Below are 72,089 nucleotides of genomic sequence, written 5' to 3' on the forward strand. Positions count from 1 at the left end.
GATTTGAAAGGACCGGATAGGTTTGAGCAATATGGCAGAGACAACTTTAGAGGTCTATCACCATGTTGCTTATACCTCTCTGTCTCTTTCAGATCTGTAAACACCAAATGAGTAGGTAAGGGTCTAGGGGTGGTTTTTGGACTGAGATGATCACTGTTCATCATCCCTGATCTATCATGACTGTCTATAGACCTACTTTAACAGAGTTATTATTCAGTTGGTATGATAATGTAGTATCTAAATTAATCAGGCAAGATCTCTTTTCCATTGACCAAAGGCTTACTTTAAAGATTTTCCTCTTGTAGGACAATATATGTTATTCTGATTCTGGGTGCCAAGTTCCCACCATAGCAGATGAAAATATGATGTCCAGAATATAGAACAGACATGATACTTTATCATGTAATACACAAGTCATTATACTCTATTCATCACACTTCTATCTGCAACATTCTGAATGTTGCACTCAGCTAATTTTTCACCTGTTAATTCACATTTATTTGTTTTTTATTCATTTGAAAACCTATACCGGCTGCCAGCTTGCATGCCAGTATTGTTTTTTTATTTTATTTTATTGGTGAGAGGTGTTTTAATCTGTTCGGTTTTCAAACTTGCAGAGGCTAGGTCTGAACTTAAGTATATTTTGTTGTCTTCTTATGAATGATCTTACCATTGGCACTAAGGGCTGCAGCTAGTCTAGCGGTTAGAGCATTAGGCCAGTAACCAGAAGGCTGGTGATTCGAATACCTGAGCAGACAAGGTGCAACAAATATGTTGATGTTCCCTTGAGCAAGGCCCTTAACCATAATTGTATCCAGGGGTGCTGTACTACTATATCTGACCCTGTAAAACCTATTTTTTCTTTGTACAGTTGCTTCAATACAACACCAATAAATAACCGTTTCAAATATGATTGCATAACACCATAATCAACCATTGATCACAAGTTAATTATACATCAATTCCAAAGCAAATTGGAAATGTGTTAATAAATTAACATAGGCTAATGTATGCTTGGAGGTGTTCAAATGAAGTGACTTGAAGAGTAGTTTGCATCAGAGCTTGGGTCAGTTCCATTTTACCTGAAGACCATTCAGGAAACTCATTTGATATAATTTAATATATAAAAACCAGATACATTTTCAAATCATGAGGTTTACTGAAATAGAATTCAACTGCATAATATTCCCTGAGGTTATCATTCATAAATGCGTTTTTTTGTATTGAATTGGAGTAAATAAAATGTACCATGAAATGGCGATATACTGCAACTTGATATTAGACCATTTCTATCAAGAAAACAATTAGCTGACATTTATAAATGAGTTGATTTATTGTTTAATGTAATATCAACATCTATTTCTGGACAGGTTTCTGACAAGTTAATTGCTGTTATCAAACAAATATTGAATTATTAAAACATTCCTAAGCTATTTCTAAAGTTCATTACCAGAAACCTATTACATCTTCACCAGCAATACTATGAATCACTAATTAAAACGATCACACTTACATTCACATAAAAGTAGGCCTAGATCCAGAGGCTGACAAAACGGGTCTCGAACAACAATTTGAACGCATAGTCCAATGCAAATCACTTCAAAAACAGTCTTTAACATCACACGTTTTTTAAGGACTATGTAAAGGGAACAAACAATGTTTAGAAAGTTAATGTTAATGAATTTCATATTTTGTCATTTGCTTAGAAACTTTCATTACCAATTGACTTTGTTTTCTAGAATGATTATTGAAATTGGCTTAGGCAGAACACCGCCATTTTCTGTCTGGAAGTCTATAGGGGGACCTCACAGGGGAAAAGACAAATACAATTATTAAAAAACAAAACATTTTAAGGTACATTTAATGCAATTTAAGTGCCATATATGAATGTCGGTTTCAAAGAGCAATTTATCCAATATCACATCAATTATAAAAATCCTTAGAGAAAAGTTCTCAAACACGTTTTTCGACATTCACTACAACATGGCGTTCACTACAAGAATGTTCCATACGTTCTAGCTCAAGCAGTCAACCATTGGAATGCATTGTGACTAACAAAGAGATGATTAGAGATAGTCGACTGAAGGATAAATAAATAGATAAGGGTTCGATTGTAGTTGTTAAGGGTTCGATTGTAGTTTCACCCAAAACGGTATCCCTTGTTTCCATAAAGGTTTCCCTTGTTTCACTTAACAACCGGAACGAATGAGACATTGTTCCCCACAACACGATATATCACTTACTATATATATATTGTTTAAACTTCCATATGGAAAGAAATATCATCCTATTTGATCTTAAAATCTCACCGATGTTTCCCGTGTGCTTTCCATTCATAACTATCTTTAATCATTCCACACAAGACGTAGTCTCGGATATGAAACTTTCTTTATGGAAGCCTGTTTACCCCTATGGAATACAGCCATACCGAAGTTTCCCCCCAAAGAATGGGGGCGGGGACTAATTATGTACATTCCTCACGGATATATTCACCCTTTCGCAGTTCCTGCGCGCCTTGTACAAGCCTGGAATCGTAAACCAGGACTGCGACTTTTGTTGGAAGTGAACAAGGTGTAGACTTTAAGTCACACTGATCCAAACTGTCCAATCTTTGATCTATATGAACACATAGCCTATTACACATTTATAGAAAACGGTCTCATATAAACATTTCGTTATTTCACAACGCATGTAATTAGAGTTGGGCTCATTTAATAAATTGAATCAATATAGGCTATTGAACTGTAACGAATTCATAACGCGGTTGTTTGTTGTTTAAAGTTTATTAGGCTTTTACATGATTAGCGAAAGATTACACATATCTTAATGTTCACCATTTAATCAATTACAGGTGAATTTGCGAAGCAGAAGAACGTATAGGCCTAATAGTGGTTTGTTTGAAACCCTTTCATTTAGGACTTCCTTGTAATTCTATTTTCATTTTATATAAGATCATTTCCATCTCCAAATTTAACTCACTTTACCAACTCAAATAATGGGACTGCTTTTGTGGCGTAGCCTAACATGTATCTAGTTGCATCTTAATTATTTCGTTAGATTAAGAATTGATTATCACCTTTATTCATAAGTAGAAAAACTACATTTTCTTTCGCGCGCTGATTCATATAGAATAGCGGTGCAAAATAGCCAATGACTGAACACGCTGAGCTCGAGCCAGCGAGAGTGGTAGGGGAGTGAGAATGAGCTCTGTGATTGGTCAGTCTTTCCAACCAATAGTAGAGCACTCTGTTTGGCCAGCTCAGAGTACGTGAACTAAAGTGCTGCCAGTGTGCCATAGCAGAGGGCCTACCTTTTGAGGCTTTGACAAGTCACAATTTATTTCCTTATGCCTAACATGAACATGTCCATAAAACTGAAATCCTCAATTGTTCTTAAGTTGTCTAGAAGCAAAATACGAACTTTTCCTGCAGTATACATTTGAAGAAGGCATTTTATCAATATAGCATTAGACAGATATTACATTATTTAAAAGTTGAATAAACAGCTGAATAAACTATATGCACTCCCATGCATATTGTGTAGTACTAAACAAGTTGTACAGGTACTGGCTAAACTATGAACTATCCAACTCTGCTCAGGTATGTGTGCATAAAATCACTAAAACGGAATTCAACAGTGGCCATGCATGCGTTTCGAATGTGGGCCTATTGAGCTGATATAAATCCACTTTATAACGTAGAATAATTAGACCAAGTATAATTACTTTCATTATATTATTCCCTCAATGTCTTTAGCTGAACATCTTTTTATTAATTTTAGCCTGAATATCAGCATGGATATTTGACGGACTGAGATCATACATATGGTAAATGTAGCCTAGTAATTTGGTACTTGTCAATGAAGTTGCACGTTTGTGAATTTCATCTACCCCAAACTACACTTTTACACTGGATACATAATCTGAATTAATGTACTAAGCCCAGCCAGACTGTATTTGAAAGAAACCTGCTTGCTTGTTGTCGCCAATTCGCTAGGGGCATTTCTCTGGATGACGAGACCTTCCCTCTCTGAACAAAGCATATATATATACCCATGCCGGAAATAGTAAGCGGTTCGCCATATGCAGAAGGTTCTACTATAGGATGGGGGTTTTCGAAAACAAACAAGCAATCTCGCCCCAAGACACCCTAATTCCCCTCTCTACCATTTCGTGTGGACATGGACAAATCTGTATTGTAGACTAAAGCAGGGAACCACCTGAATCTTGTTAGAGAAGATGGATGCCGTCATGTGGTTGGTAGTAAGCGTGTCATTCCCATGTTGACCGGGCCATGGGCCTAAGGAGGACGCATTCTAAACTGTCATTGATTCAATTCAAATGTCTTTCACATGCATAAATTATGTCGCTCGATGTTATAATTTATGAATGGCACCTCCCCCTTCTTCCTCTCCCACCATAATGTTCTCTATAGTATGCCTACCCTACACCCACCGCAGTCTCGCGTGCGCGCAACACTGTTGCCCCTTGCTATATCCGTGCGCGCACTGCTGTTTTACTACTTCGACCAGCGACCAATGGGAAGCGAGGTTTTGCAGAGAAAGGCACACAAATGTGATTCTAGTAAAAGATACACTGGGTTCTCACAGAATATCTTAACTCACATAGCTCGCCAGGTTTTTCCCCCCAACACCAATCCACCCTTCCCCTCATTTTCTCTCGACTACGGTCCCCACCCCAGATTCCCGTGACATATTCCCAATCCAACACTTAATTGAGCAACTTGGATTCCTCACGTGCGGGGTTGATTTGTAGTTTGAACACGTGGCTCATTCAAAAAAGCCGGAATATCCTAGTTTTTTTCCTTCCCCTTCTTCATATTGGTTTTATTCAGAGGCGGGCACGAGCCTTAACGTGTGTGAATTTATCTGTCTCTTTGCCAAGGGGTTTGGAGGAAGACAAAAAAGTCGTGTCCTTTTTCACTCAGTCAGCTATCGTTTTGGAGAAACTGAATAAATAATTAAGATATTTTTTTTTTGCGCGATAAAGAGGCGAGTAAGCGCAAACGCGACGAGGTTGCCCGTCAAATATATCTGTGGCTTCAACGACTGGGGGAAGCACGCCACTGCCACTCCGTTGAGTAGTAAGGCGATTTTGGCGAATCCAAACCCGATAGAGCAAATCACGATTTCCTTCTGCGTAAAGATTGTCAATTTCAGCGCAGACCATGAATAAGCTGTACATTGGAAACGTGAGTGAAGAGGCGAGTGCCGAGGACTTGGAAACTATCTTTGAGCAGTGGAAGATACCGCACAGTGGTCCGTTTCTCATCAAAACTGGTTATGCGTTCGTGGATTGCCCCGATGAAAAGATAGCGATGATGGCCATCGACATTCTTTCAGGTGAGACAATAAAAAAGGCGTTCGAACGGTGCTTTATTGCGGAAATGGCTACGGGTTTACTTTAACCGCTGTAGATGGATGCATGGAGCCCAATAGGGTGGGGGTGTATCTATCCAAGCTTGTCTCCTTGCCTCACGCTTGGCTCCTGACACCGTAGAAGGATAGTCCATGCCTTTAATAAATTCAAAGTGTGAATTGTATATTGTACAAAAACGTTGAAGTAACTTGTTTGAGTGAAGGAAGGAAGAAACGCCTGTCCAGGGTAACGCCATTCAGAGCAACGGGGCACACAGGCAGTGGTCGCACATTGCAGGCTTGTGTCTAACATGGATCACTTCGATTAAATGTAACTCTGTATTGTTACTTTTGTTGCCGCCTTTGAGTTTGTACTCTCTTCGTGGACCAACAAAGTCTTAATGGAAGTATGGCCTAACTTGTTAAATTATAGCACACAGTGCATGTGCCCTATGCTGACACACCAGGTGGCTTAATTGTGTATTGGTCAAATGTAGGCCAACGAAATGCAAGACTAATGCAAACGACTTTTTATTTACAATTTAGAAACGACAACAAATGTACGCAATGTGGGATAAACAGTGGCATTTAGCAGGCCACAATCTAGAAATAAAAAATTACGATTTTACGAAATATCCTCGTATTGAGCTCAGGTGTCGGATACTTGTCATCGATACTATATTTAGCCTTTTAGAATAGACATTCACGTTACGTTTGGTGAAACTTAGTGAAAATAAAGTAATTTCTGTCATTTGAATGGTCACACAATTGTGCTTCCGATTGAAATGAACGTTATTTCGTGCCAGGCCTTTTTGGTCATAAACTACAGTTGAGGCCTACTTTTGGCTGTCTATGAGAACAGTTGAAGAGAACTTAACTAATTGTGAACTAAAATTTGCATTTATTCTCCTCCCTATAGGTAAAGTTGAACTACATGGAAAACTCCTAGAAGTGGAGCACTCGGTCCCTAAACGTCAAAGGTAAATTCTGATTATAAACTCATTTATTGTCCAACTGATCCATTTACGCTATAAGGGGCTGCTGCTGTCCTCAGCCAAATTGTACATATCTCCATCGACACTTCTGGAAAAATGTTATTTTTGTAACGTTATTTGATTGAAGTGGTCTGATTGTCTCTTGTAGTCAGTGTGTTTGGGGCGTCAGCAGGAAGGGACGGAATGTTTGTTCATTTGGGGCAAGCAGAAATTCATAGGGTGTGTGTAGAGGTCGAATTATACGGGCATGAAGGATCTCATACCGTTAAGCCTATGGCGACCTAAAATATGCGAATTGTTAAAAAAAAAAAAAAGTACCTTTTATTTTAGAAACCATTCCCATCTGTGGAAGTAGTTAGCCTATATAGTGCAAATCTCCAAGTGTTTAACACTTGCAAACTGTAGGGCTATTTTAAGCAGCAATAGCATTCTGGGCCTGCTTAGGTGTGTGTACATGTATGAATGTGTGTGTTGAGGCGTAGGCCCTCTGAAGTCGTCCATTTGAGAAGGATCTGACCGTGATTCTCCCTTGCTGCCCCATGCTTCTGCTCTCCTCGCTCATTGTGATGGTGCACGAGATGGACTCGGAAAACCCCCGGTCTGCTAAAGACCATGTAGCTCCGTGTAGGCTACAGTCAACAGGATTAAACTATGCTGAGTTATAGCCTTTAGTCTGGGGCGATATTGATCCTCATTTACGTGGAAGAGGGACAAAAAAATGTAACAATTTGGCGTGGCATGTAGGATACCCGCCACATGAAACATTTAGTCCTTTATTAAACCTTTCTTGGATTTTAATTGCTGTCATTGAAATGAGTAATTATTGAAATCATTTGAGGATTTGGAGGAAGAGGATTTAGAGCCGAAATGCACTTTAATGTGTTTAGATGTGCATTTGAATGATTTAAATAATTTGAGCTAAAAGCAGTGGATAAAGGCTACTGTTATGTTTGGCTACTGCTATGTTTGTAAGGAATTAGAAACAAGCATCTGGTCAACTTTTAAAAATGTATATTGAAGTCAAGTTGAACCTAATTATGATTTGTGTAATTGCCGATGCCACCATTTAGGCCTACTAAATCGAATAATCTGTTTTTATTGACATTCTGCACAAAATGGTGATAACATATTTCAAATATAGAATTATTATAGTGGACATATTTATTTGCATGCTTTGAAATGTCCATGCATTGAATTGTCGAGGTTAAGGCCAAAATGAACTTCCCCCTAAATGCGTTTACTGCTTTTAGCTCGTTCATTATTGGGATGGAATCATTAACCCATTTAAAAAGAAAAGCCAAATCACTCTGGTCAATTTGTTGACCTTTCCCCTCCCAAAATGCTAGATATTTTTTGCTAAATAATTCGTCTTTGACGTGTACAGACACTGGCGATTTGTAGTGGTAGGCCTTTATAGTAGGTAGGCCTTTTAACTGACTTGCCTAGCTAAATAAAATAATAAAATATATGTAGTGAAGTGTAAGCCTGGTGCTTTTTGGCCTCCACCTACAGAAAAAGGAGAGAAAAAAGATTAAGTCCCCCCTTTGCCACAGGAAAGGTTATAGGAGCGACTGGGAACAGTATCCTGCCCATCACGCACACACACACTGAGGTGTGCACTTGGGCCCCTCTGCATTCCAGCCCGCTGAGTGTCAGCTGGAGGCTCGGCCAATCACCACAACTTAACCTTTGAACTTGTGGGAAGGGGAAGTGCGAGCAAGAAGGCAGAGGCTCCTGGTGTCCTCCAGTGTTCCAGGGTGGGACTGTAGACATTAAAACCAGTAGATGGTGATAGCGCTGATGTCATCCACTTATTCCTGTGGAAAACTCCCAATGGCACGTGAAGCCGGAACTATTTGAATTTCAAACCCGCCATATTGCTGAATGGCACCCAAAAAATATTTAAGGATTATGGTGAAAGTGGCCTTTACTAGCAAAGGATCGTGGTCAATATAATCATTTTCATCCTGCCTGAGAGAGTCAACCTTAATGTCGAAGGTAGAGGTATTCAAGTCTTGCTCTACGAGGTCCAGAGCCTGCTGGTTTTCTGTTCTACCTGATAATTAATTGCACCCACTTGGTGTCCCAGATCTAAATCAGTGCTCAATTAGAGAGAGGGGGGGGGGGGGTAGTGGAACTAGCTTTGAGGTCCAGAGTTGATGAGGGCATGAGCTTCATTGTAACCTGCCGTCCCGTGATTGGTCTGTTAGCACGTGGTCATGTATGACTACAAATGTAGTAGTCAGGATGGATCACTATTTAATTAAGTATCTTGATGTATCTCAAACTTTTAAAGGATTCACCACTGGAATGGAACTTGATCCTTATCAACAAAGTTTAGAGCCCTAAACGTCTCTCTATAAATTGTTTAGCCGTTCTGGGGATTGTAATTTACATATGCTTTCTAGGGCAAACAAGGGGCCTCATAACTGTTGCGGAAATTTCACACTATTTATGGCCGCCCTTTCTGAAAAGACAAAAATATCTAAAGATTTACAAACTTGGCGCACGCCATACATACGAATGTTTCCCATTTATGAATCAGAATGTCCTGAAATTCTGCGAACAAACAAGCATTACTACTCCACCTGAAAAATGCCCATTATTCACCTTTTTATGGTGACAACAATAAACCCTATTTTCTACAAACTTTGGAAGTATTGGAATTGGGCCGAGGCAGTTTTCTGAAGGAAATGGCAATGGCGAACTTGATCAAAGGTCTTTGGTGGTTTGATAGCCATGACATTTGCTGCAGGCCAAGGCTACCTGACAGACAACGTTATTGAAAGACAAACACAATTGCAAATTGCTGTGGACCTGTAAACAGGCGTTTTGTATTTACTTTTTATTTAACCTATACGCTTCCCTGCCCACAATGTCTATTTAGTGGTAGCCATACGCACTTCAATACAGAAGATGAGCTGTTCACCTGTTAAATTCTACTATTTGTTATAAACTACGCTCCCTACCTTTTTCATAGAGCAAAATACTTCAAAATAGCTTGTCTACTGGGGCCCAATTAATTTGTTGTAGGATACCTCGGGAATATGAACCTATCAAGGCCAGAAAGGTGAGGAATTTATTTTGCAAAGGTTATGAAAATATATTATGTTTACAAATAAAATATTGTCTACACACGAAATTTGAAGTGACAGTGTTGAGACGTATGGAAGTAGCCTATACTGCCCTACCATGCAAAAAGGCAGTAACTGCTTGGTTACCTTGGTTTTACAGTAACTGCTAACATGACCCCCATTTTCTCCAAAACACAATACAATAGAGGCAGGATACTAGTCCACATGATTAAGCATGTAGTCATTTTTGCAACAATAAATAACACATTTCTGACCAAATTAGCAGTTACTGCCTTTTTGTGTGATAGGGCAGTGTAATCGTCCATTCTACTGCTAAACTAAGCTCCTGACCAGACAGCATAGAGCAAAGTACTTGAAATAGTAGTAAATAAATAAGCTATCAAGTGTCCTATTAAACGAAATATCAGAAGAATGGTATTGTAACTTGTTGTAGGCATATAGGCTACCTGGTGAGTATGAAAACATCACAGAAAAGGTTAAAAAAAATCAGCAATTGAATTAAAGTTTATTTAACCTTATATAACCAGGCAGGTCTGTTAAGAACAAATTCTTATTTACAATGGCTGCCTACCCTGGCCGAACCCTAACCTGGACCAATTGTGCGCCGCCCTATGGGACTCCGAATCACGGCCGCTTGTGTTAACAGCTTGGAATCGTAGTAACGCCTCTAGCACTGAGATACAATGTCTTATACCGCTGTGCCACTCTGGAGCCCTGAATTATCATGGAAATAATATCATTAATATAGCCTAGCAAAATAGATACCGATCTCTAAATATTTTAGAATGCCAAGATAGATCAATTTAGTCTTTCTTCTCACTAACGACTAACAATTGCATATTGTTATTTTTATTTTATTTTACCTTTATTTAACCAGGCAAGTCAGTTAAGAACACATTCTTATTTTCAATGACGGCCTGGGAACGGTGGGTTAACTGCCTGTTCAGGGGCAGAACGACAGATTTGTACCTTGTCAGCTCGGGGGTTTGAACTCACAACCTTCCGGTTACTAGTCCAACGCTCTAACCACTAGGCTACCTGTTATGAACAAACGTGTCCATTTTATCCGCCATTTTATCAAAATACTTGGCTGCTTGCAATGCAATAGTTCCACCACTAGAAACTGTGTACACACGGTCTAAAGTTTGTGGGAAGCTGAGCACAATCTCACTTCAAGTTAATTAAAAAAAAAAAAGTAAATAGCAACTTTAGCGTGTGAACTAGAGCACCCATGTTTAGGGTCATATTTTGTACATACACATGGTTTCTAAATGAGGTCCAAGGGCTTTTGGCACCGCTAGGTTGCTACGCATTAGCCGACCAGCAGAGCTCGTGACTCCACACTCCAGACCAAACACTGGGGGCCTGGGTGGGATAGGCACATCGAGGTGTGTATGTGGCGGGAGGGGTGCATGCAGGTTGTTGGGGTGGGTGGGCTAAGTTTTGGTGCCATTTGCCTTAGTCCTACTCCAACGTGACATTTTCCATAGTCATTGTTGGTCTTTGGCCTACACATTGTAATCGCTGTAGCTTGATCATGAGGGGTTACAGGAGTTAAATGTAGTAATGCAATAAGTTAAGGTCGTTTTGGGCCCAGCGGTCAACCACCGACATTTAGGCTGTAGGTGTATTTTGGCTCCTTATAGTTCCTCACTAATTTGTTTATTTCATGTTAACTCTCATGCTCTATTAGCTGTATTAGTCAGTTTGTAGGACACACACAGACCCTATAACATGTTACACTGTGACCTGATTAAAGCTATATTCATTAGTTTGAGGAGAACGCTGAAATAAAATATAACTTCCATCTGTTAAAAAAAATAAAGAATTGCATGATTTGAGAGGTGTCCCGTGTGTGAGGCATTCAGGCAGGTCCAGGGGCGAGTAGGAAGCTGCTGTGGAAGTGTTGATGAATCAGTGTTATTGAATGTCAGTAATGTAAAATTCCACAACTCGTACCAGTCTGCCTTGTGAAGATGGTTCAACTTTAACCTAGTTTAGTATTAGTCTAGGTCCTTTAAAAAAATATTTTTATACCAGACAACAAATCTGAAGTTGTATTGGCACAGTAACTTACTCACACGTTCTAAAACTGCACATGTAGATAAAATATTATCAATATTCTCATCAAATGGCGAAGGGCGTAGGTCATTAAATCCTAACCATCGTCATTTAAGCCAAAAAAATACACCCATTGCCCTATTCATTTAACCAACAGACAAAAAAATTGTAAGTCGTAAAAGCAAAGCCCACTTCCATGGTCATTCTAACCCAGTAACTGCGGCTTTGTGAGGAGTAGTAGCTCCCAGCTCTTATTAAAGAATTTGGGGTCAGGAGGTCACTGTGGGGCCCAACCTGCAAAGAAGGGATTTTGGATAGAAGCGCGGGGGTGCCTGAAATTCTCTATGGCCACTTGTCCCATCTAGCTAGTGGGACTAAAGGTCCCTCAACTCACTCATGCTTATCATGGAGCAAGAGACACTGTGATAGTGTGGAGTTTTATGCTACAGAACCATTGCATACCATGCTGCAGGGAAGTACAATTTTTAGCTATTTATGCGTGCAAATTATCAGATTTAATTTAGAAATATTCCAATTCTAGCTCAAACCAATTTAGCATTTTTTTTTGCTTTACATTTTTGCTTTTCTTTTTACTGCAGAATGGACACTTGTTGTGAAGTGGAATGGCCCATGTAAGAGAAGTGGAATGGCCCATGTAAGAGAAGTGGAATGGCCCATGTAAGAGTGCAGTGGAATGGCCCATGTAAGAGTGCAGTGGAATGGCCCATGTGAGAGTGCAGCGGAATGGCCCATGTGAGAGTGCAGCGGAATGGCCCATGTGAGAGTGCAGCGGAATGGCCCATGTGAGAGTGCAGCGGAATGGCCCATGTGAGAGTGCAGCGGAATGGCCCATGTGAGAGTGCAGCGGAATGGCCCATGTGAGAGTGCAGCGGAATGGCCCATGTGAGAGTGCAGCGGAATGGCCCATGTGAGAGTGCAGCGGAATGGCCCATGTGAGAGTGCAGCGGAAAGTGAGCAGTTTTTTGAGATCAGTCATTCAGAACGCCTGCATACTGAATAGTCAATGAGTGTGGATGGATGGGCGTTGAGCACAGACCTGGGTGTGTTTTTGTGTTTCCTGACATGGATGGGTTTTTATAGTGTGGGTGCCGGTGTTTCTGTTGTATTGTTTGTATGATAAGATGGATGGTGGGGGAGGGGTAGTGACATGGATGATCATGGTAGTGAGAAACGGGGCTGGATGTGGTGAAGTCTGATGTTGCTCGACATGGGATTCCTCCTATGGGTTTTACACACACACACACACTGCATCACAACTCAGCCCTCACGGTCCCCACACCCCTCCATGTTTCTGTCAGTGGACTTGTGTCCATGGAAACGCGAGCCCCACCCCTACAGGGCAGAGGGCCCTTGTGTCTGTCTGTCCCCCCCCCAAACCACCCCTTTTTCCAAATCAAAGGCTGGGACTAGGGAATGCACCCCCCCCCCCAATACCCCGGCTGACTTTGTCCGTGTGTGTGGAGCTATAGGTTAATCTGGCTTGAAGTGCTTGGTGCATTTGCACATTTTGCACAGCATTCCCACTGCAATGCAGAGCAACGTGCACACGGAGAAAGGGGTCTGTATCAGCCAGGAATGGCCCAGTAGACCGGAAAGGGCTGCAATTCCTCTCGGACACTTAATGGTATTTTTTTCTACAATTCGCTATTTAGAATATATCTATGTTTATGGTCCAAATAAATGAATACAATTTAATTTGAGGCCCTGTTGGTGTGACAATGCTGAAAGTTCCTCCAGATTGAGTGTGCATGTTAAAGAATGTGTAAATCTTCTTGTGGTACGTGAGGGGGTTGGAAATAAATGAATACTAACGGCAAATGTCATTGAACTTTCCCCTACTAAGTTTTCACTGTGGCCTAGTCCTGCATGCATGGACGCCCACAAACCTTCTAGACTGCAGATGTGGATTTCTGTGCATCACAGTTTTAGTATGCTCCAATGTAAAGCTTGTTTTCTCTCTTCATATAATGAAGTGTGAGCTGGGCTGTGTGGGTGGCGGGCTGAGAAACATCTTTAAGGCTACCAACCAGCCTGTTCGTGGAAACGTTAACATTTGACTCACTCATTGACTTGCACAGCTTAAGACCAGTTGAGTAGGAAAGCATGTTTTCAATTTGAACCAATCATACTTCGATTGTATAGTCTATTAGACTTCTCTACTCTTTTAAACTTAAGTCCGTGAAGAGCAGGAGTGTGATATGACATCCTGAACTTGAGGAACAAATAATACAGATGAAGAATTGCGGCCTGCTCATTGCTGCTCTGCAAAGCTTTAGTCCTGACCCACAAAATACAACATCTCCAATGTATTTTTTGTCAGGTGTCAAAAGGTCTTTTGACATTTCATGGTAAACACACCAAAGTCTTCATTTCCTGGTCAAAACTGTACTTTTAGCCATGATATGGATTTTAGTTTTTTTGGTCCTAGTGGAAATTGTTGTTTTTGGTGTCGTTTGTCTTGACTAGATGTCAGTGGGAGAAGTTTACAGTAAGATTGTAGGGGTTTGGTTTTGGTTAGGAGTGTTGGATAGATGTTGTGGGTGGGTGTACAGTCTGTGTAGAACTGAGTAGGGGTCACAGTCTGCCCTGGAACTCCCAGCTGCATGTACATTGTGTTCCTTTAGTGTGGGAACAGGTGGTGAACTTTAGAGCAGCCTGGACACTATTCCCACGTTTATCTCCGTGGTCGAAACGATCACCTTTTTATGAAACGTGTCACAATTACACCAAATTACATTGTACATTTTTTGTAATTTAGTAGATGCTCTTATCCAGAGCGACTTAGTAGTGAGTGCATACATTTTTCATACTACTTTCCAATACTGGTCCCCCATGAGAATCGAAACCCACAACCCTGGCATTGCAAGCGCCATGCTGTACCACCTGAACTGTTTAAATCCAGACTCGTTACAATTCACTACTCCAACCAAGCATCTGTATGACCTCTAAACTATTTGTGTCCTTGGTATTCACAAAGTTTTCATCGACCAAACGTTTTCAAAATGTGGTTTGGAGTTTGAAATGCAGGACATTCTGAATACTAACAGTAATTGGTAGGAAAGTCTGTTCTGCGCCACTGTGCTCCTGTTGACTGTGATGTGAGCACTCCTTCGTTCTGAATCCCCATCTGTTCTCTGCTTTGACACAGCTAGTGGAGGTTCCCTCTTTCCTGGGCTTGGCATCCCTCCCTTTTCTGCGCTCACACTCCTCCTCTGCCTTTCTCCTTTTTGCTCCTCTCTCATCCATACCCCTCCCCTCCTTTCTTCCTGTCTCTCTTCCTTCCTCCCTCCTTACCTGTCCTCCCTCCATCTCCTTGCTATGCTCTCCTCCCCCCTACCTCTCCTCCCTCCATCTCCTTGCCATGCTCTCCTCCCTCCCTACCTCTCCTCCCTCCCTTTCTCCCACCCGATGCTTCTCATTATCAGCTGGTTTGAACAGTTTCTCCACACGATCAAGCTACCAGTCCAACAATGTAACAGCCTCTCTCTCCTTCCCTCCCTCCCGCTCTCCATCCATTCCTCCCTCCTCTGGTGCACACCCGCTGGGCTTGAGGGGGGTATTAAAACATTAGTCATGTCCACAGCTTGTGCACCTCTCCCCTCTTACAGAGCACAGAATGCTGCAAGGAGGCACCTACTAACGTTCTGTTTTATTACTTTATTTTTTTGAACCGGTCAATTTGTCCTTTAGCCCAACGAACCCCTAATGCTGACTTTTGCATCCACTCATTTATTCCCTCTTCCCTTCTCTACCCCTCTCTTTCCTTTTAGGAGCTGTAAGCTGCAGATCAGGAACATCCCGCCTCATCTGCAGTGGGAGGTAAGTGTTAATTGGTCCATTGGTAAAGCTTTGGATCTAACGAGCTATACTCGGTCCCGTTCAATGGGAACTAACGTTTAAAAAATATTTTGAAACAGGATGTGAATGTAAGCCTTTTTATTGGGTGTTAATGAGTCCACTGACGAGGTTCTTTGCCATCTTTGCGTTCCATTTTGGTTTTGGATCCACTCATTAGTTCTTTAGAACAGAGGCTAGTCTTGCAGGTCGCCATTTTCTTCTGGCTGTCTCATTATGGTACTTTTATATTTAGGCTCACGCACCAAAGGGCACCCTATTCCGTATGTAGTGTGCTACTTTAGACCAGGTCCCATAGGGTCACTATGAAAGGAATCTGTTGTGTTTTGGTACTTCATTTACTTTTTTAGTACAGGTAGTAATTTAGCAGTTGATTTTGTAAGAATATTTCATCCAGAAAAACTTGATATGGAGGTGAGTACCAGCATAAAGCAAGCATAGGACAGTCTTTTTCAAGCTATTGTTGGTGGTAATGACAGTATCATATTTCAAATGTGCCTACATTACCTCATCTATTTCATTGCTGCAGACTTGTTGGTTGTTGTGCTCATGCCGTGTGTGTGTGTGTGTGTGATCAATGGAGCTGTGATAGTCTGTGTAACAGTGGAGGATTACCTTTTAGGCGAGTGACCTACTAATGAACTGCAGGGGTACAGTAAGGTGCGTTGTGCAACAAGAGTGTGACACGCATGACGTGTGTGTGTGTGCGCATCCCCGGCCTGTGAGAGATCAAACCTTGCTCATGCAGACATGGTCAGATCTCTTGTTATTTCTACACACCACCTACTGCCATTCATTCTCAATTTATCAATTGGATATTGTCCTGCAGTACTGCCTTCAGAAAGGAATTTATACCAGTGGTCGTTTGTCTCAAGATTCAGACTCATTCTCAGTAGGCCTGGGAGATGTACCTTATACCAGTGGTCGTTTGTCTCAAGAATCAGACTCATTCTCAGTAGGCCTGGGAGATGTACCTTATACCAGTGGTCGTTTGTCTCAAGAATCAGACTCATTCTCAGTAGGCCTGGGAGATGTACCTTATACCAGGGTATTACCAGTTACTGACGTTATGATTTTGTACCCCTGCAGCAGGGTATTACCAGTTACTGACGGTATGATTTTGTACCCCTGCAGCAGGGTATTACCAGTTACTGACGGTATGATTTTGTACCCCTGCAGCAGGGTATTACCAGTTACTGACGGTATGATTTTGTACCCCTGCAGCAGGGTATTACCAGTTACTGACGGTATGAATTTGTACCCCTGCAGCAGGGTATTACCAGTTACTGACAGTATGATTGTGTACCCCTGCAGCAGGGTATTACCAGTTACTGACAGTATGATTGTGTACCCCTGCAGCAGGGTATTACCAGTTACTGACGGTATGATTGTGTACCCCTGCAGCAGGGTATTACCAGTTACTGACGGTATGATTGTGTACCCCTGCAGCAGGGTATTACCAGTTACTGACGGTATGATTGTGTACCCCTGCAGCAGGGTATTACCAGTTACTGACGGTATGATTGTGTACCAGTGCAGCAGGGTATTACCAGTTACTGACGGTATGATTGTGTACCAGTGCAGCAGGGTATTACCAGTTACTGACTGTATGATTGTGTACCCCTGCAGCAGGGTTGGGTGCTATGCCACTGCTTAGAACTAGAAGTTAAGCAGAACTATAAGAAATTGAACGTGTCAAATTATATCCAGCGCTAGACTCCAGCTATGCATTTGGTTTGCTAACTTGCTATCGAAGTGCCTAGATGTCAATCTCAAGCTTCTTGTTTACAGCGGAGACATTCAAACCCCTCCTGGATCAAGCTTCCTGGTGTCTAAATTGTTTGTGCACAAAAAAACGTTTATTTAGTTTTTTTTTTATAGTGCCCCTGGTGTGCACTTCTGGTAATACTGTTTATCCCAATATGGTACAGAAACGGTATGAACATTAACGCTCAACCCTAAGTCATCTTCGGTATTGCCCACAGGTTGCTCATTTAGTTCCACTTGTCTAAGATAATCCTGGATCATTTCTGCTCGCTGTCTAAAGAGAATGGACTGGGTCTGTATCACAGGAAACATCTACTTTAGAAAAGGGTGTTTCAGGTCTCATTTTGACTAAATAGAAACGAGTTAATGGACAATGTTCTCTTCCATTCTAAACTCGTAGTGCATGGGCCAAAGTGACTGATTTCAGCCTCTCCACCTTTGACGTAACTGTTCTAAATTGACAAAAAGCATTTTGCACTGGTTGGCTTGTCTTGTGCTGTGTAAATGGGTGGTAGTCTATAGCATGTTAGTTAGCTGATGGTTATTTGACCAGAATGGGGGAGGGGGGTTGGAATGGGGGAGGGGGGGTGGAATGGGGGAGGGAGGGACTGAACACAGAACCGTCTTTGACGTAAAGGAGACCTTGTATCTTATCAGGGAGATAACATGGTGCCTCAGTACACAGCCATGCAGGCAAAGAGCTGGCTTGTTCGCTAGGATAGCTCGTGGTTGGCGGGTGGGCCTGCTCTGTGTTGCCTCCATGTGCTATGGACAGACACTCACAGAATGTGTAGCATTACTCCTGTCCCACCCCTCCCCCAACCCAACCACCGCTTCCCCCAACCCAACCACCGCTTCCTGCAGGAATGCACTCCACCCTTTCCTGAATGGCCTGGATTCTCATTGGCTGAGCCCTGGAGACTGGCAGACGTGGAAGCCAGTGAATATGCAGGTGCTCTTCACCACAGGGAATGTAGGATCAGTGCTGGAACAGCCAATGGGACGTCTTTGAGATAGTACAGGGGCGGGAGGGAAGGGGATTGGTGGTTTGGGAGAAAGGGGGCTGGGAGCGACTCTGATTGGTCAGAAAGGGGGGTTGTGAGTGCTCGGGTGTGGCTTTCAGTAAGCCTGGGCATGATTGGAGGTCCTCTCCCTGTAGGCTGTGTTTGGACTCCTGTCCCTCGCTCTCTCCCACCTTCTCATCCATGACTACACTTGAAGAGGAACATTAGATTTAGCTAGTTGAAGTTTTCCAGATTGGTTTGGCTCCGACAGATTTTTGGTGTCTTTCTCTATGGACTCACAAGTGGATAAAGATCAGTTCAGCTTGATAATGTGGGGAAATTAAAGATCACGAATTTAGAAAGATCTCTCTCCTGTTTGACTCGTACAGCCTGGTTGATAGGTGGTGTTGAAGGGCCAGTTGGATCACAGGGCTGATGACAACCTTCTTGCCTTTGTGCTGCTGTTTGTGCCCAATGTTTGTACCATGTTCTGTGATGCTATGGTGTGTTGATACCATGCTATGTTGTCTTGGGTATCCCTGGGGGGGGGGGGGGGGGTGTGTGTGTGTGTGCGCGCGCTCGCTCATATTTGTATTTTTAATCTCATCCCCCTTCCTGCAGGAGGCTGTCATTGTAAAGAAGAGTTTGCTCTTAACTAACTTGCCTAGTTAAATAAGAAAAGACATCTAGCTAGATGTACTCGGGCTTATTTGAAATGAGCTCGCTTCAGCATCACATTCCAGCTCAAGCTTCATCCATGTTACGATGGTAGATATTGGTTGTGCACCCGTCTCTTCCTGGTGCCTGCTCCATCTGGGCTTGTAACTGCTCCATCTGGGCTTGTAACTGCTCCATCTGGGCTTGTAACTGCTCCATCTGGGCTTGTAACTGCTCCATCTGGGCTTGTAACTGCTCCATCTGGGCTTGTAACTGCGTGTTCACGTCGCACATGGCTAGTCGACCGTCAAACTCCTCAAAGAGATTATGTTGAAACATCAACCCTTGGTCTGTGCCACAACTTCCCAAATCTAAATGAAAAGTTTACCTGCAGATTCAGCAGGATATGTGAAATGGGTTATTAGAAGGGCAGTGTTCCTTATGCATGTCTGTCTTTGGTGTGCTTGTCAGAACAAATGACATGTTTTGGTGTTGAGCTGTTATCAATGCACAAGTCCCTTTTTTGCAAAAGTTTTACTGTACGTTTTAGTTTCAAATGTGTATGTATTTGAACATTCCTATTTTAGCTCATTTTAATGACTAAAATATTTAATCAGTCATCTTCCTCATTTGGTCCGGAGAATGAAGGAATTTGATTGGTCTTCAACTCACTTCTCAAACACTTCATTCAGGGATAACTGGAGTCTAAACCTGAGTTGGCCTACCACGGAGCAGGTTAGTTCTGGAGGATTCGGTGCCATAGAAATGTACCTGGCTAAAAGGTGAGCCACATTGGTGGTACCGATTTATCCCGAGTTAAACTCAATTACCTCGCTAATTCCTCAAACCAGATTCGTAGTATAGGGCTCTGCTGTTATCCACATGGATTTTGGACTGTACATATGTAGTTGTGGTGGAGTAGGGGGTCCGAGGGCACAGTCTGTGAATGTATTGTTTTTAAAAGTCTATAAACAGCCTTTAATTTTGCTGGACCCCAGGAAGCGTACTGGGGATCCATAGAAAATACAAAATATTGATGAATGTGTGGCTTAACTGTAAATGTTTATTATCGTGATTGGCCCATGGGCTTGTCATTGGGATGTGGCTGTAGTATGTTGCCCCTCAACCCTTCGGTCAGTTTTGCATTTCCCCCACTAATAGTTAAATTTAGAATTGGGGGAGGTAAATGTGTACCTAAGGGAAACTTATCCCCAGGGCATGTGTTCCTGATCACCTGCTGGGTGTTTATGAACGTTGGCGTTAACCTGTATAATCTTACAGAATTTAACTAAAATTGCTCTGCTGTTTCCTGTTTTGCACTGAACTGTGCACCCCTGCGATAGACTAACGTCCTGTCCAGGGTCCTGCCCTGTCCAGTGATGCATCAAGCAGCCTCACGCTACAGAAACAGGAGATGGATGGGCCGTTCTCTCACACTAGGCTTACTTACTAAACTGTACTCACTAGAAAGCCAGTTTGAGTCCCCATGACAGTGTGAAAAAGACATTGGTATCTAACTGGAACTCTGGTCTGGTTCTAGTCACATTCTCTCCCCTGTGGTTTTGACTCAGGTTCTGGATGGCATGTTGGCTCAGTACGGCACAGTGGAGAACTGCGAGCAAGGTATACACACACACACACACCATAGCCTTTCTGTATCTGCTGTTTCTAGTAGGTTTTTGTTAAAGTCTGTGACTGTTCAGTTGAAGTGCATGTTTAGTGTATAAACTTGTATTGCCCTGTGGGTGTTAAGTCTGTTCTCCCTCCCTCCACAGTAAATACAGACACAGACACTGCAGTGGTCAACGTTCGATACGGTGCCAAGGACCAGGCCAGACAGTAAGCACACACCTTTCCTTAGTTTAAGACTGCTCTTGTAGAATGCAGAGACTTATTTAGGTAGTTTGCACTTTTCCCAGCACTGCATTTGAATTGATCCCCTTTGATTTGTTAGTGCAGCGCATTCCTCGTCACCCTCCAAAGCAGTCCATTCTAAGTGGCTGCTATAGGAGTAATATGCTGGCTGAGAGAAGCTAGCTCACTGCTGCCCTCTGGTGTGTGTGGCGCCCTGACCATTCCTGATAAAGTGGGCGTGGACGGTGTATGAAAATGAATGGGAACATTTAGTGCAGTTCACAGAACAGTCAGTCCTGGCCTTGAAGAGCAACAGGGGTTTGTTCCACCCCTGCACTAATGCACATGATTATTCTAATGCTTTTATCATCCAGATCTTGTTTCAGTAGTGAGAAAATAAAATTGTCAGTTGACCTTGGAATACATCTGACCTTGCATCAGTAGCCTATCCAGAGGGGTCAAGCAAGTTCCTCCTCTTGTGACTGACAGCTTTATATTATTAGTGCTGTGACAGTAGCTATGTTTATGTTAACTTGGAAACTGGATACTGGACTTCCTGACGGGCCTCCTCCAGGTGGTAAGGGTAGGCAACAACACATCTAACACTCCGTTCCTCAGCACGGGAGCCCCTCAGGGGAACGTGCTTAGTCCCTTCCTGTACTTCCTGTTCACCCACGACTGCATGGCCAAGCACAACTCTTAACAAATAAAGTTTGCTGACGACACAATGGTGGTAGGCCTGATCAACGATGAGACCGCCTATAGGGAGGTCAGACACCTCTCTCTCAACTTGAGCAAGACAAAGGAGATGCTCGTGGACTACAGGAAAGGGGGGGCCCGAATACGCCCCCATTCTCATCAACAGGGCTATAATGGAGCGGGTCGAGTGTTTGATGTTCACCCACAAGCTAACATGGTCCCAAGACAGTTGTGAAGAGGGCACGACAACACAAATCAAATCAAATTTATTTATATAGCCCTTCGTACATCAGCTGATATCTCAAAGTGCTGTACAGAAACCCAGCCTAAAACCCCAAACAGCAAACAATGCAGGTGTAAAAACACCTTTTCCCGCTCAGGAGACTGAAAAGATTTTGCATGGGTCCCCAGATACTTTAAAGGTTCTACAGCTGCACCATCGAGAGCATCCTGACCAGTTGCATCACTGCCTGGTATGGCAACTGCTTTGCATCTGAGAAGATGCTAGAGGGTAGTGCGTACAGCACAGTACATCACTGGGGCCAAGTTTCTTGCCATACAGTAACTATATACAAAGCGGGGGGTTCAATGTAAATAGTCCGGGGGCCATTTGAATAATTGTTCAGCAATCTTATGGCTTGGGTATAGAAGCTGTTAAGGAGTGTTTTGGTCCTAGACTTGGCGCTCAGATAACGCATGCCATGCGGTAGCAGAGAGAACAGTCTATGACTAGGGTGACTTGAGTCTCCACAGAGTACCTATATACAAGTTGGTGTCAGAGGAAGGCCCAAAACATGGTCAAAGACTCAAGTCACCCAAGTTATAGACTGTTCTCTCTGCTACCGCATGGCATGCGTTACCTGAGCGCCAAGTCTAGGACCAAAACGCTCCCTTAACAGCTTCTACACCCAAGCCATAAGATTGCTGAACAGTTATGAAAATGGCCACCGGGCTATTTACATTGAACCCCCCCCCCCCCCTTTGTTTTTACACTGCTGCTAATTGCTGTTTATCTATGCGTAGTCACTTTACCCCTACTTACATGTACAAATTACTTCGACTAACCACATTGACTCAGTACCGGTACCCCCTGTACAGTGCGTTCAAAATTTTCAGACACCCCTTGACTTTATTCACATTTTGCGGAAAATGGATTCAATTGTCCCCCCCCTCATCAATCTACACACAATACCCCATAATGACTAAGCAGAAACAGGTTTTTAGAAATGTTAGCAAATGTATAAAAATAAACTGAAATATTACATTTACTTCAGTATTCATACCCTTTACTCAGTAATTTGTTGAATTTGTTTGGCAGGGATTACAGCCTCGAGTATGATGCTACAAGCTTGGCATACCTGTGTTTGGGCAAGTTTCTCCCATTCTTCTCTATAGATCCTCTCAAGCTCTGTCAGGTTGGATGGGGAGAATCGCTGTACAGCTGTTTTCAGGTATCTACAGAACTGTTCTTTCGCGTTCAAGTACAAGCTCTGGCTGGGCCACTCAAGGACATTCATAGACCTGTCCCGAAGCCACTCATGTGTTGTCTTGGGTATGTGCTTATAGTCATTGTCCTGTTGGAAGGTGAACCTTCACCCAAGTCTGATGTACTGCGTGCTCTGGAGAAGGTTTTCATCAAGGACCTCTCTGTACTTTCCCTCGATCCTTACTAGTCTCCCAGTCCCTGATGCTGAAAAACATCCCGACATCATGATGCTGCCACCATGCTTCAACGTAGGGATGGTGCCAGGTTTCCTCCAGATGTGATGCTTGGCCTTCAGGTCAAACAGTTTAATATTGGTTTCATCAGACCAGAGAAACTTGTTTCTCATGGTCAGTCTTTAGGTGCCTTTTGGCAAACTCCAAGCAGGCTGTCATGTGCCTTTTTACTTAGGACTGGCTTCCATCTGGCCACTCTACCATAAAGGCCTGATTGGTGGAGTGCTGCAGAGATGGTTTTTCTTCTGGAAGGTTCTCCCATCTCCACAGAGGAACTCTGGAGCTCTGTCAGAGTAACCATCAGGTTCTTGGTCACCACCCTGACCAAGGCCCTTCTCCCCTGATTGCTTAGTTTAGCCTGCTGGCCAGCTCTAAGAAGAGGTCTTGGTGGTTTCAAACTTCTTCCATTTAAGGCTCCCGAGTGGCGTCACTATAGACCTAGTTCGATTCCAGTTCGAATTCTGTCGTTCTGCCCCTGAACAAGGCAGTTAACCCACTATTCCTAGGCCGTCCTTGAAAATAAGAATTAACTTAACTGACTTCCCTAGTTAAATAAAGGTACATTTTAAATTGTAAATAAGAATTTGTTCTTTAACTGACTTGCCTAGTTAAATGAAAAAGAATGGAGGCCACTGTGTTCTTGGGATCCTTCAATATTGCAGTCATTTCTTTTGATACCCTTCCCCAGATCTGTGCCTTGACACAATCTTGTCTCGGAGATCCACGGACAATTACATCGACCTCATGGCTTGGTTTTCACTCTGACATGCACTGTCAACTGTGGGAGCTTATATAGACAGGCGTGTGCCTTTCCAAATCATGTCCAATCAATTGAATATACCACAAATGGACTCTAATCGTTGTAGAAACATCTCAAGGATGATCAATGGAAACAGGATGCACCTGAGCTCAATTTCAATTCTCATAGCAGAGGGTCTGAATACTTATGTAAAGTTATTTCTGTTTTTTTTAAACAAAATTTGCCAACATTTCTAAACTCATTTTCACTGTCATTATGGAGTATTGTATGTAGATTGAGAAACAATTTTAGAATAAGGCTGTAGCAAAATGTGAATAAAGTCAAGGTCTGAATACTTTCCGAATGCACTGTACATAGCCTTGTTATTTTTATTTTATTTGTAATTTATGAAAAAAATGTACTTTTATTTAGTAAATATTTTCTTAACTCTATTTCTAGAACTGCTTTGTTGGTTGTAAGTAAGCATTTCACGGTAAGATTGTATTCGGTGCATGTACAGTGGGGCAAAAAAGTATTTAGTCTGCCACCAATTGTGCAAGTTCTCCCACTTAAAAAGATGAGAGGCCTGTAATTTTCCTCATAGGTAAACTTCAACTATGACAGACAAAATGGAGAAAGAAAATCACATTGTAGGACTTTTAATGAATTTATTTGAAAATTATGGTGGAAAATAAGTATTTGGTCACCTACAAACAAGCAACATTTCTGGCTCTCACAGACCTGTAACTTCTTATTTAAGAGGCTCCTCTGTCCTCCACTCGTTACCTGTATTAATGCCACCTGTTTGAACTTATCAGTATAAAAGACACCTGTCCACAACCTCAAACAGTCACACTCCAAACTCCACTATGGCCAAGACCAAAGAGCTGACAAAGGACACCAGAATCAAAATTGTAGACCTGCACCAGGCTGGGAAGACTGAATCTGCAATAGATAAGCAGCTTGGTTTGAAGAAATCAACTGTGGGATCAATTATTAGGAAATGGAAGACCTACAAGACCACTGATAATCTCCCTCGATCTGGGGCTCCACGCAAGATCTCACCCCGTGGGGTCAAAATGATCACAAGAACGGTGAGCAAAAATGCGAGAACCACACAGGGGGACCTAGTGAATGACCTGCAGAGAGCTGGGACCAAAAGTAACAAAGCCTACCATCAGTAACACACTACGCCGCCAGGGACTCAAATCCTGCAGTGCCAGACGTGTCCCCCTGCTTAAGCCAGTACATGTCCAGGCCCGTCTGAAGTTTGCTAGAGAACATTTGGATGATCCAGAAGAAGATTGGGAGAACGTCATATGGTCAGATGAAACCAAAATATAACTTTTTGGTAAACTCAACTCATCGTGTTTGGAGGACAAAGAATGCTGAGTTGCATCCAAAGAACACCATACCTACTGTGAAGCATGGGGGTGGAAACATCATGCTTTGGGGCTGTTTTTCTGCAAAGGGACCAGGACGACTGATCCGTGTAAAGGAAAGAATGAATGGGGCCATGCATCGTGAGATTTTGAGTAAAAACCTCCCATCAGCAAGGGCATTGAAGATGAAACGTGGCTGGGTCTTTCAGCATGACAATGATCCCAAACACACCGCCCGGGCAACGAAGGAGTGGCTTCGTAAGAAGCATTTCAAGGTCCTGGAGTGGCCTAGCCAGTCTCCAGATCTCAACCCCATAGAAAATCTTTGGAGGGAGTTGAAAGTCGTGTTGCCAAGCAACGTGCCCAAAACAGCACTGCTCTAGAGGAGATCTGCATGGAGGAATGGGCCAAAATACCAGCAACAGTGTGTGACAACCTTGTGAAGACTTACAGAAAACGTTTGCCAACAAAGGGTATATAACAAAGTATTGAGAAACTTTTTGTTATTGACCAAATACTTATTTTCCACCATAATTTGCAAATAAATTCATTAAAAATCCTACAATGTGATTTTCTGGATTTTTTTTCTCTTATTTTGTCTGTCATAGTTGAAGTGTACATATGATAAATTACAGGCCTAATCTTTTTAAGTGGGAGAACTTGCACAATTGGTGGCTGACTAAATACTTTTTTTTACCCCACTGTATATGTGGCGCATGTGACAAATAACATTTGTGTGGCTGGCCGGGCGCCTGCAGGCTGACTTTCGTCAGTTGAATGGTGTTTCCTCTGACACATTGGTACGGCTGGCTTCTGGGTTAAGTGGGCGGGTGTTAAGCTGTGCGGTTTGGTGGGTCATGTATCGAAGGAGTTGCAGCGACGAGACAAGATCCTAATTGGATATGGCGTTAAGGGGGGGTAAAAAAACAAAATGTATTTATGCCTAATAAGCCATTGTTAACTTCCCGTCTGGTTATTTAGCCTACAGCTAACATATAGGATATGGATTCCGTACAGAGAAATGATTTGTTTGCAGATGCAACTGGGGCCATAACATGTCCCTCCCCCTACCTTCAAAATGATAGGGCAATTTTATTTGAACAGCACAGTTTCCATCATTTGTCACAATGAACATTCAACAAAATAAGAATTAAACCCCATCGAACGGGTAAAAATTCTCTATTAGAAATGCATTCTATATCTGAAGTTTCCATGACACGTTTTATTTTTTTTGACACTGTTTTTCTCAAATAAACCTGCATCAATGGAAACCTGCCTAGTGACTGACGGCTTTTTCTTTGTGGTTGCCAGGGCGATGGAAAAGCTGAATGGCTTCCTGATGGAGAACTTTGCCCTGAAGGTGTCGTACATCCCTGACGAGACGGCGGCTGCTGCCGCCCCGACCCTGGGAGGGGGTAAGAGGGGCTTTGTCCCCCGTGGCCCTCTGCGATCGGGTTCCCCAGGCCTGGGGGCGCGCCCCAAACTGCAGTCGGACGTCCCTTTGCGCATACTCGTCCCCACACAGTTCGTAGGAGCCATCATCGGCAAGGAAGGAGCCACGATTCGCAATGTCACAAAACAGACACACTCAAAGTAGGACTGCTTCCCTGATCATGTACACATTCATGTACACATTCATGTACACAACATTCTAATGGGGTGCATTCAGCAGGACGCAATGTTGTACATGCACAAAACACCCCTCTCTTACATGTAGAATAAGGAATCATATGGGCTCTTAATGACATTTCTATCTGCTATTTTTGGCTACTGAACATGGCTTTGATTTATATCCATAAATATCATTTTATGAGGCTTGGCAATACAAAGCTCACTCCCACAGAATAAATTACTCACTGAGAAAATTGTAATTTTGGCTCCAACTACCTATTGATGTGAACCTCTCAAGGCATCTCAAGTTAAATGATGGACGTTGACTTTTTCAACCATCTTTAGTGATTCTGTGAGATTGAGCCAGTACGGAGGGTGGACACAGGTATTGAACGACTGTCTCCGGTTGGGAGTAGTACGGGACCAGCCGGTAGTGTAATCGCTAGAATACAGACTGTTTAGAGGGTAACAAAAACGACTCTTCCCTTCTAAATCAGGCTCTCTCTCGTCCCTCTATAGGATCGACATCCACAGAAAGGAGAATGCGGGAGCAGCAGAGAAGCCCATCACGGTCCACTCCACCCCAGAGGGCTGCTCCAATGCCTGCAGGACCATCATGGAGATCATGCAGAAGGAGGCCCTCGACACCAAGTTGTGAGTTCAGCTGGAGAACGCATACATACACACGCACATAACCAGCAGGCCTCCAAAACCATGTTGAGTTCAACTGCCCATGCCTAGTCAGTCATGTTAGGATACCAAACTTCTATTCTTAATTATTATTCTATAACTTGAGCCGTCTTGTCTCGGTGTCTCCTTTATCCACAGTACTGAGGAGATTCCATTGAAGATTCTGGCTCACAACAACTTTGTGGGCCGACTAATCGGGAAGGAAGGACGGAACCTAAAAAAGATTGAAGTGGACACAGAGACCAAGATCACCATCTCCCCGTAAGAAGACCAACATCTCCATACAATCACCCATAAACTCAAATACACAAGCCACAGTTTTCAAACCAAGATTTCTGGGAATGCATTGCGAAGCAGACTGTTTCTGGAGTTCTTAATCTATAGGTTCTTTGCACATACCATCAGAATGACTACTGCAGACAAGATGAGTGTGTCATGACAAGGGTTGCACATTTTGGGCAATATTCAGAGGAAACTTTCCGTGGGATTTAATGGGATTATGTGGGAATTAACGTGAGTATGTGTGAATTAATACCATTTAAATGTAGATGTTTTTTGCATTGGATATATTTCCCATATCGTATGGAGACAAACATAAACCTTTTACCTTATCATAAGTAGACATCATTGCAAATGATTAAACCATTCTAATAGAAAGAGAAATATTTTAGTTATGATTTTAACTTTTAATTAAATGAGTTGACACTTCACATGGGATGATTTCACTGAACAACAAAAGGGAATATTGAATGATCCATCACATCTCCCAAAAAGGTTTAAAACAGTTTCTAGACTATAGTTTTACAGATCTAAAGCCTTGGTTGTCTTCCTCGCAGGCTTCCATGTCTTCTCCCTGGACCTCCTCAATGTCCACATCTTGGACATCAGACTCTGAGGCCTCATCTTCACTGTCACTTTCCATCCTTGTTGAGGATGGCTCGTTGTCAGGCTCAAAAAGCCTCAAATTTGTCCGGCTTGCCACCAATTTTTCAACCTTTGTATTGGTCAGCCTGTTGCGTTCTTTGGTGTGTGTGGTCCCAAACAAGGACCAGTTGCGCTCTGAGGCGGATGATGTTGGTGGGATTTGGAGGATGATGGACGCAACAGGGGAAAGAGCCTCGTATCAACAGTCCCTTCCACCAGGTGGCTGATGAGATATGTTGGCACAACTGCCATATTACATCTCCATCCCAAAGCACTTGCTTGGAAGTGTACTTTTCCAGACTGCCAAGAACCTTGCCTTCATCCAGGCCAAGGTGGTGAGACACGGTAGTGACGACACCATAGGCCTTGTTGATCTCTGCACCAGACAGGATGCTCTTGCCAGCATACTTGGTGTCCAACATGTACGCTGCGGTGTGTATGGGCTTCAGGCATGATTCTTCAATCTTTTTAATGCATTTCAGAACTGCAGTTTCTTCTGCTTGGAGCAACAGTGAAGCGGGCAGGGCAGTACGGATATCTTCTCTCACTTCTACAAGCAGAGTCTGAACATCAGACAGGATGGCATTGTCTCCATCAATCCATGCAATGGCTACTGCTATAGGTTTCAGGCTGTTTACCACTCTCTTGCGAAATTCATTATCCAGGAGGATCCTCTTGATGGGGGCTGTCCATCTCAGCAGACTGATATAGCCATTTTCTTGGAGAGACTCGTTCCCCTCCAGGAGACTGTCAAACATGACAACACCACCCCAGCGGGTGTTGCTGGGCAGCTTCAATGTGGTGCTCTTATTTTTCTCACTTTGCTTGGTGAGGTAGATTGCTGTTGTAACTTGATGGTCCTTAACATAACTAAACAGTGCCTTGGCTCTTGTAGAGTGTATCCATTGTTTTCAGTGCCATGATGTCCTTGAGGAGCAGATTCCATGCATGAGCAGCTCCGCCAATGTGTGTGTTGTGAGGGTAGAACTCCTCCACTTAAGACCAAGCAGCCTTCATGTTCACAGCATTGTCTGTCACCAGTGCAAATACCTCCTGTGGTCCAAGGTCATTGACTGCCTTCAGCCCATCTGTAATGTAGAGACCGGTGTGTCTGTCCCTTGTCTGCTCTGGTAGAATACTGGTTGAGGGGTGGCAATTGATGTAGTTAATTATTCCTTATCCACGAACATTCGACCACCCATCAGGGATGGTTGCAATACATTCTGCTTTCTCTATGATTTGCTTGACCTTCACTTGAACTCTGTTGAACTTTGCATTCAGCAAATGAGTAGATCAGCATGTCTGGTTGAAGGGGTGTATGCTGGCCGAAGTACATTCAGAAATCTTTGAGGGAACTTTATGCACTTGGCAAAAAGATTCTGCATCTTTGTTGCATTCTTCACATATTATTTGGCATAGTATTTGCAAATGTACAAAGCTTTTCCTTCTACATTAGCTGCACTGAAATGTCTCCACACATCATAGTGCCTGTGGCATTTTCCTTTGACGATTAGGAAAAAATAGTAAAAAACAAACCAAATCCATGTTCAGATAAATAGTTAAGCAGTTAGATTAAACAACTCCTTTGTAAGATAAATGTTTTAAAATTAAACCTGTATGGAAACAGGTGAATTAACACTCCTCAGTTAGCAGGCTCAAGCAAGCTAAAACTAACTAGCTGAAATGAGTAAGTTTAGAAATGATTTAAACACACTTTGCTGTTGGCTACTATTTACTAGTTAACAAAAAATAATTAGTCATAAAAAATATATTCACCCCACCCAGTATTGTAATCAAAATTTACCAGAAAACATGTAGTCCTTGTCTCAGTGTAGTAGTGTGTGCTCAATAGCATCTCATTAGTGTGCAAGATCTTGAGAATCAGCTGTACATGTGATGGAGGAATGCACTGTGCATGCAGAGGGTTGCAATTCCATTGAATTGGGGATAGCTTAACCAAAATATGCCACAAGTCCTAACATTGCCTTGTGCCCCCCCACCCCCAAAAAATGGTAAACTGTTAAAAGCAAACTATTTTGAATTTAAGCAAAATTCTCGGGCTTAACTTCCCATGAGAAATGTTGTGGAAAATTCTGGAAATTTACCAGAACGTTTCCAACCCTTTGCAACCCTAGATGTGACTTGACTTGTAACATTAATCTGATTTATTTAATCCAGCATGTTTAATTGTTACCCAATTCTTTTTTTTTCTTTTTGCTTTCTCATGGAACATTTCACTCATTAGGATTTAGGGCACCACGACAGCGGTTCTTTAGTTACCATCTCCCAAATTAAACTGTTTTTACCCGCTTGGACTAAGAAATTGTGAATGTATTTACGTGAAAGGTCGTACCTCTCGGAACTGGCCTCCTTGAAGGTGGTTGGGCCTTTTCACGGCATGCTTGTAAGGCTCGGTCCAAAATGGTTCCAACAAGTCTCATACTGTTGTCTTCCTTTGTAGTTGTCCGTTATCCCGTGACTTGTCGTGTAGTCCTGAACAGAACTACAGAATTGATTTTCTTTCCATTCGCTCTTGAAACTTCCTCTTTGAAGATGGGCTAGCTAGCTGTGTAGATGGTTCCCAGTGGGGTGATGAGTAGTGTAATACGGTGATTTGAGCAGGGTAGTAGAATGGTCCCACTTCAATTCGCTTTTCTAAATACTTAGGACAGATAATCAGCATTCCAGTTGTCTGGGAGGTCTACCAGTTGTTGTCTGGGAGGTCTACCAGTTGTTGTCTGGGAGGTCTACCAGTTGTTGTCTGGGAGGTCTACCAGTTGTTGTCTGGGAGGTCTACCAGTTGTTGTCTGGGAGGTCTACCAGTTGTTGTCTGGGAGGTCTACCAGTTGTTGTCTGGGAGGTCTACCAGTTGTTGTCTGGGAGGTCTACCAGTTGTTGTCTGGGAGGTCTACCAGTTGTTGTCTGGGAGGTCTACCAGTTGTTGTCTGGTCTGTTAATTCTTAACCCATTTTATACAGTTTTAAAAACAATTTCCTCTTATAGTTTCTAAAATCACATCCCCCAACAAAAACACATTTTTCATATAGCATGCACAAAATAACAACCAAGACGACATTAGTCTTCTTTCAGGTCACCTCTGCCCGTTCCCCACGTTCTAGATTAGAAATATTGTTGCTTTCATCAAAGTCTTAAAGCACATTCCTTGGGTGAATTTGGAGAGGGGTGTTCTGTCCTTGATTTACAACAGGGCATGAGATGTTAACCCCCACCAGTCCCCCCCCCCTCTGCTGGAGAGGGGTGTTCTGTCCTTGATTTACAACAGGGCATGAGGTGTTAACCCCCACCAGTCCCCCCTCTGCTGGAGAGGGGTGTTCTGTCCTTGATTTACAACAGGGCATGAGGTGTTAACCCCCACCAGTCCCCCCTCTGCTGGAGAGGGGTGTTCTGTCCTTGATTTACAACAGGGCATGAGGTGTTAACCCCCACCAGTCCCCCCCTCTGCTGGAGAGAGGTGTTCTGTCCTTGATTTACAACAGGGCATGAGGTGTTAACCCCCACCAGTCCCCCTCTGCTGGAGAGGGGTGTTCTGTCCTTGATTTACAACAGGGCATGAGGTGTTAACCCCCACCAGTCCCCCCTCTGCTGGAGAGAGGTGTTCTGTCCTTGATTTACAACAGGGCATGAGGTGTTAACCCCCACCAGTCCCCCCTCTGCTGGAGAGGGGTGTTCTGTCCTTGATTTACAACAGGGCATGAGGTGTTAACCCCCACCAGTCCCCCCTCTGCTGGAGAGAGGTGTTCTGTCCTTGATTTACAACAGGGCATGAGGTGTTAACCCCCACCAGTCCCCCCTCTGCTGGAGAGAGGTGTTCTGTCCTTGATTTACAACAGGGCATGAGGTGTTAACCCCCACCAGTCCCCCTCTGCTGGAGAGGGGTGTTCTGTCCTTGATTTACAACAGGGCATGAGGTGTTAACCCCACCAGTCCCCCCTCTGCTGGAGAGGGGTGTTCTGTCCTTGATTTACAACAGGGCATGAGGTGTTAACCCCCACCAGTCCCCCCTCTGCTGGAGAGGGGTGTTCTGTCCTTGATTTACAACAGGGCATGAGGGGTGTTCTGTCCTTGATTTACAACAGGGCATGAGGTGTTAACCCCCACCAGTCCCCCCCCTCTGCTGGAGAGGGTGTTCTGTCCTTGATTTACAACAGGGCATGAGGTGTTAACCCCCACCAGTCCCCCTCTGCTGGAGAGAGGTGTTCTGTCCTTGATTTACAACAGGGCATGAGGTGTTAACCCCCACCAGTCCCCCCTCTGCTGGAGAGGGGTGTTCTGTCCTTGATTTACAACAGGGCATGAGGTGTTAACCCCCACCAGTCCCCCCTCTGCTGGAGAGGGGTGTTCTGTCCTTGATTTACAACAGGGCATGAGGTGTTAACCCCCACCAGCCCCCCTCTGCTGGAGAGGGGTGTTCTGTCCTTGATTTACAACAGGGCATGAGGTGTTAACCCCCACCAGTCCCCCCTCTGCTGGAGAGAGGTGTTCTGTCCTTGATTTACAACAGGGCATGAGGTGTTAACCCCCACCAGTCCCCCTCTGCTGGAGAGGGGTGTTCTGTCCTTGATTTACAACAGGGCATGAGGTGTTAACCCCCACCAGTCCCCCCTCTGCTGGAGAGAGGTGTTCTGTCCTTGATTTACAACAGGGCATGAGGTGTTAACCCCCACCAGTCCTCCCCCTCTGCTGGAGAGAGGTGTTCTGTCCTTGATTTACAACAGGGCATGAGGTGTTAACCCCCACCAGTCCCCCCCCCCCTCTGCTGGAGAGAGGTGGTCTTGTTGAAGTTATTTATTGCAAGCTGATCTGACCTATTTAGAGCCTCACGGGACAGTCATGACTAATGTCTCATAAGACACACACACACACACACACTAGAAACCAAGGTGGTAATGGATGTCCTTCAGTCTCCAGGACCTGACGCTGTACAACCCTGAGAGGACCATCACAGTGAAGGGTTCCATCGAGGCGTGCTCCCGCGCTGAGGAGGAAGTGATGAAGAAGGTCAGGGAGTCGTATGAGAACGACGTGGCCGCAATGAACGTAGGTCCTTGTACTAACCCACTGGGGGCACTGTTGGTGGAACCAAATAATCTGGAGTTGCTCAAAATGGCACCCTACTTCAACTTTTGTGTACTCTTGGGAATAAATAGGGTGTCATTTGGGATGCAACCTGGGAGATCATGGCTTTTGTTTTAGGCTGTGCAGCTACCCACATAAAAAGTACTTGAGTCGTTTATCCCAGAGAATGTTTCTGTTCTTGGTTCATTTTGTCTAGTAGTAAATCTTTCTCTCTACCCAGCTCCAGTCTAACCTGATTCCAGGACTCAACCTGAATGCCTTGGGTTTGTTCCCTGGTGGTGCTCCAGGTATGGGCCCCTCCATGGGACACAACGCCCCACCTCCCGGTGCCCAGGGTGGCTACTCCTCCTTCGGGGTGAGTTTCTGTCCCCCCCACCTCCCTGGGTTTACTCCACAGTGCTTCTTGGTGATGCTTAAAGATGTCCCCTCTTTACAGAGCAGTTCTGCAAGAAGAAACCTACAACAGACCAACGTCTGACTGAGAAGCCATTTTGGATCTTTCAGTGACCGTGTCTGTGTTCCTCTCTCCTTATAGAGCAGCCATTTGGGGGCAGGACAGTGACTTGGCTTTGTGTTATTCTCTCCTATAGAGCAGTTACTTCGGGGGCGAAGGGCCATTTTGGGCGTCTGTGCTGTCGGCGAGCAGCCAGCCCCTCTCTGTAAGTCTCCCTTCCCACAGTGCTTTGCACGGCTTCTGGCTGCTAGCTGCTGGATTGGGTAGAAAGGCAGGGCTTGCCACAGCCAAGCCCCTCCCAGTAACCTATGACCCCTAGGGATTGCCTAACTCATGTTTTGTTCATTTCCCTCAAATCTGCTGGGTGGTGGCCACAGTTTCTACTGGGTTTAGTTTGTCCTCAAATCTTCAGCTGAAGAAAGTGTAGCAATTGAACACGTTTAGAAGGTTACAAATGGTCGCAGATGTATCCAAACGGGCACCTTTCTATTAGACAATTTGATCTGGAACAGCCTCCTGGTGAAAAGGTTGTCTCCCATCTGGAGCCTTCTGAATGTGATCTCGGGTTGGATGACTTTACCCCCAACTGAAGTGTAAAGAGTTGGTGTCCTCTAGATTAAAACCAGCAGCGCTGTCCCAAACGGCACCCTATTCCCTATAGTGCACTACTTTTGACCACAGTCACTAAATAGGGAATAGTAATCCCTGCAGGACCATGCCTCCCCGCCCCTTCATCTAAAAGATCTCACCCATTTCACTTCCCTCTAACACCAGGCATGTGCAGTGAGCCCACGCCGTTTACTGCAGGTCATCTTTTTAATGCAATAATCTGTTGTAGTGTGTGTGTGACTAAACCGGGTCAAGCATTCTGAAAGGGATTATCTGAGTGGTCCATCCATATACTGTGGTTTAGTTGGATGTGTTCAGTTGCTGCAGAGAAATGGAGATCCCTCTGGGAATGCTGTTACCTGAGCTAGGTGCTGGATGCTAGATTTTCTCATCTTTCTAGAGTCAGGGTCTCTTATAGCCTGGGTGTGTCCCAATAAATCTCTCCTTCCTCACTCATTCACTATTCCCCACTAATTTAAGTGTTGTATTGTCATGGGCAGGAGGGAATGTCCATATGCCAGTCTTTTTTTTCTTTCAAAACCATGAAGGGAAGTGAACAAGTGTTCACTTGGAGAGATAATTGGGACCCACTCCACGTTCGGAAGTTGAGGATTTTGTTTAGTTCTATTCAACCTCTTCAAATATGTATGTACAGTTGTTTCATGATTATGCAGTGCTGTTGTGATTCTATATGCTACAGAGGGGAAAAGTTAAATTGGGATAGATTTGACTGGTTAACAAAGTTATACCTCATATTTAATAAAACACTTAGGAAGTTTCCTATCAGGTCTGCTTCCGGTCTCCCTGGCAGTGTCTTAAATGACCCCCTATTCCCTCTATTTCACTGCTTTTGACCAGGGCTCATAGGGCTCTGATCCAAAGTAGTGCACTGTGTCATGACCGGGAGACACATTAGGCGGTGCACAATTGGTCCAGCATCATTCGGGTTTGGTCGGATGTCCTCGTCCCATCGTGCTCTATCGACTCCTTGTGGCGGGCCGGGGCCTCCTTTGGTCGCCAGTTGTATGGCGTTTCCTCGGACACAGTGGTGTGGCTGGCTTCCAGGTTAAGCGAGAAGTGTCTAGAAACAGTGTGGCTTGGCAGGGTCGTGTTTTGGAGGACGCATGGCTCTGGACCTCTCCCGAGTCCGTACGGGAGTTTCAGCAATAGAACAAGACCATAACTTCAGTTTGGAAATTATGAAATTGTGGAGAAAAGTCAATCAAAGTAGTGCTCTAAAGAGGGAATGGGGAACCATTTGGAACGCCAGCCCTGTGAGGCTTCTTCCTGTGTTGCTGCATCAGTTGCTTGGTTGTGGTCAACTGGGCTGCTATTGCTGTTTGCCTGGTGTGGTCTCCTTACGGTCAGACTGGCTCTGTAGTGTTCTCATTATGGTCGTGTGGCCTCTACTGTTCCACAGGGCCAGGGGCAGCCGGAGTCGGAGACGGTCCATCTGTTCATCCCGGCGCTGGCGGTGGGAGCGCTCATCGGAAAACAGGGTCAACACATCAAGCAGCTGTCGCGCTACGCCGGAGCCTCCATCAAGGTGAGGGACTTAACTGATAGGAGGGGTTTGAGCTGCATCTCAATAACCTAAAATAGCTTCTCATATCATTTTGTTCTTTTCGCCTATTCTCCCCCCTCCATTTTAGATCAGTGCGGATGAAGTCCGTGTCGTAGATGCAAACCAGGTATTTTAATTTCAAATATTCAGATTCCTTTTTCGTCTTATATCCATCAATCCTCTCAGATCTCCACAACTGCATATTGGATTAGAGCTCCAGTTCAGATTGGATTTGGGTGGTGCCCTCTTCAGGCTGTTATGATGCACCCCTGATGGGGTAAAGGGAAGCAGTGGGACCTGATTTAGGTCAAGTGTGTTAACGTGTTATGTCCCTCCCCTCAGGTAGCACCTCCAGACGGCATGGACGCCAAGCAGAGGATGGTGATCATCGCGGGACCACCAGAGGCCCAGTTCAAGGTAGGAGCCCTTGGGACCCCTGTCGCTTTCTCCACCAGCCATGAGGTGTCCAATACCCACAACACCAGAGGAAAAGCCTGGTCTTTTTTGCTCCCAGAAATCCATAGAACAAAATCGTAGTCTGTACAGTTAACTGGCTAACTGACTAAATCTGGTACATTCACAGATGTTGATTGATGCCCCAGTCAAGTTAATTAAGATATTTTGAAGATGAAGACGCTTGAATCAAGGGTTGTGGAAATTCCTCTGACTCTTGGCCCTGTTCCAGGCTCAGGGTCGTATCTTTGGGAAGCTAAAGGAGGAGAACTTCTTTGGGCCGAAGGAGGAGGTGAAACTGGAGGCTCACATCAAGGTGCCCTCCTTCGCTGCTGGGCGTGTCATCGGCAAGGGAGGCAAAACGGTAGGCAGACTCCTGTGTGTGACTATGGTTGCCAGTTGTATTCTAATTCTGCTGCAGAATAATTGAAAGCACCACTTATTACCTAGGCTGTAATATGAATGGATCTTTTATGTTTTATCCCCTTCTCACCCTCCCCCCAGGTGAATGAGCTGCAGAACCTGACCAGTGCTGAGGTGGTGGTCCCCAGAGACCAGACGCCTGATGAGAATGACCAGGTCATCGTCAAAATCACTGGACACTTCTATGCAAGCCAGGTATGTTACACTTCAAGTGAAGTTTGATTCGTGTATTTTTAAAATTGCAACAGCAAATAATAATGATGTTCTGAAAGGATCTATCATTTCAAGGATGTTCCTCCAGCCCTGTCACTGGGCAAGGCAGTGTCTGCTAGTGGCACTGAGTCATATCTGGCAGGGGGATATTCATCCCAGTCAGCTCTGGTAGCAGTGGGCTAAAAGGCTGGTTCATGCTGAAACGGACCATCTAGAATGTGCTATAGGGATTAACCTCTAGCGTCGAGCAATCCCGTATCCGGGAGCGTAATCATAGCCTCAAGCTCATTACCATAACGCAACGTTAACTATTCATGAAAATCGCAAATGAAATGAAATAAATATATTGGCTCACAAGCTTAGCCTTTTGTTAACAACACTCATCTCAGATTTTCAAAATATGCTTTTCAACCATTGCAAAACAAGCATTTGTGTAAGAGTATTGATAGCTAGCATGGCATTAAGCCTAGCATTCAGCAGGCAACATTTTCACAAAAACAAGAAAAGCATTCAAATAAAATCATTTACCTTTGAAGAACTTCGAATGTTTTCAATGAGGAGACTGTTAGATAGCAAATGTTCAGTTTTTCCAAAAAGATTACTTGTGTAGGAGAAATCGCTCTTTGTTCATCAAGTTTGGCTAAGAAAAAAATCTGAAAATGCAGTCTCTACAACGCCAAACTTTTTACCAAATTAACTCCATAATATCGACAAACATGGCAAACATTGTTTAGAATCAATCCTCAAGGTGTTTTTCACATATCTATTCGATGAAAAATAATTCGTGGCAGCTGTGTTTTTCCTCGAAGCAAATGAAAAATACACGCAGCTGGAGATTACGCAATAATTGCAACGGAGGACACCAAGCGGCCACCTGGTAGATGTAGTCTCTTAAGGTCAATCTTCCAATGATTTGCCTACAAATACGTCACAATGCTGTCGACACCTTGGGGAAACTACAGGACACCTACACCACCCGATGTTACAGGAAGGCCATAAAGATTATCAAGGACATCAACCACCCGAACCACTGCCTGTTCACCCCGCTATCATCCAGAAGGCGAGGTCAGTACAGGTGCATCAAAGCTGGGACCGAGAGACTGAAAAACAGCTTCTATCTCAAGGCCATCAGACTGTTAAACAGCCACCACTAACATTGAGTGGCTGCTGCCAACACACTGTCATTGACACTGACCCAACTCCAGCCACTTTAATAATGGGAATTGATGGGAAATGATGTAAATATATCACTAGCCACTTTAAACAATGCTACCTTATATAATGTTACTTACCCTACATTATTCATCTCATATGCATACGTATATACTGTACTCTAGATCATCGACTGCATCCTTATGTCACTAGCCACTTTAACTATGCCACTTTGTTTACTTTGTCTACATACTCATCTCATATGTATATACTGTACTCGATACCATCTACTGTATGCTGCTCTGTACCATCACTCATTCATATATCCTTATGTACATATTCCTTATCCCCTTACACTGTGTATAAGACAGTAGTTTTGGAATTGTTAGTTAGATTACTTGTTGGTTATCACTGCATTGTCGGAACTAGAAGCACAAGCATTTCGCTACACTCGCATTAACATCTGCTAACCATGTGTATGTGACAAATAAAATTTGATTTGATTTGGTCTAAGCTCATTCGTGACCCATACACAGCCATATAAGGAGACATTGGAACACAGCACATTCAAAATCTGGGGCACTTCCTGTATGAAATTTCGTCTTGGTTTCGCCTGTAGCATTAGTTCTGTGGCACTCACAGACAATATCTTTGCAGTTTTGGAAACGTCAGTGTTTTCTTTCCAAAGCTGTCAATTATATGCATAGTCGAGCATCTTTTCGTGACAAAATATCTTGTTTAAAACGGGAACGTTTTTTTTATCCATGAATTGAAAGAGTGCCCCCTATATCCAAGAAGTTAACATGGGTAACGAGGATCCTGAGACTGAAAAAATATATAATGACAAGACTTGGGAAATTACAGCATTTGGCACTAATGCAATTCCACAAAATACACAACATGAACAGCATCAGAAAATAAAAATAATAAAATGGTGCATTATCCAAGCGGGTTGTCCCACGGAAGCCTTTAGCCTAGCATATTTAATTCACACAGTCGGCATTAATTCAAAGTACACACATTGACACTGCCGGACTGCACAAGCGACCCAAATGCAGTTAATAATCCCTACAGGAAACGCCTGCAGTAGAACCTATAGCTGTCATTGTGACACTTCAAACAGTCACAAGTTTGGGTCTATGCATCTCTGTCCGACATGAAGTCTGTTAGCATTTTCCCTCTGAATGATCTTCTCCTGTCCTGCAGCCTAGGCTCTCTTCCTATCCAATTCCACTGTAACCCAAAATCCTGACTCCTGTCTCACATGAAGATTCCTAACTTCATTCTGTAATATATAGGTTGCGTTATCAAAGCACACCTCTTGCCTTTGCACGTCAAAATACCACTAACATTTCTCCTGTACTTGCTTCCCGTATGAGAGCTTCGGTAGAGCATGTGTGAGTAGATATGGATCTTTTTAAAGCAGAGTTGGTCCCTGTTAAACTATTTAAACTATTTTCACTCCCCAGTTATGCATGAGCTGAACTGCTATCTGTATAATCAACTCGATTTTGACAAAAAAATAGAATCTGTCATTCTTTGGAGGTTATCTAGCAAGCTTAGCAACTTTTGTAATTTGACTGTCGTTATGTTTGATTGGCTAACGCTATACTCTGGGTGTGTCCTGAGTGTGCTCTGTCGATCGACCTACTCCTGAAATGCTCTGAATTGAAGAACATGGTAACGCTCAATTTATGAATGTCCTGTTTCACAATTCATAACGTAATGAAAAATGGTTACTCTATCATGACTGAATCTGTTTTAATTTGCTCTGAAATGTTTCCATAGTGGTGCTGACAAGGTGGCGCAGCACCCCTCTTTGGGGAGAACCCTGGCATGTCGGCCATATCTTGATTTTTAAATGCTTTAAGTGGGCACTTCCGATTTGAGGTATTTCCCAGGGCTCGTGATAAATATGAATTATTCCCAGTATTGTAACTTGGTAGGTTCTCTAAAATATGAATCTCTACTGTAGGGTAAAGGGAGTATAGTTGTGTGCTGTAGGGCAGGGGTTCCCAAACTTCTTCACTCTGGCCCCTTCCAGCATTGTGGAACATCCTGCACCCCCATGTGTGTGTGCATGCACCCTGTCTATCTAAGGGCACAAACTGTTCACACCCCCTCATGTTGCAGGTTCCAATCTTATTTCCTGTAATTATATACATTTTGCCGTGTGTGTGTGTGATATTTGAGTGACTCAAACATTACAACAAAATCTATGGGCTAAAAAACGTTAGCTGACATGGGCTAGTTGATCTGGACATTTCTGACACGTTATAAATATCGCTACGGTATGCAATGACTGACATGAACATTGATGCACTACCCAATTTTGAAATTGTACCGTGTGCATTCTACTATTACAACTTGCAAGTGTGAGTTGAAAGCTGGACTGAGTTCCTTAGAAAAAATGAATTGGGAACCACTGCTGTCGGGGAAAGGGAGTATAGTTGGGTTGTGGAACCTTCGTAAAGCCAACAGATGTGGTTTGAGTAAAATGTACAATGTCTGCTTCCTTATGTAATTGTCCACCATACTGCTTCACAGCTGTGTAGCATTAACCAATGTCTGCATCTGAAATGGCACCCTATTCCTTATCAAGGGCACTAGTTTTGACCAGGGTTGTGCTCCAAACTATTCAGACCCTTTGGATTTCTTCATTTTATTTTTACAAAGTGGTATTTAATTCTTTTTTGTCAAGCCTAAATTGGTGCAGGAGTAAAATGTGGCTTAACTAATCAAAAAGTGTACATTTGAAATGATAGGGGTTGACATGATTTTTAAATGAGTAACCATTCCTCTGCCCCACGTCCCCCCCCCCCCTCCCCCCCATACATCTATAAGGTCCCTCAGTTAAGTAGCGAATGTCAAGCACAGAATCAATTACAAAGACCAGGGGAAAAAATGTCATAAGACTCATAAAGGGCAGTGATTGGTAGATGGTTAACAATAACAAATGAGACATTGAATCTCTTTACGCATGATAAAGTTATGCTGTGGATGATGTATTAATCAAAGATGAAGTCGTCCTACTGAACTGAGCTGCAGGACCGGAATGAAGCTGCTCGGGGACGTCACCATGTGGCCATTGGGTGGTTCTAAGAGCTACTGTTAAGTGGCTGTGACGGGAGAGCTAAGGATGGATCAACATTGTAGTGGCTCTACAATAATGACCTCAATGACAGTGAAAAGAACACTAACAAGTTACAATTATTCTGAACATGCATCTTGTATGCAACAAGGTACTAAAGTAATACTGGGAAAAAAAACATGACAAAGGAACACACTTTTTGGCCTAAATGCAAAGCCTTTTGTTTGTGGCAAACGGTCTTATTTTGAAGCATGGTAGTGGCTGCATCATGGTATGGGTCTGCTTGAAATCTGCAAATACTGGGGAGTTTTTCAAGAGGAAAATAAATGTGGTGGAGCTAAGCTAAGGCAAAATCCTAGAGGAAAACCTGCTTTCCACCAGACACTGGGAGATTAATTCACCTGTCAGTAGGACATTAACCTACAACACAAAGCCACATCTACACAAGTTGCCTAACAAGAAGACTGTGAATGTTCTGAAGTGGTTAAGTTAGTTTTGACATTAATCTGATTGAAATACTATGCCAGTACTTCAAAATTGCTGTCTAGCAATTATCCCCAACATCTTGACAGAGCTTGAAGCATTTTGAAAAGGGACAAATATTGTACAATCCCAAGAAGACACAGCTGTAATGGCTACCAAAGGTGTCTGACATGTATGGACCCAGGAAACTGAATACTAATGCAACAGACATTCATATTTAATATATGCTAGAGTATTTTGTGTAGATTGTTGATTAATCCATTTTAATCCCACTTTGTAACACAATGTGAAGAAATCCAAGGGATCTGAATACTTTTGCAAGGCAGTGTATATAAGGAATAGGGTGTCATTTCAGTACTCTAGGGTGTCATTTCAGTACTCTAGGGTGTCATTTCAGTACTCTAGGGTGCAGTTTCTGAAGCCGCCACATTAACCTTCTTGGTGAATTCTTTATTCTACTTACCTTAGAACAATTGGCTGTGTGCATGCCAGAGTTAGATGAGGTTCCTGACCTTTGCCCTTTGACCTCTCCCCAGCTGGCCCAGAGGAAGATCCAGGAGATATTGTCCCATGTGAGGCGGCAACAACAGCCAAAACCCTCGCCCCGTGGGGAGGGGCCGCCCCGTGGGGACGGGCTCGCCCGGCCCTCCCGGAAGTAGACCTGGGGACCCGTGACTGAACCGCCCGAAGACAGAGCAGAGACCAGAGGGGTAAACACGGGCAGGAACGACGCGCTCATCTCAGGGGTTTAGGGTCATGGGTACCTGACTGTACACCCCATACCCCTCTCAATGACCTTGACCAACATCACAGTGTGGATAGACCTTAACCCCCCCCCCCCCCAAAAAACAAAATCACCTCACCTCTCTGTGATTATACTTCAGAGGGTTCCAACATTGTCACACACCCTCTCACCACACGGATGGGTCCTGATTGGTTCCTTTTTGTAGACAACACCAAGACATAAGAATTATCCCCCTCCCTGGTGTGGTAACACTCACCACCTCACATGTTGATGACAGGTGTTCATTTTGACACTCGTTTCAGTTTTTACCTTTTTTATTTAGACTTTTGTTTTTCGCCCTGGATGAAGTGTTTGTTTAATTGGTTGAATCTTTCTCTCCTGAGTTTTCTGTGGAAAGAAAAAGGCATTGCTCTGAGTCCTGGTAGGATGAAATATTACGGGAAGGGGTTTAGACGGATGGGCAGGGCTAGGGGTAATACTCTTGTTTGATTGGACAGGAGCCCCAGCGGTGGTTTAATGGGGTGCCCCTGTGCTGGTATTGATAGTGGCATTTTATAAATTCGGATGCATTTTATAGATGTATAAATATATATTTAGAGTTGAGGATAAGTTAACACTTAAGGGACGTGTTGAACAGTGTTGGCCAGGAAAACGAATTTAATATGCATTTTACTGAACTACCTCAGGATCTCTAGTACCTCAAGAAGACGACGAGAAAAAAAATAAGAAAATTGATATATATAATATATATATGAGAAAAAAAATCATTTTTTAAAATTTGCTTTGTGGTATTTTGTATACTTTATAAAGCTAATAGTTCTTGAACATTTTTATTTTTTTAAGAAAATTAACAATTTGGTCAGCTGCCAACTGACCTTGCCTTCAACTCTAGTGCTCTCCAGCAGCATCAACGTGACGACGGTGGCCCTGTACATAGTCTGTCTGTACATAGAGCCAAGGGCGGAGTTGGCGCTCAACTCAGTTGGCTGCTGATGGGAGTATCAAGAGAGAATACATCACCTCAGTTTTCCTGAGGAATCCACCATCTTCTGAAAACTACAAAAAGCACGTCTATATTAGAGTAATGCCGATTCATGCCATCCGTACATACTGCAGCGACGCCGTTTAGTTTTGGGATTCTGACACTTATTGTTGACGGTACGTTTAAATGTTTTCTTTTCTGTCTTCCTGGAAGGGCAATGGGAGGGGCCTGAGCACTGAGTTCTCTCTCTGTTGCCTTCATAGAAATAGACACGGCAGAGCAGCACGGTCTGTTTGTTGTTTTTCTGTTACCTGCTTAGGCTTTGAACCATCAGTCTCAAATTCGCTTATAGTGCAATACATGGGGAATAGGGTGAAATTTGGAAGTTACTCCAAGTTTCTTACAAGTGAAAGTGCGGTCCACAGCCTGATGGGTTTAAAAAAAGAGCGACTTTGCAGTGGCCCCAGTAGCCGCCGAGTCAGTCTGTTAGTGTAGTTTACTGCATGGTGAAGGTAGGGGGAGTCACACTGATGGATGCCTTTATGGAATCTACTGTAACTGTTTAACCAGCAGCAGCAGCTGTAACCTTTGATTGAAGTGAGAGAAAGCAGTTCAAATTAGTATTCATTCCAAAAAGCCAAGCGGCACAACATTTTACTAACTGAACCCTGTTTGGGACGTGGAAGATAAGTTTTAAAAAATCCAACAACAAAGAAATACTATACCAAGTTTATCCTTTATTTTTGATGCATAATGTAAATATGTTTTGATTGTGGTAAAAGTGCTTGAGTGTATCCATTCTTCCACAATAGAACGCTGTCTACCTCAGCCGAGGGGGGGTTTGTGGCGGCATGCGCCCTCACCTCCCCCCTAGCGCTCGCTCCCATACACCACCTAGCGCCCACGCCCTCACCCCTCCCAGCGCCCTCACCCCGCCTAGCGCCCACGCCCTCACCTCCCCCCTAGCGCGCTCCCATACACCACCTAGCGCCCACCCTCACCCTCCCAGCGCCCTCACCCCGCCTAGCGCCCACGCCTCACCTCCCCTAGCGCGCTCCCATACACCACCTAGCGCCCACGCCCTCACCCCTCCCAGCGCCCTCACCCCGCCTAGCGCCCACGCCCTCACCCCCCCAGTGCCCACGCACTCGCTCCGACACTTCAGTCTCCCCCCAACACTTCTCTGCATGGGCGTGTACGTGCGCACGCGGTCCAACCTCGCGCTTACGTACATGAGGGGCGTTTACCCCCCCACCTCGTCATCTGTTTTTTGATCTACCTCTTTAGAAACACATTTTGAATTAGAGGCATACTTCTATTTATTAGATTTGGGTTCTTCCGCTTTCCCAGATATAAATGAAAATTAACAAATCATGTTGTACACTTTTAGAATTTAAAGGAATAATTGAAAAAGTGATCCGAAATATTTCCTTTGCTAGCATTTATATAATCTACTCTTGCTTAATTGATTGAAAATCCTCAAACATTGCTTTTTCTGCTTTTATTTTTGGTAGTGGCATCCATGTATTGAACTTTCTTGCTTGGGTTTTTTGTGAAAAAAGGTATTTTCACCCGTGCAGTTTTTTGATTCAGTGAATGGACGATAAGTAAAAAATTATTATAAACTGTTAAAAAAAAAAAAAAAGGGGGGGCCTGCCTTTTGTTTCTGGTTTGACACTAACAATAAATACTGTCTTTCTTACCTTTGTCTTCACGAATGCTACATTAATTTGATAGCGATTTGTTCTGTTAGTATTTTCTTCGATGTGTAACATGGAAATTCATGTTTGTGGGGAAAGTGGAGGGACTGGGTTAGGGAGTCCCTTTTTTTAGAAAAGTGGTCTGCTTTAGGCACGATGCCCCCTCTGTGAACATGCTTGTTCCCCTTCACATCGCTCAACTTGTCAAACGCCTCTGAATAAAAACTAAGTGACATTGGCTCCCATGTCCTTCACTTTATTTCTCATGTATTTTTCCATCTACTGCACCATGCACTTTTTCTAAATGTTTTGTGTAATTTAACCTTTTGTTAAAGAGGAAGTTCAGGATATTACAACTTGACGTAAATGGTCCCTCACCCTGAAAGTAGTTTATCGGCCAGGAGAAACCGTAATCTATGGTTTGGTTTTCTCTAAACGGCCACTACATATTCTAGCTACCGCTAGCAAAACATTTTATGGAGTGACATTGACATGTGTGCAATTGTCAAAATTGTTAGTTGGTCCGTTACTACAACCGTGTAATAGTGTTCAGTCCAATTTTTTATAAATTGTATTTAATCAGGTTACTTGTTACATCACTTGTGAGCCCCCAAAGAGATGCATGCAGATAGGTAGGTAGGTTACACATTTCCAGTATATTCAAAACCGATCTTAAACTTTCCAGAATGAAACGTCCGTTTCACACCAAATAAAAAATATAAAAAATCACTAACTAGTAAACTTCAGTACATTTGTGCAACACATGTAGATGGCACAGAGAATGGACAGCAATGTCAAACTGAGAAGTTATTTAAACTGTTTTACGTTAGCTTTTTCTAAAAGTAAGCCATTTAGCTTGAAGCACAGCATAAAAATATTTTAATAAATTCATGAGTGAGGAAAAAATCGATACCTCTGAAGATCTGTCAACTTTCTGCCCAGCTTCATTTTGGTTCCTAGGCCCTTAGCCGTTCACAGATCTAAAAAGGCTAATGGAAGCGGGTAGATATTGAAATGGGACGGGAACTAACTATTACTCTCCCACCAGAGCTGCCTCAAACATTGCCCCAACACAAACGGTTTTTGTCATTTGCCGCACACAGTCAACACCCCTGGTAACTTAAAGTGTATTTTAAGCATGATCAAGTTAATAATTTATGATGTCTTAAACCACCCAGACACATCAAAGATGTCCGTCTGAACTGAGATGTAGAACTGGAAGGAAACTGCTTAGTGATATCACCATGAGGCCATTGGTGATTTTTAAAAAGGCTACAGAGTTCAATGGCTGTGATGGGATCAAACTGAGGATGGATTAACATTGTAATGACTCCACAACAATGACACGCAGTGCTTTGGAAAGCATTCAGACGCCGTCACACATTCCGCATGTTGTTAGGTTACAGCCTTAATCTAAAATGTATTAAATAAAACATTTTCCTCACCAATCTATACCAAATACCATATAATGACCCAAAAAAACTAGTTTTTAAACCCATTTAGCAAATTTATTTAAATTAAATCCCACTCACTTAAGTATTCAGACCCTTTACTCAATACTTTGTTGAAGCACCTTTGGCAGCAATTACAGCCTCGAGTCTTCTTTGGTATGACGCTACAAGCTTGGCACACCTGTATTTCTCATATTATCCTCTGCAGATCTTCTCGAGCTCTGTCAGGTTGGATGGGGAGCATTACTATACGGCTATTTTCAGGTCTCTCCAGAGATGTACGATTGGGTTCAAGTCCAGGCTCTGGCTGGGCCACTCAAGGACATTCAGAGACTTGTCCCGAAACAACTCCTGTGTTGTCTTGGCTGTGTGCTTAGGGTCATTGTTCTGTTGGAAGGTGGACCTTCGCTCTAGTCTGAGGTACTGAGTGCTCTGGAGAAGGTTTTCATCAAGGTCCTCTCTGTACTTTCCCTCAATTCTGACTAGTCTCCCAGTCCCTGCAGCATGATGCTGCCACCATGCTTCACCATAGGGATGGTGCCAGGTTTCCTCCAGACGTGACGCTTGGCATTCAGGCCAAAGAGTTCAATCTTGGTTTCATCAGACAAGAGAATATTTTTTTCTCATGGTCGAGTCTTTTAGGTGCCTTTTGGCAAACTCCAAGCAGGCTGTTATGTGTTTTAGTGAGTGGCTTCCATCTGGCCACTACCATAAAGGTGTGATTGGTGGAGTGCTACAGAAATGGTTATCCACAGAGAAACTCTGAAGCTCTGTCCGTGACCATCGGGTTCTTGGTCACTTCCCTGACCAAGGCCTTTCTCTCGATTGCTCAGTTTGGCCGGGCGGCCAGCTCTAGGAAGAGTCTTTGTTCCAGACTGTGTACTTGGGGACCTTCAATGCTGCAGACATGTTTTGGTACCCTTCCCCAGATCTGTGCCTCGACAAAATCCAGTCTCGGAGCGCTAAGAACAATTCCTTCGACCTCATGGCTTGGTTATTTTCTTTTGACATGCACTGTCAAATGTGATACCTTCTATAGACTGGTGTCTTTCCAAATGATGTCCAATCAATTGAATTTACCACAGGTGGACTCCAAGTTGTAGGAACATCTCAAGGATGATCAATGGAAACAGGATGCACCTGAGCTCAATTTTGAGTCTCATAGCAAAGGGTCTGAATACTTATGTAAATAAGATTTCATTTTTATTTCTAATACATTTGAAAAAGTCTAAACCTGTTCTCGCTTTGTCATTATGGAGTATTGTATGTAGATTGAGGGGAAAAAATGTATTTAATCCATTGTAGAATAAGGCTGTAACGTAACAATGTGGAAAAAGTCAAGGGGTCTGAATACTTTCTGAATGCACTGTGTAAGACCAGTGTAAAGAATACAAATATTCTTAAACATGCATCCTGTATGCAACAAAACAATAAAATACACTTTTTGGCCTAAATGCGAAGCCTTATGTTTGGAGCAAACACACCACTCATTTTTAAGCATGGTGGCTGCATCATGTAATGGGTCTGCTTGACATTGGCAAATTCTGTGAAAAGAAATGGGATGGAGCTAAGCACAGGCAAAATCCTAGAGGAAAACCTGCTTCAGTCTGCTTTCTACCAGACACTGGACAATTAACTAACCTTTCAGCAGGACATTAAGCCCAAATGCACACGAGTTACCAAGAAGACTGTGAATGTTCCTGAGCTGCCAAGTTACACTAGACTTCTCTGCTTGAACAACTATGGCTGTCTAGCCCTGATCCTCAACACCTTCACAGCGCTTGAACAACTATGGCTGTCTAGCCCTGATCCTCAACACCTTCACAGAGCTTGAACAACTATGGCTGTCTAGCCCTGATCCTCAACACCTTCACAGAGCTTGAACAACTATGGCTGTCTAGCCCTGATCCTCCACACCTTCACAGAGCTTGAACAACTATGGCTGTCTAGCCCTGATCCTCCACACCTTCACAGAGCTTGAACAACTATGGCTGTCTAGCCCTGATCCTCAACACCTTCACAGAGCTTGAACAACTATGGCTGTCTAGCCCTGATCCTCCACACCTTCACAGAGCTTGAACAACTATGGCTGTCTAGCCCTGATCCTCAACACCTTCACAGAGCTTGAACAACTATGGCTGTCTAGCCCTGATCCTCCACACCTTGACAGAGCTTGAACAACTATGGCTGTCTAGCCCTGATCCTCAACACCTTCACAGAGCTTGAACAACTATGGCTGTCTAGCCCTGATCCTCAACACCTTCACAGAGCTTGAACAACTATGGCTGTCTAGCCCTGATCCTCCACACCTTCAGAGCTTGAACAACTATGGCTGTCTAGCCCTGATCCTCAACACCTTCACAGAGCTTGAACAACTATGGCTGTCTAGCCCTGATGCTCCACACCTTGACAGAGCTTGAACAACTATGGCTGTCTAGCCCTGATCCTCAACACCTTCACAGAGCTTGAACAACTATGGCTGTCTAGCCCTGATCCTCAACACCTTCACAGAGCTTGAACAACTATGGCTGTCTAGCCCTGATCCTCAACACCTTCACAGAGCTTGAACAACTATGGCTGTCTAGCCCTGATCCTCCACACCTTGACAGAGCTTGAACAACTATGGCTGTCTAGCCCTGATCCTCAACACCTTCACAGAGCTTGAACAACTATGGCTGTCTAGCCCTGATCCTCAACACCTTCACAGAGCTTGAACAACTATGGCTGTCTAGCCCTGATCCTCCACACCTTCACAGAGCTTGAACAACTATGGCTGTCTAGCCCTGATCCTCCACACCTTCACAGAGCTTGAACAACTATGGCTGTCTAGCCCTGATCCTCCACACCTTGACAGAGCTTGAACAACTATGGCTGTCTAGCCCTGATCCTCCACACCTTCACATAGCTTGAACAACTATGGCTGTCTAGCCCTGATCCTCCACACCTTCACATAGCTTGAACAACTATGGCTGTCTAGCCCTGATCCTCAACACCTTCACAGAGCTTGAACAACTATGGCTGTCTAGCCCTGATCCTCCACACCTTGACAGAGCTTGAACAACTATGGCTGTCTAGCCCTGATCCTCCACACCTTCACAGAGCTTGAACAACTATGGCTGTCTAGCCCTGATCCTCCACACCTTCACAGAGCTTGAATATTTTTTTTATGGGAAAATATTGCACAACAGGTGTGCAAAGCTGTAATCACCGCTACAGGTGATTCTAACATGTATTGACTCGGGGTGAATACTTATCCAATCAAGGTATGTTAGTGTTTTATTTTTCATTCATCTTTAAAATATATACCTTTTGTGTAGGCTGTTGACAAATTACAATGAAATCCATTTTAATCCCACTTTGTAACACAAAATGTGAAGAAATCCAAGGAGGGTGTAGACTTCCTATAGACATACTTTTCTACAACAAAGTCAACTAAACAGAAAAGGCACTAGTATTTTCATATTATCAAAAGTTAAATGTTCCTCTTGCTATCTTATTAACAGTTGTTAGTTCTCTTAGTTATTGGTATAGATATCTTCTTTGTGATGCATTTATGAACGTGCTAAAATTAAACTTGGTACTGAAGAACCTCTGAGTAAAAATCCTGGGGCCTGTTAAGGATTATATAAAGTTGCAGAACATTGAGATAGAAATGTATTGTGTAGAACAGATATGCTTGTTTGTCAGGTACGAAAGCGAATCCAGTTATTTCTATCTGCACCTTTCAAAATGTTTCACACCCCAAATTTGCAGCCTGTGGCTGGAGTACCATCGGTGGGTCTACATGGGGTGTCTGTCCGACAGCAGGCGGCGACTCTCCTCGTTGGTGGGGAATATTACCTCCCTCAGCCGGCCCATACGACCCCCAACACCAACATGGCCACTGGCGTCCTCCACCAGGGTCCTCCTCACCCGCTTGTAGACTTTATAGCGCCTGGGAGGGGAGAGAGAGATGGATGGGAGGTGGAGGAGGAGAGAGATAAGACGGAGGGGAGCGAGAGATGGAGGGGGAGGTGGGGAGGTGGGGAGTGAGGGAGGGGAGGTGGGGAGGAGGGAGGGGAGGTGGGGAGTGAGGGAGGAGAGATGGGGAGGTGGGGAGTGAGGGAGGAGAGATGGGGGAGTGAGGGAGGAGAGATGGAGGAGAGATGGAGGGGAGGGAGTGCGGGAGGAGAGATGGAGAGTAGGGGGAGATGGGTTGAGGGAGGGGAGGGAGTGAGGGAGGAGAGATGGAGATGGGGTGAGGGAGGAGAGATGGAGGGTAGGGGGTGAGGGAGGAGAGATGGAGGGTAGGGGGAGTGAGGGAGGAGAGATTGAGGGTAGGGGGAGATGGGGTGGGGGAGTGAGGGAGGAGAGATGGGGTGGGAGAGTGAGGGAGGAGGGGTTGAGGGAGAGGGAGAGACGAGGAGGGAGAGTCGAGGAGGAGTGGACAGAGATAGGGGGATAGGGGAAAGAGATGAAGTGGGGGAGATGGAGATGAGAGATGAGTAAGGGAAACTGAGTGTGCACAAGTAATACTGAGTGGCTTGACTTACTTGTAGACCATGAAGGCAGTGAAGGCAAAGATGGCTACCAGAATAGCACTGGAGGAGAGGACAACCTCTGCAGCATGAGGAGCTTTAGACTCTACAAACAGATGGGGGGAGAGACAAAAATGTGAGGGAAATTGACAGAGTGAAAGAGTGGTGGGTGAATCGAGGGGAGTCGAGAATCAAAGGGGTGAGGGATGGAAAGAAGTGGAGAGAGGTGGGATGAGATTAGGAGAGAAATTAACCACTTTAATATCAGGTGTAAACTGTGCCTCAATACCATCAAACGAAACAAACTTCAAAATGAAAATCCCATCTATGGCTGTGGATTTATACACATTCACAACATTGTATCCCAAATGGCACCCTACTCCCTATATAGTGATCTACCTTGACCAGGGCCCATCCATACGACAAACTATTCACTATATATAGTGCATAAGAAAAGTATTCAGACCACTTAATATTTCCCAAATATTGTTGTTAGAGCCTTATTCTAAAATGGATTAATATAAAACAAAAATCCTCATCAATCTCCACACAATGCCTCATAATGAAAAAGTGAACAGGTTTTTAAATGTTTTGCAAATGTATTCAAATTCAAAAACAGAAATACCTTATTTACATAAGTATTCAGACCTTTTGCTATGAGACTCGAAATTGAGCTCAGGTGCATCCTGCTTCCATTGATCATCGTTGAGATGTTTCAACAACTTGATTTACCTGTGGTACATTCAATTGATTGGACATGACTTGGAAATGCACACACCTGTCTATTGAAGGTCCCACAGTTGACAGTGCATTTCAGAGCAAAATCCAAGCCATGAGATCGAAGGAACTGTCCGTAGAGCTCCGAGACAGGATTGTGTTGAGGCACAGATCTGGGGAAGGGTACCAAAAATGTTCTGCAGCGTTGAAGGTCCCCAAGAACACATTGGCCGCCATCATTCTTAAATGGAAGTTTGGAACCACCAAGACTCTTCCTAGAGCTGGCCGCCCAGCCAAACTGAGCAATCGGGGGAGAAGGGTCTTGGTCAGGGAGATGGTCACTCTGACAGAGCTCCAGAGTTCTTCCAGAAGGACAACCGTCCTCCATTTTTCAGCAGCAGGGACTGGTAGACTAGTCAGGATCAAGGGAAAGATGAACGAAGAAAAGTACAGAGATCCTTGATAAAAACCTGCTCCAGAGCACTCAGCCCCTCAGACTGAGGAGAAGGTTCACCTTCCAAGAGGACAACGACCCTGAGCACACAGTCAAGACAACGCAGGAGTGGCTTCGGGAGTCTCTGAATGTCCTTGACGGGCCCAGCCAGAGCCTGGACTTAAACCCGATAGAACAACTCTGGAGAGACCTGAAAACAACTGTGCAGCGACGCTCCCCATCCAACCTGACAGAGCAGGTGTGCCAAGCTTGTAGCATCATACCCAAGAAGACTCAAGGCTATAATTGCTGCCAAAGGTGCTTCAACAAAGTACTGAGTAAAGGGTCGGAATACTTATGTTAATGTGTAATTTCAGCTTTTTATTTTTTATAATAAAAAATAAAAAATGGTAAAGAAAATTCTAAAAACATGTTTTTGCTTTGTCATTATGGGGTATTGTGTGTAGATTGATGAGGGGGAAAAACTATTTAATCCATTTTAAAATACGGCTGTAATGTAAAAAAATTGGGAAAAAGTCAAGGGGTCTGAATACTTTCCGAATGCACTGTAGGGTGCCATTTGGGACTCACCCTGAATAAGACCCCAGGGTCTAGCCCTGTGACCTACCGGGTGTGTCAGGGTCAGTGTTGCTTATGGTGATGGTAGTGGTGGTGGTGAGGGCCAGACTGCTGGCGTCCTCCAGGGTGATGTTGACACAGTAGGTCCCTGGCTCCAGGAAGGTCCTCCGCAGGCGCACCTCGCACTCCGACGATGGGGGCACGTCATCACACACGATGTTCCTCACCTGCTGGCAAGAGGGGTCCGAGACGATGGTACAGGCTGAGGTGGGAGTGCTGGGGAAGGGGGAGAGGAGGAGAGAGGAGGGTGGTTATGGTAGATGGATGGGGCAACTATGCAGTGGTTTGTGGGTTAATATTCATTACAAATTATATTTTTCACTAGTCCAAAAACATGTCTGAGGGTTGCCAGGGCCACATCCAATTGTGTTCCACTCACCTGCCCAGGCACTTGACCAGGAAGCTTATGTCAGTGTTGGTGACCTTGGCAGCAAACACGTCCAGGATCTGATTGGCTGGCTGGCTGTTGATGAAGTGCTTGGGTTCTGTGATTGGGTAAGGCATGGATGGAGTGATTAAAACATGCTTGGATTGAAGACTTTTTCACAATGGGGCAAATACTAACTTCCACTCTCATTGGCATCAATGCATGATTAAGTGAACATTTGTGTAGACATTGGCCAGTGGAACTTAGTATTTGCCCCTATGAGAGTGTTTATGGCTGAAATGCCACCCTATTCCCTATATAGGGCACTACTTTGACCAGAGACATATGGGAGCCTTATGGGCCCCAAAGTAGTGCACTATAAATGGAATATGATGCCATTTGAGACACACTATATCATCATCCACCCACCAATAATGGTGATGTTGGTCTGGAAGGTTCCGTAGAAGTAGCGGAAGCAATCATTGCCTGCCAGATGTGCGTAGCGGAGCTGGGCCATGGGGGTGGGGCCAGCCGGCAGGGACATTGGGGTAGGGCCAGTGGGCAGGGACATGGGGGTGGGGCCAGCTAGCAAGAACTGTGCAAAAAGTTGTATCGGGTTGAACAGCGCCAAAGTCACATCAGCAACCGTCGGGGGGAGGGGCTCTGTTGTCGGGAAGCCTGTAGTCATAGGAACAGGTGTGTTGGAGGCGGGTCTGGCAGTGGTGACTGGCACTGGAAACGAGACAGTGGAATTTGGACAGTTTATGTCAGCTGAATAGAACTAAACTCACAAGAGAAAACACTTCCTCATATACTCTGACACTTCTATTCAACGCACATTACAGAGGTCATTCCTACCAAAACCATGGGTTGTCTCCATTTTGCGAGTGATGGCGTGAGTGCCAGGGGGAGGTGTGTGGGCCGCTGAAGGAGAGAAAAAGAGAGATATGACATAACGCTTCAAAGACGGACATGGGGCTGCAGCGCAATCAGCTAAAACAACATTCCCCCAATGGTGCATCCCTTCTTCCAGGCTGGAGGGCCAGTAGTATGGTGAAAGATGGAGCTCATCAATGTGTACTATGTACTTCTAGGTTTGTGTACCTGCAATATCCACTGAAGTGAAGTGTGTGACTCAAGTGTGCGTACCTGTAGTTTGCGTGGGCGGAGGACATGGGATCTTGAACTTCGCCTCCACCCTCAGCTTCACGTTGACACCTCCTACCGCACTGTAGGAGTGAGTGGCTACGTTGCTATGGGTGACCAGCTGGTTGCCGTCCTTGAAGTCCCAGATGTAGTCGACGGCGTCTGCGGTCTTCAGGTAGTCACTAGGGTCGTGAACGGACACACTGAACACAACTTCCTCGCCACGCACAAATACGCTGTCCGACAGGTTGGCTGATGCCTTCTGGGAAATATTCACAGCCACTGGGATCTTGTCTGTGGATGGGTAAAGGTTAATGAGAAACCCTTAGACATGACACGTCCGTTCATCTATCTGTATCCAGTGCTTCATTTGTAAATCGGGAGGTCCCGGAACACATAGGGTGTGTTTGTAAATTCTCTCTGGTTATCTACTCTGATTTCAGAGCACTCACGTCTGAGTGTACCAGAGCGCAGAATAACTGATGAATTTACAAACGAGCAATAGAATATGACCGGTGTCAGTGAATGTCAGCAAAAAAAAAAATGAAATCGTTGCCAGCAGCACAGATAGTCACCAACACTCTGGATAACATGAAAACTGCCTAACCAGCTCTGCTAGAGAGGTTAAAATGGTCAGAGTGAGGTGTTCTCTCATTTGTGTCCAGAAGTAGCTAGCTAGCAAACTAACTTTAGCCAGTTAGCTTGGGGGCTTGACTTCCGTTGTGAGGTCAGAACGCACGGATCAACCCTACTCATCGGCCAGAGCGCCCTATGAGCGAAACACTCTTAATTTACCAACAGATAATCTGACAAGACTCTGACAACACTCTTTACGAACACACCCATAGTGAGGGGGGGGGTAATTTTCGGGGGTATGAGGTACCGGAACATATTGAGAAAAAAAGGAACAAACTCAACATAGCAGCGCAGCACACAGTGTAAACAGCCAAGTAGCCTACTGTCTATGGTGGTGAAATGGACAGCACTCTCCAAGTAGCCTACTGGCTATGGTGGTGAAATGGACAGCGCTCTCCAAGTAGCCTACTGTCTATGGTGGTGAAATGGACAGCACTCTCCAAGTAGCCTACTGGCTATGGTGGTGAAATGGACAGCACTCTCCAAGTAGCCTACTGGCTATGGTGGTGAAATGGACAGCACTCTCCAAGTAGCCTACTGTCTATGGTGGTGAAATGGACAGCACTCTCCAAGTAGCCTACTGGCTATGGTGGTGAAATGGACAGCACTCTCCAAGTAGCCTACTGGCTATGGTGGTGAAATGGACAGCACTCTCCAAGTAGCCTACTGTCTATGGTGGTGAAATGGACAGCGCTCTCCAAGTAGCCTACTGTCTATGGTGGTGAAATGGACAGCACTCTCCAAGTAGCCTACTGGCTATGGTGGTGAAATGGACAGCACTCTCCAAGTAGCCTACTGTCTATGGTGGTGAAATGGACAGCACTCTCCAAGTAGCCTACTGTCTATGGTGGTGAAATGGGTAGCACTCTCCAAGTAGCCTACTGGCTATGGTGGTGAAATGGGTAGCACTCTCCAAGTAGCCTACTGGCTATGGTGGTGAAATGGACAGCACTCTCCAAGTAGCCTACTGTCTATGGTGGTGAAATGGACAGCACTCTCCAAGTAGCCTACTGTCTATGGTGGTGAAATGGACAGCACTCTCCAAGTAGCCTACTGGCTATGGTGGTGAAATGGACAGCGCTCTCCAAGTAGCCTACTGGCTATGGTGGTGAAATGGACAGCACTCTCCAAGTATCCTACTGTCTATGGTGGTGAAATGGACAGCACTCTCCAAGTATCCTACTGTCTATGGTGGTGAAATGGACAGCACTCTCCAAGTAGCCTACTGTCTATGGTGGTGAAATGGACAGCACTCTCCAAGTAGCCTACTGTCTATGGTGGTGAAATGGACAGCACTCTCCAAGTAGCATACTGGCTATGGTGGTGAAATGGACAGCACTCTCCATGTAGCCTACTGTCTATGGTGGTGAAATGGACAGCACTCTCCAAGTAGCCTACTGTCTATGGTGGTGAAATGGACAGCGCTCTCCAAGTAGCCTACTGGCTATGGTGGTGAAATGGACAGCGCTCTCCAAGTAGCCTACTGTCTATGGTGGTGAAATGGACAGCGCTCTCCAAGTAGCCTACTGTCTATGGTGGTGAAATGGACAGCACTCTCCAAGTAGCCTACTGGCTATGGTGGTGAAATGGACAGCACTCTCCAAGTAGCCTACTGTCTATGGTGGTGAAATGGACAGCACTCTCCAAGTAGCCTACTGTCTATGGTGGTGAAATGGGTAGCACTCTCCAAGTAGCCTACTGGCTATGGTGGTGAAATGGACAGCACTCTCCAAGTAGCCTACTGGCTATGGTGGTGAAATGGATAGCACTCTCCAAGTAGCCTACTGGCTATGGTGGTGAAATGGACAGCACTCTCCAAGTAGCCTACTGTCTATGGTGGTGAAATGGACAGCACTCTCCAAGTAGCCTACTGGCTATGGTGGTGAAATGGACAGCACTCTCCAAGTAGCCTACTGGCTATGGTGGTGAAATGGGTAGCACTCTCCATGTAGCCTACTGGCTATGGTGGTGAAATGGACAGCACTCTCCAAGTAGCCTACTGGCTATGGTGGTGAAATGGGTAGCACTCTCCAAGTAGCCTACTGTCTATGGTGGTGAAATGGGTAGCACTCTCCAAGTAGCCTACTGGCTATGGTGGTGAAATGGACAGCACTCTCCAAGTAGCCTACTGGCTATGGTGGTGAAATGGACCGCACTCTCCAAATAGCCTACTGTATATGGTGGTGAAATGGGTAGCACTCTCCAAGTAGCCTACTGTCTATGGTGGTGAAATGGGTAGCACTCTCCAAGTAGCCTACTGGCTATGGTGGTGAAATGGACAGCACTCTCCAAGTAGCCTACTGTCTATGGTGGTGAAATGAAATGGACAGCACTCTCCAAGTAGCCTACTGTCTATGGTGGTGAAATGGGTAGCACTCTCCAAGTAGCCTACTGTATATGGTGGTGAAATGGGTAGCACTCTCCAAGTAGCCTACTGTCTATGGTGGTGACATGGGTAGCACTCTCCAAGTAGCCTACTGTCTATGGTGGTGAAATGGGTAGCACTCTCCAAGTAGCCTACTGTCTATGGTGGTGACATGGGTAGCACTCTCCAAGTAGCCTACTGTCTATGGTGGTGAAATGGACAGCACTCTCCAAGTAGCCTACTGGCTATGGTGGTGAAATGGACAGCACTCTCCAAGTAGCCTACTGGCTATGGTGGTGAAATGGGTAGCACTCTCCAAGTAGCCTACTGGCTATGGTGGTGAAATGGATAGCACTCTCCAAGTAGCCTACTGGCTATGGTGGTGAAATGGACAGCACTCTCCAAGTAGCCTACTGTCTATGGTGGTGAAATGGACAGCACTCTCCAAGTAGCCTACTGGCTATGGTGGTGAAATGGACAGCACTCTCCAAGTAGCCTACTGGCTATGGTGGTGAAATGGACAGCACTCTCCATGTAGCCTACTGTCTATGGTGGTGAAATGAAATGGACAGCACTCTCCAAGTAGCCTACTGTCTATGGTGGTGAAATGGGTAGCACTCTCCAAGTAGCCTACTGTATATGGTGGTGAAATGGGTAGCACTCTCCAAGTAGCCTACTGTCTATGGTGGTGACATGGGTAGCACTCTCCAAGTAGCCTACTGTCTATGGTGGTGAAATGGGTAGCACTCTCCAAGTAGCCTACTGTCTATGGTGGTGACATGGGTAGCACTCTCCAAGTAGCCTACTGTCTATGGTGGTGAAATGGACAGCACTCTCCAAGTAGCCTACTGGCTATGGTGGTGAAATGGACAGCACTCTCCAAGTAGCCTACTGGCTATGGTGGTGAAATGGGTAGCACTCTCCAAGTAGCCTACTGTCTATGGTGGTGAAATGGGTAGCACTCTCCAAGTAGCCTACAGGCTATGGTGGTGAAATGGACAGCACTCTCCAAGTAGCCTACTGGCTATGGTCGTGAAATGGACAGCACTCTCCAAGTAGCCTACTGTATATGGTGGTGAAATGGACAGCACTCTCCAAGTAGCCTACTGTATATGGTGGTGAAATGGGTAGCACTCTCCAAGTAGCCTACTGTCTATGGTGGTGAAATGGGTAGCACTCTCCAAGTAGCCTACTGTCTATGGTGGTGAAATGGGTAGCACTCTCCAAGTAGCCTACTGGCTATGGTGGTGAAATGGACAGCACTCTCCAAGTAGCCTACTGTCTATGGTGGTGAAATGGACAGCACTCTCCAAGTAGCCTACTGTCTATGGTGGTGAAATGGGTAGCACTCTCCAAGTAGCCTACTGTCTATGGTGGTGAAATGGGTAGCACTCTCCAAGTAGCCTACTGTCTATGGTGGTGAAATGGACAGCACTCTCCAAGGTGCTGATTCATTCAAAGCATTTTAGACGTCACTGCAGTAAACCCACACACTTGAGATTAGCTGTGGGGTTTACACAAGTCCAAAATTCTTATAGCCTCATTTTCTAGACATCAATGTACAGCAACATTTACATCACTGTAGAACACAAGTCATATGCATTTGCACACACTCAGCTGTGGGGCTTACAACACCCCAATGTCATATCATTTCCAAGACATCAATGTCGCAGTAGAACAAATATCACAATATCAGAATGAAACTTCAAATAAAATACATTTGAGAATATATTGGCCTCCTGCCTATGTGAAAACATGAAGCACATATTCAGATTAACTTCACAGTACAGAACAAGTTTGTAAAAAAAAAAAACATTTTCCTCCCTTAGTTTTCAAAACATGACTATCCCCATGTCAAGTCCATTTAATTCCTGACAGTCAATCTGTTGCTCAAAGCCATGAGCAGGCCTGTGGCTGTGACGTTTAGCCTCCTTCTACGGCTGTTTGGATGATGTGTAAGAGAGACAATACTATGCCTGCGTTCCAATCAGCAAAATCCCTGACTCCCTATGGCTAGTCAGAATTGATTGAATAAGTGAAAGCAAAGTGCTAAAGCTGCACCTGACTAAGGGCTTGGTGACCTATAAGATGTAGAAGGGGAGGGGCTTGGTGTCCTATAAGATGTAGAAGGGGAGGGGCTTGGTGACCTATAAGATGTACAAGGGGAGGGGCTTGGTGTCCTATAAGATGTACAAGTGGAAGGGCTTGGTGACCTATAAGATGTTCAAGGGGAGGGGCTTGGTGTCCTATAAGATGTACAAGGGGAGGGGCTTGGTGACCTATAAGATGTACAAGGGGAGGGGCTTGGTGACCTATAAGATGTACAAGGGGAAGGGCTTGGTGTCCTATAAGATGTACAAGGGGAAGGGCTTGGTGTCCTGTAAGATGTACAAGGGGAGGGGCTTGGTGACCTATAAGATGTACAAGGGGAAGGGCTTGGTGACCTATAAGATGTACAAGGGGAAGGGCTTGGTGACCTATAAGATGTACAAGGGGAAGGGCTTGGTGACCTATAAGATGTACAAGGGGAGGGGCTTGGTGACCTATAAGATGTACAAGGGGAAGGGCTTGGTGTCCTATAAGATGTACAAGGGGAAGGGCTTGGTGTCCTGTAAGATGTACAGGGGAAGGGCTTGGTGTCCTATAAGATGTACAAGGGGAAGGGCTTGGTGTCCTATAAGATGTACAAGGGGAAGGGCTTGGTGTCCTGTAAGATGTACAAGGGGAAGGGCTTGGTGTCCTGTAAGATGTACAAGGGGAAGGGCTTGGTGTCCTATAAGATGTACAAGGGGAAGGGCTTGGTGTCCTATAAGATGTACAAGGGGAAGGGCTTGGTGTCCTGTAAGATGTACAAGGGGAAGGGCTTGGTGTCCTGTAAGATGTACAGGGGAAGGGCTTGGTGTCCTGTAAGATGTACAAGGGGAAGGAAGGATAGTAGATGGGAGGAAGAAAGGTTGCTGATTGAGATACGTGATGCTTGGAGAGTAGACGCAGTGTATACAGCGAACTCACCTGTGACAAAGAAGACTGCCTTGTCGGTGGCCAGGGGGCTGTACTTCCTGCGCTCGCGTTTCCTGTACACCATGACCTCCATCAGCTCCGCCCCCAAAATTATGTCACTGGTGTTCACTGTTAGGGTGGAAGAGGAGCCATCACACGTCTCAGAGTACTGACCTGGGGAGGGAGAGAGAGGGAGGGAGAGAGGGAGGGAGAGATGGAGGGAGAGATGGAGGGAGGAGGGAAGGAGGGATGGAAGGAGGAAGGAAGGAGAGATAGAGGGATTGAAGGAGGAAGGAAGGAGAGATAGAGGGAGGGAAGGAGGAAGGAAGGAGAGATAGAGGGAGGGAAGGAGGGAGATTGGAAGGAAAGAGAGAGATGAAGGAAGGAAGGAAGGAAGGAAGGAAGGAAGGAAGGAAGGAAGGAAGGAAGGAAGGAAGGAAGGAAGGAAGGAAGGAAGGAAGGAAGGAAGGAGAGGAAGGAGGAAGGAAGGAGAGAGAGAGAGAGGGAGGGAAGGAGGAAGGAAGGAGAGATAGAGGGAGGGAAGGAGGAAGGAAGGAGGGATAGAGGGAGGGAAGGAGGAAGGAAGGAGGGATAGAGGGAGGGAAGGAGGAAGGAAGGAGGGATAGAGGGAGGGAAGGAGGGAGGAAGGAAGGAGAGATAGAGGGAGGGAGGAAGGAGAGATGGAGGGAGAGAAGGAGGAGGGAAGGAGAGAGAGGGAGGAAGGGAGGAGGGAAGGAGAGAGGAAGGAGGGAAGGAGAGATGAGGGAGGGAGGAGGGAACGAGAGATGGAGGGAGGAATCAGAGTGCAGAAAGAGTTTGAGTAATAGCAGATCTCCATCTCTAAGCACCTGCCTCCTCACCTTTAATAGAGCTCATCTAATCAATCAAATTCAATAAATTGTATTTATAAAGCTCTTTTTACATCAGCCGATGTCACAAAGTGCTTATACAGAAACCCAGCCTAAAACCCCAAACAGCAAACAATGCAGATTGAAGCACGGTGGCTAGGAAAAACTCCCTAGAAAGGCAGGAACCTAGAAAGAAACCTAAAGAGGAAGCAGGCTCTGAGGGGTGGCCAGTCCTCTTCTGGCTGTGCCAGGTGGAAATTATAACAGAACATGGCCAAGATGTGCAAACGTTCATAGATGACCTGCAGGGTCAAATAATAATAATCACAGTGCTTGTAGAGGGTGCAACAGGTCAGCACCTCAGGAGTAAATGTCAGTTGGCTTTTCATAGCTGAGCATTCAGGTCGAGACAGCAGGTGCGGTAGAGAGAGATAGAGAGAGTTGAAAACAGCAGGTCTGGGACAAGGTAGCACGTCCGGTGAACAGGTCAGGGTTCCATAGCCGCAGGCAGAACAGTTGAAACTGGAGCAGCAGCACAACCAGGTGGACTGGGGACAGCCAGGAGTCATCATGCCAGGTAGTCCTGAGGCATGGTCCTAGGGCTCAGGTCCTCCGGGAGGACAGGGAGAGGGACATGGTGCATGTATATGTGTGTTTATGACTGTGTGCATGTCTATGGGTAATTGACTGTGTTTGAGTGAGACTCTTACCCATGGAGTGCCATACGTAGACGTAGCCCTTGTGTCTCCAGTCGTTGCTCTGAGGGAAGGGTTTCCCATCTGGGAAGACGTTACATCTCTTCAGGTCAGTACACTTTCCAAAGCCGTAGTCATCTAGCCAGGAGGTCCAGTTAAATACATAGCCAGACTTAAGCTGACTGTTAGCTTGAATAGGGCAGTGAAGGGGAGAATTACAGTCAATTCACAGAATGTAGTACACCCTAGCCTATTTCATGTCTCAATGTTGAGTTATTAAGTTTTTATGAATGCTTAATTGCTGATTGTATAATGATCTTGTAATCAGCTGTTGTGTGTGTGTGTGTGTGTGTGTGTGTTTTTATGTGCAGGGGTGTACTTAGTGATTTCACAATCCCCAAGTGAAGAACAGACTATGGGAGGTGCACAGTACTACATAGAGCCATGACTACATGGAACTATATTCCACATCAAGTAACTGATGCAAGCAGTAGAATCACAATTTAAAAACAGATAAAAATACACCTTGTGGAACAGAGTACTGTGAAGAGACACACAGGCACAGACACACACACAGTTGAAGTTGGAGGTTTACATACACTTAGGTTGGAGTCATTAAAACTTGTTTTTCAACCACTCCACAAATTTCTTGTTAACAAACTATAGTTTTGGCAAGTCGGTTAGGACATCTACTTTGTGCATGACACAAGTCATTTTTCCAACAATTGTTTACAGACAGATTATTTCATTTATAATTCACTGTATCACAATTCCAGTGGGTCACAAGTTTACATACACTAAATTGACTGTGCCTTTAAACAGCTTGGAATATTCCAGAAAATGGTGTCATGGCTTTAGAAGCTTTTGGTAGGCTAATTGACATAATTTGAGTCAATTGGAGGTGTACCTGTGGATGTATTTCAATGCCTACCTTCAAAATCAGTACCTCTTTGCTTGACATCATGGGAAAATCTAAAGAAATCAACCAAGACCTCAGAAAAAAAAGTGTAGACCTCCACAAGTCTGGTTCATCCTTGGGTGCAATTTCAAACGCCTGAAGGTGCCACATTCATCTGTACAAACAATAGTACGCAAGTATAAACACCATGGGACCACGCAGCCATCATACCGCTCAGGAAGGAGACGTGTTCTGTCTCCTAGAGATGAACGTACTAGTGCGAAAAGTGCAAATCAATCCCTAAACAACAACAAAGGACCTTGTGAAGATGCTGGAGAAAACAGGAACAAAAGTATTGATATCCACAGTAAAGCGAGTCCTGTATCGACATAACCTAAAAGGCTGCTCAGCAAGGAAGAAGCCACTGCTCCAAAACCGCCATAAAAAAGCCAGACTACGGTTTGCAACTGCACATGGGGACAAAGATCGTACTTTTTGGAGAGATATCCTCTGGTCTGATGAAACAAAAATAGAACCGTTTGGCCATAATGACCATCATTATGTTTGGAGGAAAAAGAGGGAGGCTTGCTAGCTGAAGAACATCATCCCAACCGTGCAGGAGGGACTGATGCGCTTCAGAAAATAGATGGCGTCATGGAGGAAAATTACGTGGATATATTGAAGCAACATCTCAAGACATCAGTCAGGAAGTTAAAGCTTGGTCGCAAATGGATCTTCAAAATGGACAGTGAACCCAAGCATACTTCCAAAGTTGTGGCAAATTGGCTTAAGGACAACAAAGTCAAGGTATTGGAGTGGCCATCACAAAGCCTTGACCTCAATCCTATAGAAAATGTGTGGGCAGAACTGAAAAAGCATTTGTGAGCAAGGAGGTCTACAAACCTGACTCAGTTACGCCAGCTCTGTCAGGAGGAATGGGCCAAAATTCACCCAACTTATTGTGGGAAGCTTGTAGAAGGCTACCCGAAACATTTGACCCAAGTTAAACAATTTAAAGGCAATGCTACCAAATACTAATTGAGTGTATGTAAACTTCAGATCCACTGGGAATGTGTTGAAAGAAATAAAAGCTGAAATAAATAATTATCTCAACTATTATTCTGACATTTCACATTCTTAAAATAAACTGGTGATCCTAACTGACCTAAGACAGGGAATTTTTACTCTGATTAAATGTCAGGAATTGTGAAAAACGGAGTTTAAATGTATTTGGCTAAGGCGTATGTAAACTTCCGACTTCAACTGTACACATGATAACTCACGCACTCTACACATAGGTAGATGTGGATTTTGTATTGTAGATATGTGGTAGTAGAGTAGTGGTCTGAGAGAACACACTTGATGTGTTGTGAAAGGTTTTATAAAATGTAATGTCATATTTTTATTGTATATAACTGCCTTAATGTTGCTGGACCACAGGAAGAGTATCTGCTGCCTTGGCAGTAGCTAATGGAGATCCTTAAATACAATACAATGTGGAGGCCCCAGGCAGAGGCCAGACTGAGGACACTGAGGCACACATTTTGAAAATGGCTTTTGTCATGAAGACATTTCATTTAACTGTAAAAATGTATCACCTTTTAATGTGCCATGAACACAACCAGCTTTCATTTGATTTTCAAACAAATCACTTCAAAAAGTAGGTTACCTTTGCACATTCATCCAAAATAATTGCAGGATCCGAACAGTGCACTGTATATCTTCCAACTTTCCGTCAATTCGCATGTAGCTGAAATCTAAATTCAACGTCTATTCTACCTTGGTTCGACGTAATTTCCTTTATATTATCTGGAAACAACGTTGATTCAACCAGTGTGCCCAGTGGGACGTGTCCTCTGCCTGGAGGACTACGGCAGTATTATCAGCAGCACCTTATTATCAGCAGACCTGTCCTTTTACTAAAGAATTTAGGTCATTTTTCTGTTAAAAATGACATCTTTCTGTTTCTTCTCATTGCTGCAACTTAATTTCAGTGACAGTCTTTTGCAATCATATCACGTGAAACAATGCACAGGAATGAGGCCACAGGGCTCCGGGCAGCCGAGCGGAAATGGAGGAAAACTCGCCTCCCTGCGGACCTGGCATCCTTTCACTCCCTCCTCTCTACATTTTCCTCCTCTGTCTCTGCTGCTAAAGCCACTTTCTACCACTCTAAATTCCAAGCATCTGCCTCTAACCCTAGGAAGCTCTTTGCCACCTTCTCCTCCCTCTTGAATCCTCCTCCCCCTCCCCCCCCCTCCTCCCTCTCTGCAGATGACTTCGTCAACCATTTTGAAAAGAAGGTCGACGACATCCGATCCTCGTTTGCTAAGTCAAACGACACCGCTGGTTCTGCTCACACTGCCCTACCCTGTGCTCTGACCTCTTTCTCCCCTCTCTCTCCAGATGACATCTCGCGTCTTGTGACGGCCGGCCGCCCAACAACCTGCCCGCTTGACCCTATCCCCTCCTCTCTTCTCCAGACCATTTCCGGTGACCTTCTCCCTTACCTCACCTCGCTCATCAACTCATCCCTGACCGCTGGCTACGTCCCTCCCGTCTTCAAGAGAGCGAGAGTTGCACCCCTTCTGAAAAACCCTACACTCGATCCCTCCGATGTCAACAACTACAGACCAGTATCCCTTCTTTCTTTTCTCTCCAAAACTCTTGAACGTGCCGTCCTTGGCCAGCTCTCCCGCTATCTCTCTCAGAATGACCTTCTTGATCCAAATCAGTCAGGTTTCAAGACTAGTCATTCAACTGAGACTGCTCTTCTCTGTATCACGGAGGCACTCCGCACTGCTAAAGCTAACTCTCTCTCCTCTGCTCTGCTCTCATCCTTCTAGACCTATCGGCTGCCTTCGATACTGTGAACCATCAGATCCTCCTCTCCACCCTCTCCGAGTTGGGCATCTCCGGCGCGGCCCATGCTTGGATTGCGTCCTACCTGACAGGTCGCTCCTACCAGGTGGCGTGGCGAGAATCTGTCTCCTCACCACGCGCTCTCACCACTGGTGTCCCCCAGGGCTCTGTTCTAGGCCCTCTCCTATTCTCGCTATACACCAAGTCACTTGGCTCTGTCATAACCTCACATGGTCTCTCCTATCATTGCTATGCAGACGACACACAATTAATCTTCTCCTTTCCCCCCTCTGATGACCAGGTGGCGAATCGCATCTCTGCATGTCTGGCAGACATATCAGTGTGGATGACGGATCACCACCTCAAGCTGAACCTCGGCAAGACGGAGCTGCTCTTCCTCCCGGGAAGGACTGCCCGTTCCATGATCTCGCCATCACGGTTGACAACTCCATCGTGTCCTCCTCCCAGAGCGCTAAGAACCTTGGCGTGATCCTGGACAACACCCTGTCGTTCTCAACTAACATCAAGGCGGTGGCCCGTTCCTGTAGGTTCATGCTCTACAACATCCGCAGAGTACGACCCTGCCTCACACAGGAAGCGGCGCAGGTCCTAATCCAGGCACTTGTCATCTCCCGTCTGGATTACTGCAACTCGCTGTTGGCTGGGCTCCCTGCCTGTGCCATTAAACCCCTACAACTCATCCAGAACGCCGCAGCCCGTCTGGTGTTCAACCTTCCCAAGTTCTCTCACGTCACCCCGCTCCTCCGCTCTCTCCACTGGCTTCCAGTTGAAGCTCGCATCCGCTACAAGACCATGGTGCTTGCCTACGGAGCTGTGAGGGGAACGGCACCTCAGTACCTCCAGGCTCTGATCAGGCCCTACACCCAAACAAGGGCACTGCGTTCATCCACCTCTGGCCTGCTCGCCTCCCTACCACTGAGGAAGTCCAGTTCCCGCTCAGCCCAGTCAAAACTGTTCGCTGCTCTGGCCCCCCAATGGTGGAACAAACTCCCTCACGACGCCAGGACAGCGGAGTCAATCACCACCTTCCGGAGACACCTGAAACCCCACCTCTTTAAGGAATACCTAGGATAGGATAAAGTAATCCTTCTCACCCCCCTTAAAAGACTTAGATGCACTATTGTAAAGTGGCTGTTCCACTGGATGTCATAAGGTGAAAGCACCAATTTGTAAGTCGCTCTGGATAAGAGCGTCTGCTAAATGACTTAAATGTAATGTAATGTTAATGATGAGAGGCCTGAGGTAATTGCCTATTCCTCCTCATGGTAAGTCCACCAAGGTGCATGTGTGTGTGCATGTCTGGGTGTCTCTGAGTGGGAGTGTGTAGGTTTGTTTGTGCTAGGTGCTTGTGTTGTGACAGTGCGTGTGCAGAGTGGTTTGTGGGAAGGACCTGAGGCCTCCAGCTCCATACCATCTGGACAGTGCTCATCCCACACCAGCTCCCCATTGGTGTCCTCCTTCTGACATGGCGGGTACTCCAGCTTGGCAGTGAATGACACCATAGAACCTTTGATTGCTGGACTGTCGCTGGTCAGGCGCACTTTGACCGGCTTACCTGGATCCGGAGGTGAAATTAGTTGATAAATGTTGTAATGTTTTAAAGTGAGAACATTATAAACTTTATTTGCATAATTTGACAAGGTGCTCACCTTTTCTCCGCGTTAGTTCCTTGGGGCCAAAGGGCGGGTAGATATAGTCATCCCACGGGTTGCTGTCTGGGCTCCAACCAGGGATCGGCGGGAACTTCATCGACAATGAATGCTTGTGAGGGAACATGTCCCGGTAAGCTGAAAGAAAGAGGAAGGGAGAGAGAGAGAGTACAATTTTGTTTTGAGACTTAGGCCTATAGATTTATGGTTAAAATTGCGCTTTTAAAAACTTTGGAAAATCTATCTAATGTGAGAGCCCTAATGTAAGTTTATCGTGTTAATTCGTTTAACAAGGTCTATTTCCTTAACCATAATAAACTGTAATTTTCTGGATATGGACTGACCAGTGGAAAATATTTTGTTTAAATATTCGTGTTGTATACTGAATAAAAGTAACCTTTGGAAAATGCACAGGACAGATCTCCAAGTGCATGCGCGCAAATGGTGTAATTGGGCTCATGGGACTGTGACTGACAGGACAAACGCACGGACGTTGGCAACGCAATAACAGCTCGCGCTTCTCTGAAATTCTTATGAGATGAGCTAGGTCAGAAGAAAACAATTAAAGGAGCGTTGCCTTTCCCTTGTAAATAGTATTTAGAAAACCACAGGGTAAACTGAAAAAAAGGCATATAAATGTAAATGATTTCAACCTATGATTAATTGAAAGACTATACAGAGTGCAGTAATAAACCTTTATAGGCTGAAAATGACAAATAGAAAACAAACCGCATAGCAATTATCAATTAACAATGTAACAAGTATCCCTATATCATTTCAGTTAATCATTTGCCAAAACCGGATACGTCATCTGCATCCAAGCATCCTATACCGCAAACCTGATTGATGGGCACAGCTAAAACCCAAAAAGCTAACAAATTGTACTTACTTTTGAGTCCATTTGCTTGAGAAACGAAAACAGTGCAAGCCAGAACACACACATAATGTAAAGCTCCCATTTCGACTTTAATAAAAAGCTGCACCTCACGCAGACCCCACCAAAAACAGAACTGCTCCTTCACGCACACACATGTATTCTCCCTTTCTTCCCCCGCGTGCCCCGAGTTCCATAATTTAATACAGGGCTGCATGCACGCGCAAACATGTGATGTTGATAACAAGACGCATCTCATCCTTCATTAGGTCGCGAGCCTCATGTGGACCGTCTCAGTCCCCATCCCCTCTGCTCTGTCCTGTCTCTTACATTTAAAACACCTAAAACATGTCTCATGTTCTCTCGTCACCTAAACAACAACATACATAATAATTTACCAGTATCCAAGAAGTGGAAGAATACTTGGAGGTCTGAAAGGGTAGAAGCTATACGCATGGAGTCAAATCCTAGTCCAATTTGGTGGAGGCTGTAGTTTTCAGAAGACTCCAGACGTCAACAAATTCGGATTTGTCTGGCTAAAAGGCCTTTAGCCAGGTCTGGATTTGTATGAAGCATCGAAATTCAATGAAATAGAGACCCAGGCTATTTCACGAGTTATTGTAATAATTAAAATACCGAATATTATTTTATCAAAATGTTCGCATATTCTACTTAAAGCCTATTTTGAATCATGACAGTTCCTGTACATCTTGATCAAACAGAGCCTATTAATTTTAATATTGCCTTATTACCGAGTTCTTTATTGATGAAGATACTATTTTCGAATGTGTTTTGTGTTGTTCAATCCTAACCATTTTTAAACAAAAATCAATAACAATTTAGGTAAAACATCAAAAGAAAACCTATTTCGATAGGCTAATAGATCCATATTTGTGTATGCCTATAGCCTTTTCCTTAAAGGCAGCATTTCAACAGGAATGTAAAATTCCTGCATTCCTGTTGAAATGCTGCCTTTACGCACAAATCACATAATCAAATAAATGACTTTATTCAACGTATATCTGACGAATTTTACAGCATAGGTCTTGGGACATTCTCCCAAATTCATGTCAACGCAGCGGTATAGGTCTATACTGCCCTATGCAAACCGGAAAGTGTGCGGCTATCTTATGGCGCGCGAGCCGTCTCGTTAACTCAGCCCAACCTGTGACGATCATCGTGACCGGCCATCAGTCTGCTGTCACGAGAACAGCTCCAGCGAGTGCAAAAACAAGGCAATGATAACTCTGTCATGTAGCCTACAGTTGGCCAGTCTATTAGTCTTCACAAATAGATTATTTCGATTCTTATCAAAAGTGTGTTTTAAAAATGCAATTTGCTATGGCATTTTGAGTGGTGTAGGGATTCTTTCTGTTAGTCATAAAAGTAGCTACAATTATGTATTGTTTAGCGAGAAAATACTGGATTATCATGAGAGTAGCCTAACTGGCACGTGGGAGGAATATTAATGACAGGTGGTCTGATGATTTGGTAACCCAGTGAAGTTGAGAAAGCTACTATGCCTGTTCTAGTCGATATAGGCAATCATTTTGGTCCTGCCATCACGTGGTGCTGTTTGATGAATCCTAATGATAATTTAATAACGTTGTTTTTGACCAACTAACCCTCTATACTATCGAATTGGCCTATACTGTATTTCCCCTTAGTCAGACTCAATGGGTCATATTCAATCAATCCAAATCAGGCACTGGGTTCCTATATGACAAAAACAAACATTATTGCTCTGAGAATTCATATTTTGGTCAATTAAATTAAAACACTTAACACCATTTGTGAAAACAATTCAAATGAATGATACAATTTCTCACTCCAAAATAACATACTCCTGTCTGTTTACTATTGTCACACCTATGCCCACTCCGGTGCTCAACATTGCTGGTCTACTAACCACCGGCAGTCTTCATTATGCACACCTGGACTTCCTCATCACCTTGATTACCTTCCCTTTATTTAGCCCTCAGTAGTCTCAGTCATCAGGCAGTATTGGTTTGTTTTCATTTATGTTCTGTATGCTTCTCATGTTTTGTTCATCTGCATTCTTCATTATTAAACTCACCTTCTGCACCTGCGTATACACTACCAGGCAGAAGTTTTAGAACATCTACTCATTCAAGGTTTTTTCTTTATTTTTTTCTATTTTCTACATTGTAGAATAATAGTGAAGACATCAAAACTATGAAATAACACATATGGAATCATGTAGTAACCAAAAAAGTGTTAAACAAATCCAAATCTATTTTATATTTGAGATTCTTTAAATAGCCACCCTTTGACTTGATAACAGCTTTGTACACACTTGGCATTCTCTCAACCAGCTTTGTGAGGAAGTCATATGGAATGCATTTCATTTAACAGGTGTGCTTTTGTAACATATGTTGATCGTACTCTCCTTGCATTGTGTTTTGTCCAAATAAATCACCCCAGCCAGTGGTCCACGTTCACCCTTATTCGCCAGCAGCACCCGATCACTGACCTCCACTGGAGCTCCTCTGATCTACCTGTTGTAGAGGCCTGCATGCCTCTTCAGCTGTTTGGTTGCCCACACCTGTACCGTCTCCATGGCCTCCCTCAGGTCTCTTGTCAGGGACTCGATGTACTCGTCATAGTCTACAACCTTGTCTTGCAGCACACTTTCATACTGAGACTAAACCAAATACAAAAATACAATACCAAATATAATGTGTAAATACCTGTTTCAATTAACAGGTGTGCCTTAAAGCTAATTTCTTTCTTAATGTGTTTGAGCCAATCAATTGTGTTGTGACAAGGTAGGGGGGTATACAGAATATATCCCTATTTGGTAAAATACCAAGTGCATATTATGGCAAGAACACCTCAAATAAGCAAAGAGAAACAACAGTCCATCATTACTTCAAGACATGGTCAGTCAATGCAGAAAATTTCAAGAACTTTGAAAGTTTCTTCAATTGCAGTCGCAAAAACCATCAAGCGCTATGATGAAATTAGCTTTCATGAGGACCGCCACAGGAATGGAAGACCCAGAATTACCTCTTCTGCAGATAAGTTCATTAGAGTTAACTGCACCTCAGAAATGCAGCCCAAATACATGTTTCACAGAGTTCAAGTAACAGACACATCTCAACATCAACTGTTCAGAGGAGACTATGTGAATCAGGTCTTCATGCTCAAATTGCTGCAAAGAAACCTCTACTGAAGGACACCAATAATAAGAAGAGACTTGCTTGGGCCAATAAACATGAGCAATGGACATTAGACCGGTGTAAATTTGTCATTTGGTCTGGAGACCAAATTGGAGACTTTTGGTTCCAGCTGTCATGTCTTTGTGAGACACGGTGTGGGTGAATGGATGAATGGATGATCTCCATGTGTGTATTTCTCACAGTAAAGTATGGAGGAGGAGGTGTTATGGTGTGGAGGTGCTTTGCTGGTGACACTGTGATTTATTTAGAATTCAAGGCACACATAACCAGCATGGCTACCACGGCATTCTGCAGCGATATGCCATCCCATCTGGTTTGTGTTTAGTGGGACTATCATTTGTTTTTCAACAGGA

The 72,089-nt window shown here is 44.3% G+C and overlaps 2 protein-coding genes across 4 annotated transcripts; one reads left to right on the top strand and one right to left on the bottom strand.

Annotated features, from left to right (window-relative positions):
- Positions 1-4,600: 4,600 nt before the first annotated feature.
- LOC115115368 (insulin-like growth factor 2 mRNA-binding protein 3) lies at positions 4,601-42,828 on the top strand. 3 transcript variants are annotated; one of them, XM_065020280.1, is made up of 17 exons: positions 4,601-5,361; positions 6,296-6,356; positions 15,319-15,367; positions 20,403-20,454; positions 20,607-20,670; positions 26,536-26,817; positions 27,355-27,489; positions 27,664-27,786; positions 33,372-33,507; positions 33,767-33,901; positions 34,137-34,205; positions 36,030-36,155; positions 36,262-36,300; positions 36,516-36,590; positions 36,859-36,990; positions 37,131-37,244; positions 38,072-38,478. In XM_065020280.1, the coding sequence occupies exons 1-17, from the start codon at positions 5,187-5,189 to the stop codon at positions 38,141-38,143; spliced, it is 1,839 nt and encodes a 612-aa protein (XP_064876352.1). In that variant the 5' UTR covers positions 4,601-5,186; the 3' UTR covers positions 38,144-38,478. The 3 variants fall into 3 exon arrangements, with proteins under 3 accessions (XP_064876352.1, XP_029499720.1, XP_029499721.1); XM_029643860.2 differs by lacking the exon at positions 38,072-38,478 and adding an exon at positions 42,525-42,828 and having other exon boundaries at positions 4,605-5,361; XM_029643861.2 differs by lacking the exons at positions 34,137-34,205; positions 38,072-38,478 and adding an exon at positions 42,525-42,828 and having other exon boundaries at positions 4,606-5,361.
- Positions 42,829-50,124: 7,296 nt separating this feature from the next.
- Positions 50,125-68,718, bottom strand: LOC115115369 (protein QNR-71-like). Its single transcript, XM_029643862.2, has 12 exons — positions 68,549-68,718; positions 67,660-67,797; positions 67,422-67,565; positions 62,245-62,418; positions 60,699-60,860; positions 54,689-54,979; positions 54,398-54,463; positions 53,969-54,271; positions 53,552-53,657; positions 53,162-53,388; positions 51,399-51,489; positions 50,125-50,800 (listed from the first exon to the last, which is right to left on the bottom strand). Exons 1-12 carry the CDS (start codon positions 68,616-68,618, stop codon positions 50,647-50,649), a joined length of 1,926 nt encoding a protein of 641 aa, XP_029499722.1. The 5' UTR covers positions 68,619-68,718; the 3' UTR covers positions 50,125-50,646.
- Between the last annotated feature and the right edge of the window lie 3,371 nt (positions 68,719-72,089).

This window comes from Oncorhynchus nerka, linkage group LG7 (assembly GCF_034236695.1).
Source record: "Oncorhynchus nerka isolate Pitt River linkage group LG7, Oner_Uvic_2.0, whole genome shotgun sequence".
Taxonomy (NCBI): Eukaryota; Metazoa; Chordata; class Actinopteri; order Salmoniformes; family Salmonidae; genus Oncorhynchus; species Oncorhynchus nerka.

Excerpts from the sequence above, each read along its gene's own strand:
- LOC115115368 (XM_029643860.2), top strand. The coding sequence starts at position 5,187 with ATGAATAAGCTGTACATTGGAAACGTGAGTGAAGAGGCGAGTGCCGAG. Across the intron at positions 15,368-20,402 it reads CGCCTCATCTGCAGTGGGAG|GTTCTGGATGGCATGTTGGC; the intron begins GTAAGTGTTAAT and ends GTTTTGACTCAG. Across the intron at positions 20,671-26,535 it reads GCCAAGGACCAGGCCAGACA|GGCGATGGAAAAGCTGAATG; the intron begins GTAAGCACACAC and ends TGTGGTTGCCAG.
- LOC115115369 (XM_029643862.2), bottom strand. The coding sequence starts at position 68,618 with ATGGGAGCTTTACATTATGTGTGTGTTCTGGCTTGCACTGTTTTCGTT. Across the intron at positions 62,419-67,421 it reads GGATGAGCACTGTCCAGATG|CTAACAGTCAGCTTAAGTCT; the intron begins GTATGGAGCTGG and ends GCCCTATTCAAG. Across the intron at positions 54,464-54,688 it reads TCCGCCCACGCAAACTACAG|CGGCCCACACACCTCCCCCT; the intron begins GTACGCACACTT and ends TCTCTCCTTCAG.